Source organism: Brachypodium distachyon, chromosome 3, assembly GCF_000005505.3.
Source record: "Brachypodium distachyon strain Bd21 chromosome 3, Brachypodium_distachyon_v3.0, whole genome shotgun sequence".
Classification (NCBI taxonomy): domain Eukaryota; kingdom Viridiplantae; phylum Streptophyta; class Magnoliopsida; order Poales; family Poaceae; genus Brachypodium; species Brachypodium distachyon.
In genome coordinates this window covers 39,476,681-39,547,080 of record NC_016133.3, presented here as the reverse complement: position 1 = coordinate 39,547,080, position 70,400 = coordinate 39,476,681, and the positions used below count along the sequence as shown (strand labels likewise).

General features: G+C 45.5%; 5 protein-coding genes and 1 long non-coding RNA gene across 7 annotated transcripts; all 6 read right to left on the bottom strand.

Moving 5' to 3' along the window:
• Positions 1–3,554: 3,554 nt before the first annotated feature.
• LOC112271951 lies at positions 3,555–5,433 on the bottom strand. The gene is made up of 3 exons (XR_002965511.1): positions 5,309–5,433; positions 4,023–4,406; positions 3,555–3,941 (listed from the first exon to the last, which is right to left on the bottom strand). It is a non-coding gene; the product is annotated as an uncharacterized LOC112271951 (long non-coding RNA).
• A 4,183-nt stretch (positions 5,434–9,616) lies between these two features.
• On the bottom strand, positions 9,617–20,666 carry LOC100844392 (conserved oligomeric Golgi complex subunit 3). The gene is made up of 25 exons (XM_003574526.4): positions 20,334–20,666; positions 20,153–20,236; positions 19,669–19,755; positions 19,466–19,510; positions 19,304–19,378; positions 19,108–19,203; positions 18,355–18,432; positions 17,453–17,538; positions 17,295–17,361; positions 17,146–17,208; positions 16,963–17,064; positions 16,717–16,821; positions 16,544–16,636; positions 15,848–15,936; positions 14,576–14,795; positions 13,909–13,986; positions 13,483–13,599; positions 13,350–13,382; positions 13,154–13,240; positions 12,998–13,060; positions 11,969–12,085; positions 11,320–11,412; positions 10,775–10,900; positions 10,590–10,690; positions 9,617–9,935 (listed from the first exon to the last, which is right to left on the bottom strand). The coding sequence occupies exons 1-25, from the start codon at positions 20,409–20,411 to the stop codon at positions 9,806–9,808; spliced, it is 2,313 nt and encodes a 770-aa protein (XP_003574574.1). The 5' UTR covers positions 20,412–20,666; the 3' UTR covers positions 9,617–9,805.
• A 21,016-nt stretch (positions 20,667–41,682) lies between these two features.
• LOC100821318 (transcription factor MYB44) lies at positions 41,683–42,249 on the bottom strand. The gene is made up of 2 exons (XM_010238413.1): positions 42,199–42,249; positions 41,683–42,075 (listed from the first exon to the last, which is right to left on the bottom strand). Exons 1-2 carry the CDS (start codon positions 42,247–42,249, stop codon positions 41,683–41,685), a joined length of 444 nt encoding a protein of 147 aa, XP_010236715.1.
• Positions 42,250–43,452: 1,203 nt separating this feature from the next.
• On the bottom strand, positions 43,453–52,484 carry LOC100844095 (1-phosphatidylinositol-3-phosphate 5-kinase FAB1A). The gene is made up of 11 exons (XM_003574525.4): positions 51,349–52,484; positions 49,957–50,658; positions 49,520–49,673; positions 49,063–49,407; positions 48,086–48,997; positions 47,683–48,011; positions 47,492–47,615; positions 47,251–47,421; positions 45,667–47,127; positions 44,661–44,924; positions 43,453–44,157 (listed from the first exon to the last, which is right to left on the bottom strand). The coding sequence occupies exons 1-11, from the start codon at positions 52,014–52,016 to the stop codon at positions 43,834–43,836; spliced, it is 5,454 nt and encodes a 1,817-aa protein (XP_003574573.1). The 5' UTR covers positions 52,017–52,484; the 3' UTR covers positions 43,453–43,833.
• Positions 52,485–56,835: 4,351 nt separating this feature from the next.
• On the bottom strand, positions 56,836–60,893 carry LOC100843486 (pectinesterase/pectinesterase inhibitor PPE8B). Its single transcript, XM_003574523.4, has 2 exons — positions 59,533–60,893; positions 56,836–57,821 (listed from the first exon to the last, which is right to left on the bottom strand). The coding sequence occupies exons 1-2, from the start codon at positions 60,434–60,436 to the stop codon at positions 57,094–57,096; spliced, it is 1,632 nt and encodes a 543-aa protein (XP_003574571.1). The 5' UTR covers positions 60,437–60,893; the 3' UTR covers positions 56,836–57,093.
• A 2,926-nt stretch (positions 60,894–63,819) lies between these two features.
• Positions 63,820–69,404, bottom strand: LOC100843184 (NADPH-dependent aldo-keto reductase, chloroplastic). 2 transcript variants are annotated; one of them, XM_010236886.3, is made up of 7 exons: positions 69,166–69,399; positions 68,909–68,959; positions 67,077–67,153; positions 66,874–66,961; positions 65,899–66,174; positions 65,529–65,777; positions 63,820–64,225 (listed from the first exon to the last, which is right to left on the bottom strand). In XM_010236886.3, exons 1-7 carry the CDS (start codon positions 69,313–69,315, stop codon positions 64,142–64,144), a joined length of 975 nt encoding a protein of 324 aa, XP_010235188.1. In that variant the 5' UTR covers positions 69,316–69,399; the 3' UTR covers positions 63,820–64,141. The 2 variants fall into 2 exon arrangements, with proteins under 2 accessions (XP_010235188.1, XP_024318255.1); XM_024462487.1 differs by lacking the exon at positions 63,820–64,225 and adding an exon at positions 64,307–64,978 and having other exon boundaries at positions 69,166–69,404.
• Between the last annotated feature and the right edge of the window lie 996 nt (positions 69,405–70,400).

Here is a 70,400-nt window from a genome sequence, read left to right as displayed (position 1 = left end):
ACGACTTTCTTTCTTTTTTGAACGGAGACAAAACACGTCTTAATCAATCATGAAATAAAACATTTAACTAAATTAACCAAACTTCCCTGATGTCTAAATTAGATATTTTGGAAATCATGTGTATATTTGTCAACTTTCAATAAATCTTTTCTGTTTTGAAGACCGTGTTCATTTCCACAATGTCCATTCTTTTCTGAAATAGGTGTGCTTCGATTGCGTTTTATATTTTGACACTATATTCCACATGTATCTTTAACCGTTTTCTATGTATATGTTAATGAAATGGAATATATGTTAGGAAAGTAGTTTTCTCGACAAATTTAGTGGTACAATTTTTGTCTTGCCAATCTAAATCATACACATCAATCCATTTGTTGGGTACTTGGGTTAGTGGGGGGGGGGGGGGTGTGGGGTGGTTGGATCAAACACACCAAGTTGACCGTGTCTCTGATCTTCTGCGGACATTATGAGTGCGTGTATGTGATGTGTGCGTGCGTGTGTATCCCTATATTTAAATTGGTGTTTCTAAAAAGAGAGTCTGATCCATGTTTTCTCTAGGAAGTCACATGTTTAGGATCGACGGAGTATTTAGCCGTTTCTTTTGTGAAATTTGTTTGCTTCAGGCACATCGTTGTTGATTGGAACTTGTTATCTTTCTTTTCTATGGGACTTGACTTGCATAGTTGCATGTTTATTTTGGCACCTTTGTGCACTTGCGCTATCCTTTTTCGAACAAATCAAATAATGAGGTTAAAAGTTAAAGAAGAATCCAAAAGGTTGTAGCACAAAGTACTTGAGTGAATCATGTACCCTCTTATTCTCGTGATTTTTTCTTATCTTTTAGCTTGCATGAACAAAAAATCAAGAATAAAACCTAAAAAGACATTTTGGGTGCTTGAGTTTGTGAAATTTGCTTCACAGCCCACAAGAAGGTGAAGATTTTCTCAAAACTTGAAATAACATAATGTTGAGTCATCTTTCGGATTATTTTTTCTCTAAAGAATGCTTCCAAGCACCATTAGCACTCAATTAGTGTCGATTTCAACAAAACATACCTCAACGCGAAACTATTTCACAAGATGAACTCGTCGCGAAACTATTTCACTAATCTAACCCTTTCGTGTAGCGCCCGACAGCTAAGCGCTAAACTCTGAATAATAGTGCCTCTCTCTTAGACGCTATGCCCCTGCCACCGTGGCCAAGCGAGGCCAGCCAGGGCCCCACACACGGTCATTTCGCGCCTGAGTGAAGGGCGCTATGCCCCTCTGCCTTACCGCCATGGCATTGTCGCTGCTTCACGTTCTTCCCTCCCCGTTAGCTTTCTCCCATCCCTCACTACTAGATATCACATTTTAGCCGAGGGGGAAATCACCGTCCGCTATTTTCGATCACCGTCGGCCAACAGTTTAACCGACGGTGAACCGTCAGCTATCCCCCGTCGGCTATGCGGCATCAGCCATTACTGTAATAGCCGACGGTACATTCGGGTATTGTATTTACCTATGGTAATTATCCGACGGTTGGCCGCTCGGTCATGTGACTCTGATAGCCGACCGTGTCCCGTCGAATATGTATTGGCCAACGGTTATTTCTCACCGTCAACTTGTTTAATAGTCGACGGTATGTGTCCCGTCAATTAGTATAATCGCCGAGGGTACGCACACACCATCGGGGATACTTATAGTTGAGTGGAGTCCATCCCCTTCAGTTTGTAAGATAGCCGACGGTCCAAAGTTCCAGTCGGCCTATCATATATTCGAGAGGTTTTGCACTGTCAGGCATCGGTGATGTCGACGGTATGTTTCCCGTCTATTAGTATAATCGCCAACGGTACGCACACACCGTCGTGGATACTTATAATTGAGTAGAGTCCAGCCCCTTCAGCTTGTAGGATAGCCGACGGTCCGAAGTTCCAGTCGGCCTATCATATATCCGAGAGGTTTTGCACTGTCGGGCATCGGTAACCCCTCAGGATTTCTTTTGACGGGGAGATGTTGAACAATCTAGAAATATACAATTTAAATCCTATATATTGCGATCACAGACGATATAATTAATTTCTTAATTTTGGCATTTCAAAACAATCATCTTACAATTGTACACAACACACATGAAAAAAGAAGATATATTTTATTTCACCCAATATGTTTCACCCTTCTAGAGTTAATCCTGGACTTCTCTGTTTTGGTAAATAACTCGTCAGCAATTCCCAACCTATCATGTGGCATTCTACCTACTGCTTCATAGATGATTTCTCCATCTAATTCCGGGTGCTCCTTTTCCCAATTTTCTAGGCATTCACCATTGCATTATCAAATTTTTCCTATTCCAAATAAAATTATTGATTAGCTCCTGTGTAATGAACATTGTTCTCACTATGATTAAAATTAGCTAAGCTACATAATTTAACTAACCCAATGTTTAGCAGTTCTTTCACTGCATATATCCTCTTGATCAGTCCCTCGATGCATATTGTGTGTGTGAAGCCAAGCACCAGCAATTCCAGGATCTGTACCGGTTTTGAGCTTCTGCATTTGAAGAATAAGAAATGTCATCCAATATAATAGAACATTATTTATCAACATAAAAAGATGATTCTGGAAAATCAGAAGTATCAGGTATTGGCGTGTAGAGACAACACTTCTCCCGCCACTAGTATGGAAGACCGTGTCCCCATGGGCTAGTCTGTTCCTCTGGTTGGTGAAAGATTTCTTCCTAAATGCAGCACTAGTCCAATGCTCGCAAAGCAATTCCCTACCTACAGTGGTACCAAAGTCTCGTGGCTTAGCAGAAATTAAAGCTTCCTTTGTCGGCCAACGATTGCCCTCCTCATCGACTTCTGTTAGTTCTCTAGGCAACTGTCCCTTCTTTAATCTTTTGATGGCTGCCGCCTTTTCTTCATGTAGCATTTGTCTCACTTTTCTTGCCAAGTTCTCATCCAAGGCATCATCTGCTGCTTCTTGGTTTGATGGGTCAACCTTGAAACGCCACTGCCAAATAACAACAACAAATTATCTTTAGTTAGTAACTATTTTCAGTTTCATGAACAAGCGAAATTGTTAGTGACAGAAGCAGCTAAACTCGAGCAGAGTGACAGAAAAAGGTGTAGTATTTAAGTTACAAAATTACAGCTACAGAAGCTTTAAGTTTTCAGTTTCATGGACAAACAAAATTGTAATGGGCAGAAGAAGTTATACTCGAGCAATATGACAAAGAAAAGGTAAGTGTTTCAGTTTGAAAGTTACATATGCAGTAGGTTTTATTATTCAGTTTCATGAACAAGCGCAAACGGTGCTTTTACTTATGCACAAATAATTGCAGTGCATGTCATGAACGGTGTGCTTTCCATTTCCATGATCTACATTTGAAAATGACCGAAATTATGCATGAGTAACCGCAGTGCATGTCAGGAACTGTGAGCCTTCTATTTCCCTGATCTACATTTGAAAATGAAATCAAGAGGGAATCTGACAACACATTTACATTTGGAAATGAAGAAAAGAGGGAATTTGTACCTGATTTCTTTCAGGTGAAGTGTTCCAAGGGGAGGAGGAGGACAACAAAGAACTGTAGAACTAAAGTTAACTAGATAGTCTACAGTTTCAGAAACCCCACAGCCGAGAGGGCAATAATCTTGAACAATGATATTCTATATAGAAATTTGGCTTCTGAACTAGTACAGTAATTTTATTTATGTTTGAGAATTCGTAAAGCTCCTATAAAATCCATACATACATATAGATGTAATTACCCAGAAATTTTCAACAACTTTAGATGTTGCTGTTCTTGCTCCTTCACTAGGGGGGCGCTTGTAGTCGTCCCAAGACAACACCGGTTTCTTATCATCATCGGGACCAATTGGCTCTGGATAACACTGGCGTAGTAATGCACTTTGCACTGTTGATGGATCACGAGCAGTGTACGGGTGCTTTTCCCATTGACTATTATGAATGGAGATTAAAGAAAGTTAACATATGAATATTGCCCCAACAAGTAAAGCAATTGAACTAGCTAATACTTACGTGCAGAAGGGGGTCAATCAATTTCCTCTAGCCTGTGGATGATCTGGACCAGGAATAACTAGTGCAAGTATCAGGTTGCTTTGCTTTATGCACATTTCTGGTGGGAGATTATAAGGTACAACAAATACCGGCCAACAAGAGCATGAGGCTGCTGTAATACCAAAAGGTGTGAAGCCATCGGTTGCTAGACATAGCCTTACATTCCTGACATCTTTAGAAAACTCTTCATATTCTTTGTCGAACTCCTTCCAAGCTTCTCCATCAACAGAAGCACCGGACATTGAGAACGCATGATCCAGAAATTTATCTAACCCATTTCGCCAATCTTGAGTGATCAACCTTCCTTTTCTCTCTTTGTACATCCAACTACGGTCATCTATGTTGCTACATAATATAGAACAATTTTGGTTTCATAGCTTACTTATATGGAAGCAGAAGGCATAGTAAAGGAATAGTGGTAAAGTGTACTATAAGCAGCCAAACATAAAAAATTCAGTGTGTACATGGGAATAAGATTTAATTTGATTTAAGTATCCAAGTTTCATATCAATGTTCAGTATAAGAGAAAAAAAATGGTATACAGCTTGCTGCATTGACAATAGTTCATAATATTTTTTAATGGTAGTTCAGATTTAGTATCAAAGAACCATATGTCCTGCGTGCATTGGTCATACCAAACATGATTATCATTAAGACCTCGAGATAAATAACTAAGTTATGGACAGATTATTACTAACTCTATGCATACTGCTAGCTCTTGAACTTTCTGAACCCAAAACTATGTGAATTATTGAGGATCTTACTTTTTTAGTTCCCATCAGGAGCAAACAAGCAGGAGACAATTTTACTTACCGTGCTATCTAATTTGAATATTTGATGCCACTAAAAAACAACAATTGCTATCTCACTCTCCCCAAAAATAAGCAGTAGCGAACATATGGTCTGGTTACCAAACTTGAATCCTTCTGTTTGCATGACTATCCCTCTTCTAGTTAATTCTAAGGCTAATTACTAAAGAGCTACTGGTTCTACCAGGAGATAAATTAGCAAATCAGTGCTAGAAGGAGCCAAATTAAAGTTATGAAGCGCAATCATGGATGATGGATAATCCTCCCTTAAGTACAATTCATCGAACTATCTATCTATTTCTGCACAAATAGATTGCAATCAAGAAACAATTTTAAAGAAGAAGTCACGAGGAAGCACGAGCATAAAATTCGATCGACCTATGAGGGACGGAGAGAGAGAGAGAGAGAGAGAGAGAGAGGGAGGGAGGAGAGGGATACCTCAGCGCCCCACTTTGCTTGATGCCGCATGATGCTTGGTTGTCCATCTCAGAGGAACTCCTCGGAGCCCCACTTTGCTTGTTGTCGTGTGATGCTTGGTTGTCCATCACAGAGGAACTCCTGGGCACCTGCTCGCCGTGAGAGTCGAAGCAAAGGAAGCAGAGGGATCGATGTGCACCTGGGCATCCGTCCCACAGCAACCCTAGATCGGTTTCGGAGGAGATCGAGGGTTTGTTTCAGAATCCTGATTCTGCAGCGGTTGAGGGCTCAAGGATATGGGCGAGCTGCGGCGCCGGTGCGCGGGATAAGATTGGCGGGCGCGCCAAGAGTTAGCGCCAAATCGCGCCCGAAAAAAGCTGCCCGCCAAGAACTCTGACTCCAGTTACGCGTGTTATGTTTAAATAAAATAGGGAGAGGGAAGTGACACACACATGCTACTATCCGCTTGGTTGTTGCCATGGCAATCCATATCAGTGGTCTTGGGTTCAAATCCCAGTCTTGCCTGAAATGTGCAATATTTTTTTCAACAGGAAAAGGCATTATTAATTTAATAATTTTCATACCGAAACACATATTTATTTGAAATAAGTCCATTTTACCCCCCTCAACTAATCGAAAAGTCCAAAAAACATCCTCAACTATGAAACCGGGTATTTAACCCCCCCCCCCGAACTTTTAAAACCGGCCACAAGACCCCCCCCCCCCCCCCCCGCCTGTTTCCGGCTGGTCTGGGCGGTTACCGTGTTGACCGCCATGCTGGCGTGCCACGCTGTCAACCGAGCCCATCTAACGCCTGGCCCAAGCCCGATTCTCTGTCTTCTCTCTCGTTCTCTTCTCTTCTGTTCAATAAAAATAGCAGATTTTCTTGTGATTTTCTTGCGATTTGAACCTACAGCAAGCAGTCGCCCCTACGCCCAGTGGCCGCCTCTGCAAGGCCCGCGTCATCCTACTCCTGCAGCCGCCAGAGCTAGGGTTCCCGATTTGGCGGCCACTGACCGGATGCAGTGCCTAGGAGCGAGTCGATGCGGGGGGGAATGGGGCGCGGGTGGGACGTCGGAGCTCGCCGGCGGAGGAGATTGGACAGCGGGGGCCGGCAGCCGCCGGCGAAGGGTTCCTCTGGTCGCTGGAGGTAACAAAGAACAGAAGAGAAGAGAACGAGAGAGAACACAGAGAATCAGGCTTGGGCCAGGCGTTAGATGGACTCGGTTGCCAGCGTGGCGGTCAACACGGTCAAAACCGCCCAGACCAACCGAAAACAGGCAGAGGGGGGTCTTGTGCTCGGTTTTAAAAGTTCAGGGGCGGGGGGGGGGGGGGGGTAAATACCCGGTTTCATGGTTGAGGGTGTTTTTTGGACTTTTCGATTAGTTGAGGGGGGTAAAATGGACTTATTTCTATTTATTTAATTTAGGACATTACTACTTGAGATCATGCACATACAAGTTTCTTTCTTAGGACAACTGCCTCTTGATCTCAATCAACTTCATACATGTACGTATTATGTGTTTTAATTATTACTAGGCAACATTACAAGTTAAATACTTTTGACATCTTTGTCCATGCGATACGTACAGGAAGGGAGCTAAACTCAACCAGTACGAGCAAAAGCTGTCAATATGGATAATTTTAATGTTTCGTGTTGGCAGAGACGCGCGGTTCCAAAGGACTCACTTCCATAATACCATTTACGGGATTTTTAGATATGTGTATTTAACCTCAACCGCTATATGGACGATATATATAACCATATCCACAGTAAACTCAATCATATCTTGTGCCTCCTCTACACCGACGGAGACATTAATGTCTCCATTTTGAGCTATCTTGATGGTTGAGTCCATGTGATCGAACAAATTAATATACTGACACAAGGCCAGATATATTTTTGCATTGCAATTTTTCTCCTAAAAAAGACTCATCAACTAGGTTATTTTCCCCTTGGTGCCCGCAAGTCATATCCGACGACACCATTCGTCTCAAATAGGTATGGTTAGATGATTTCTTACACCATCGGCATATTAAATAATGGTCGTGGGTCAAAAGCACCGTCAAATATCCATATAGTCGACGGTTGCAGTGAATCGTCGGCTATATGTACTGTTGAGCGTAAACGTCAACGGTTAGCTATTACTAAACCCGTCGGGTATACGAACTCATAACCGAGAGTTTGCTATTGACCGTCGGTTATTGTAACTTATAGCCGAGAGTTTTAAATGAACCATCGGCAATGTGTATTCACCGTCGGCTATGTAACGTGAATAACTGTGGGTAAAGCCAAGCCGTCGACTATTATTATTCACCGTAAGCTATTACATTTGATACCCGAGCGTTGTTTTTCACCGTCGGGTATGTTATATCACCGTCGGTTATTCATTGACATACCCGACCGGTTCTACAGAACCGTCAGCAATTGCTTATACCGTCGGATATTACTGTATTAGCCGACGGTCCGACGGGTATTAATAATCACCGTCGGCAATATGGGAATATCTAGTAGTGCCTTCGGCTGAGGACTTGCAGAAAAAAAAATCCCTTTGGCTGAGCGGAGGCGGCGGCAACGTACACGACAACGTGGGCAACAGGGACCTTACCGGAACTCCTTCTACAGCGTCACCGGCGACCTGCAGGTACCCCTCGATCCTCATCTCGTTCCTCGTTGTTGCGTGCGCTGCTACTGCCTAGCGCCTCGCTCCTCCGGCGACGCGCGGCCCAGGAGTCCGGCACCGTCGTGCACCACCTCTGCCGCGTGCTAGAGTCCGGCGGCACCAGCGCTGAGCATGCCTATGTCGCGCTCGAGCCGCTCACGGTCAAGGCCTTCCAAGTTCCAAGAAGGCGCGCGCGGCAGCGTGAAAGACTTCCTCGAGTCCGCCTGCTGCAGCGACGACGAGCCTGACCTCGCGCCGGCGTTCGGGCTCCTCCGCAACATGGCGTGCTTCCCGTGATGAACTATGATCAATCTTGCCCTGTATGTACATGCTGCTTGCTGTCCGATGAATCATGTACAGTATATGTTGTTGATTTTCATTTTTCTCCATAGCTTATAGTGCTAGACGACGACGACGACGACGAGTGTTTTAGTGTGCTTAAAAACTACTCCTGTATTATTCGTTGCTAACACTAGTTGTTGGAGGTCCGCAATACGTTTTTTTCCTCAGGTTTGAGCTGATTGCTAGCAACGGTATCAGCTCATGACTCATAATTCGATGCGTAGATTTGATATTGTGCCTACTGAATGAAATGAAATGGCTCCGGTCAGCCATATACTACATACGATTAGTACAAGTTGGCAAAGATTGCAGAGGGGCACAGCGCCTATCCCAGGGGCGCTATGCTTCCCAGCGTAGCGCCCTTCACTCAGGCGCAAGATGACCGCGTGTGGGGCCTTCGCAGGCCTCGCTTGGCGAAGGAGGCGCTATGATTCAGAGCTTAACACCTAACTGTTCGGACGCCACGCGAAAGGGTTAAATCGCCTCAATTAGCAGAGTAAATAGGTTTTTTTCGCGAGTTGTCCCGTCTTGGGGCACCGTGGACAGATAGACGTGATTGGATGGCCCATGAATGCTGACATGTAAAAGCTGTCCAAAACATTCAATTCGTTCGATGCCAGCCAGCTCAGTTGATAGCGGCAGCAGAGAGCAAAAGCCAGCGAGACCTTGCACTTGAAAGGGATCGCGGACTGCGACAGGACAAGCAAGGGTCTTGAGCTTGATCGAGCTTCTTCTTTTATTTTTCGCCGCTGCAGCGATGAGACCACTATGCTCGATCTGCTCCCCCGGCACGGCTAGCATCCATTCCCACGCCGAGCAACGTGCGAGTGCTCGCTCGCATCGGCGCCGACCGACCCAGAGATATTTCCTTCTGTGATGCTCGTCGACTGGCAGTTCAGTTCACTGCATAGAACAGAACAATCTCAGGTGTCTCATCAGTTATCAGAGGGGAAAAGAACAATCACATGCCACGGACCAGCGTGCATTGGTTCACTTCTCGACAAAAGGGAGCCACTTGAATGCATATGCCTCATGCTTCTAGCTGGCTAGAAGTTCTAGCAGGCGTGAGATGTAAAGTAAGATGCAAGGAGCGCTATCTATCGGATCCACCACTGATGCCACAGTAGGAACACCGTGTCATATCAGGCATAGTATTTGTCATCGGTAAGGATGGACCTCAACACAGGAACAATGTCGTCCTCCAGAGTATCTCCTCATAAATTGTGCAAGTGAACAGTCAAACAGATGCCATGACCGTCTAAAATTCAAGCCCTGTAGTGAAGTTCGGATCAAGATACCAAAACTGTAATGGAGGCACGGGAAATTGGACAAGCGCAATCATGACACATCAACACCACCTCTGTATGAGCCATCCACCATGTCCCACCATGTCACATTGAAGTGTACTTACAGGTAATGGTGAAAAGTAAAAAACAGCATCAGTCTGGTAGAACAATCGAGCGAACTTCTTAGACTTCGGAGGATACACTACAACAAACCGAAAAGCTACAGACTACAGAAGACCATCGAGCTGAGACTGCAGATCAGATATAGAGAGCATGCCGATAGATTGAATTTCGTCAGCTGAGTACTCTGACTTCAGAAGGGATTGCAGCTGTATATGGGCCTCAACTATATTTGTCCTAGAACAAAGAAGAAAATAATAAGAAATACACACGGAAAACAAAAACTATATCACTATTCTTGGCATACATGTTAGGGTTACGAAGTAAACAATTTTAGGAATAAAGGTTAGACTTGCATTCTAAAATTAAAAGTTAGCTGTGTGCAGCATGGCGCATTGCAGCTTACTAAACAAGGGACTGTCATAGAAAGAAAAAAGGCTAGATCATGCACACAAGACAGTGATGTAATGAAATGCATTGATTTGTGAAGGTATTGGAATGTTAGGTAGAAATCTGCTCAACTACTAGGGAATCCAGAAAGAAAATTTGTTTCTATAGTAGTGCTAGTAGGTGAAAATATCACATTAAGCAGAGCTCCATGCTTCAGGAGGTCCAGCTATAGACGGACATAAAGTTTAGCATATATGCTGAGAGTGATGCCACAGTATAGCAAGTAACCCTAAGTGGTTATAGCTCATGACCATATTGCCGAACCAGAACTGATTACATATACTTATGGAGTTATCGTTCAGACGTTATGATTTCTTTATGAATTGTTATGGCAAAGACGTATGCTTGTTGCTGACTTCGGTCAAATAAAGCATCACCATTGCATTGGACAAAATAACACCAGGGTGTTCTTGATGGGTGCTGTGGGGTGTAGATCCTTACTTGATGGGCTTGAATAAAATCAGTCGTGTCGATGGATTTTGCAAATATAACGTCATCTTGGTCATTACTTTGGGCAGATCTTGTTGAATAGAAGTCCCGACCTGCTTCAGGCAGAAGGAATTTGTACATGCACATAGAAAAGCAGCATAGTAGTTACTTACATCAAATTGACAATCGACATATACCTTTTGAACCAGCTCTGCAACTTTATCAGGCGAAGCAAATGCTTGTGTTTTAAGGGGTTTTGCTAGAACAGAATCCAGCTTCTGGCCCTGGCTACCTGAGGACAGGGCCACTTTTACAGCAGTTACCTGTCAGACAATGAATCATGTTACAGTCGTCATTACAATATAACCTACAACAGTAACACATAATAATATTGTTTTTTCAAGTAGAATGTGGTTATACATGTTACAGGCTGTACTTGCTTGGTATAAACTATAAATACTGGTGGCCTAATTAATACTAGGGATTGGGATGGTGACAACTCAAAGCACAAAATAACATGGACAAAACCACCCCTACTACCAGCCTCACGGTCAAGGATGTGGTCCGACTTTAGGGTGTTAAAAAATCTAAGCGATACTTTTGGGTCTTACTCTTTTTTTGGAAGATACTGTGATATTGTGATATTTTAAACCGAACTTCTTGCTTACAGCAAAATAAAATGCAAAGGCACAAGCCTGAACCTTTTTTCACTTCAAAGGGGCAAAGTTTCCACTAACCATACCTTAGTAACAAAAGAAAGCATTGGATCCACTACTAGTTTGGTGATGGACATTATAAACTCTTCACATGTAGATTTAAGGCTTTTCTCCAGTTCCTGAAATAAAATAACAGTAGGGAAATTAGCTGAAATGAAGAAAATTAAAAGGAGGAGTGAGCAAGTCAAAAACAATAAAACAATTGTGTTGGAGCATTCAACACTGCCCTATTTTAGACATTGTTTAGCAAGTGTCAACAGCTTCAGGACATGTCGAGTTGTGCTTGCACATCAGCACATGCAACACCCAACATAAGCACAAGTGCATGCGTATCCACACCGTTTATTTTCAACTTTTACAATGTGGAATGCCAACTTTCTAGTAGCAACTGAGGACATGTCGAGTTGTGCTTGCACATCAGCACATGCAACACCCAACATAAGCACAAGTGCATGCATATCCACACCGTGTATTTTCAATTTTTACAATGTGGAATGCCAACTTTCTAGTAGCAACTGAGGAGAAATTAACAAAAATAACATCTTAAACTTCTAGGCCAAAAGGAAAAAAAATCTTACTCCCTCCGATCGATAAAAAGTATCGCCCACTTAGTACAAAATGGCGACACTTTTTATGGATCGGAGGGAGTAGAATCCATCAGTTCAAGTTACTTACTTTTCTCGCATCAATTTGGTTCTCCAAAACACGGGGAGAAAAGGTCCTAGCAAGGGATGTTGACCTTGACCAATCAAATAATGAGACCTGGCCCCTTAGAATCCTTCTTAAGTGGTCCTGCACGAGGAGGAACATGTGAGTTGCCATAGTTATCTATCAGATATGATCAATCCACATGAGATTTAACATTTGTATGATGCCCAAGGGTATAACAAAAAACGATGTGGACAGCATATGATTAAATCAAAGCAATATTATATTGTTCAAAAGGTTAATCAAGATTGAAGAAAAAAAGATAACCTGAGCCTCACTATAATTTACATGGAAAAGTGAAGTAGACGTGCATAATAGATTTTGAAACCATACGGTAAGTTCTTTCTATAAAAGGTGATGGTATAGGTCCATCTTAATTGGTCTAGCCAATAAATTAATTCTATTACATGGGCATCAACTTCGTCTGTGTCTGACCAATGCTTGAGTCTAATTCAGCCTAATTCGTAACCTACTACCAAAGACAGCAACAGATGAAAGAACATCTTTCCCAATATCTCATTCAACTAGAGGACAGCAAACTGAAACAAGACCATATGTCACCAGAGTGCACACAAATATTATTAGAATTTACCCACCAACACAAGGACACCTAGTTGATAATAAACAATAAACTGTATGGTCTTGCCACAATATCAAATTTAGACATAACAGTTATTTTTCAATTTTCTGTTTCATGTAACAGACGGCGAGTTAGACGAGTGACTGCATGCTGATGAGAGCTATCCAACACAGCAACTTTTTTATTTCATATATCAGATGGACTTGTAAAAAGCTAAGTTTTGACATTACAAGTAGACCTATCTTCTCATGCATAACAGGTTACCATAAAATCAAAAAGGTAAACAATGAAACAGTTATGAGAAATAAGCATAAACAGATATTATCTGTGTAATGAAAGCAAAAAAATTGCATGGATACACAAGAGGATGCAGGATAAACAATCAATACTTCACATGCAAAGGAAGTTGCACATACCAGCAAATGGGAGAAATCCAGCTCCTTATGTGTGACAGAGAACTCAATATCAAATGGCGCAATCTGTAACCATGTACTTGTTCTATGAGTTCACAGATGGAATAATGTATGCAACAAACTTCTAATATGAGATAGACTAGATGGTTGTATGGCCACCTGTTCCCTTAAAATGAGCAAGTGCTTAATTAGGAAAAGCTGTCCGTCCATTGGGGTTGCTCTTTTAGTAATAACCTTGCTCGCATTCTGTTCACAGGATCAATAGTACATTGCTCAGAATTACAAAAAATGTGGCACGTATAAAACTGCAAATAGCATGTTTTGAGATCTCATGGAACATAATAAAAGGAGGGACCTGAAGAGATGTTGAGCAAACTTCTACAGCTTCCTGTGACATTTATAAGTAATATATGTCAGGTTGAATGATCAGGGCATCAAGCAAGTAAAAGAACAAGGAAACATATTTTAAGCTTTGGGAGGCATAACACCTGGGCTAATCCAGTAAACACTGAAGATTCTAAGCAGTGATATAGCCTTGATAGGCACGAAACTGTTTTCTCCAATGGTCTGTACCATGCCGCATATATGTCTGAGTTGTCATTAACCTGCAAATTGAAACATAAGCAACATGATTCATTATCTTTCCTCAACTAGGTCTAGATCTTTATCACGTTCACTATCGACTTGATTCCGCTATAAGCAGTTAAGCACCATTTGCTTTCTTAACATCAGATGCAGCTATCATGCAAACAGAGAGAGAAAGAAGTCAAAAAATCTACTCATAAACTTGCCCGCACATGTGTGACAGCAAATGTATATACAAGAACTTGCAAGTGACTACCGGAGAGCCAAATTCTAGTACAGGATCTTAGTGAACATATAGGATCATTTCTTAATTGCGATAAGAAACTAACGTTTGCACTTGAAGTTGCGGACCTCTCAAGTTTCCCCGGATAATCCAGATCTTCATCAGAAGGACGGAAGTTTGCAATCTAGAAAAAGGTTAAGCAATAAAGATTAGGCAAAAAGGTTGAAATAAATTAAAGAACAGCTGCTTCATCTTATGAAAATAAATACACTTGGCTTGGTTTAAACAATGGGATAAATTAACTATTGACAGCGAACGTAAAACAGAAGGTGCAAACAAAAGAAAGTAATACAAGAGTGCTATCCTATAAACTCAGATCTGATTATCAAGCTTCTTCCACTTAATCATGGAAGATCACCTTGCAATCCTCTGAATCAGCCTTAACAGTCAGCATCATATCCAGTTCATCTTTTCAAGGGTTCTCACGCTTGTACAGAAACCAGATAAGTATGCTGCAGCGGAATCATGGGTTCTAATTACAAATAGGGTTTAACTTGTCCGTATGTTATCAGGGTTCGGGGAGGCTTCAAGTGCAACTCTCAAGTTTTTAAACAGACATCACTATGCTAACAATTTCCATGATCAAGTTTTCACTCAGGGCAATACATGTGGGACAAATGGTGGAAATAGGCACTAACTAAAACCACAACAAAACAAGCTGATTGAAAGAACACAAAGTCATCTATCAAAGTAAGACATATTTAAAATGGTACCTCCTCACGAATATGAGTCCGAGCACAAAACGCCAGCCGCTCATGAACATCCGCGAGTATCCTTTGCAATATTGGGCGGAGCCCAGCTACTGATTCGCCACGTCTACTCAGTTGTTCTCCCAGCACTTCAACCTTCAGAATGTCAACGAGTTCACAGAGAGAATCAATGTTTCCTTCATATATCAGTCTAGGCCTCAGGGTATCATACAAGTGCGAGCACCTGAATGAAAAAGTAATTCAGTTAATCATCTTACTTGATACAGTTGAGTTCATAACCAAGCATGCAACAACTATGCACACTAAAATTGAGTTTAGCACAAGTTGAATGTCAGCTTTCAAGACTTATGTGACAGATGCACTGAAAGCTCATCCAAGAATGCAGATGAGAGTATTACTTGAAATTGATCATCAAATTAAATCACTGTAGCTACTTTACTTTGTTCTCTCAGATTATGCCGGTTGGCGCCTGGATGTAACTTTTTAGATCATTTGGACCCTTTTATCGTACTATATTTTGTATCTTGCTTTCATTATTACTAATATAATTTATCCAGTTGATAGCATATCTTATAATTCCCTTTTTTTTCTCCTGTTAACATAGGAACTTCTATATTTTCTTTCCTCCTATTTTTTCCGAGAAAACGCAAAAGCTTTGCGCCTCATTGTATTATGTTAGATACAAATTTCTATATTTTCTTTTCTCTTGGTTAATGACATGAATTCAGTAAAATATTAAGCAAGTTAAGTGAGCCTGAAGAAATATTTTAGCACTCGAAGATAAGGAAAAAAATATTCCCTAATATCCAGCATTTTTTATTGCACAAGCATGTGATGAATTATTTAGTGGTAAAACTAAAAACAATTTGCTATGCAGCAACCTATAACCTTCAATCCTTCATATGCGCAATAGATTAATCACCAGCAAACCATGAGTCAAACTTTTCAATGAAGCTCTCAAAGCAACAATACTCAATAAGTTGTGGAGTTGCTACACGTTAACTACTGCATACCCAAACCTAAACAAGACTTAATACATGCTAACTGTTGAATTGCTAACATCCAAAAACAATACCACCTGGCAGTGTCTAATATTGGAGTAAAACTTGTACAAATAAAGTGTTAGGATCCATTAGTGCAGCCTTGGTTTGCTAAACTAACTTCATGTGATTAAAGTTTGGCGAATTGCACAAATAAATCACTTGTAAGTTGTAAGATTGCCAGCATGATCACAAATTGCTGTAACAGAACAAACAGGGGATAAAGTAAACTTACAATGGATCCATTAAAGGAGCCATACTTGAAACATCTGGAGCAGATGCTGGGAAGAAGTGAGCAAAAAGTTGGTGCTCAAACTGGCACGCCTGAGAAGCATCAGGAGAATTAGTAAAACATAATTTTCTTCTTCTAACAGTTAAAAGGATATAAGGGCATGTACAACGCAAAGAGCTTATATGTGAATGCTTAAAGAGAGACAATACATCCACATCATTAAGCACTATGCAAATTACTAAATTTCATTCACTCCAATGCCAGCCCCTACTTATCGGTGCTTAGTTAATTGCTTACATATATGAATTCGTACTAGTTAAATTCATAAGAACCTCTTAAGAATTGGAGCCTAGTGAGACACACATGCTTCAAAATAAGCACCAATGCCATCCTACATATGGAAAGAAAAATAACAGTTTATTTTGCTAAGCACCTCTCCAAGCACTTGCATTGTACATGCTCTAAGTGCTAAGCAGAACTACTTAATATTTAACACACTTCATATCTGAACACATAATATACAGTTAAAGAAACAGAAATTATTAGACCACTGAATATAGAAATCTCATGATGCTCGACTTTCTCTACTTTTCGCTTCTCAGTATGCTAAGTTGTAACTTTCTAAACATAAAACAAACAAAGAACATTTCACCAATCAAATGAAATCTAAACAGGATGACTAGTAATATATGTGGTTACCTCCATCAAATAGGCACATCCAGACCTTGTCAGAGAAGGCAACGCCTCTTTTTTAGCAAACTCAGAAATGCGTTGCTGCACCATGCCTCGTATCTGGAAGTAGCATTGGAAGTAAGAAGACGCAATCACGTTAAGGTCTACAGCAAGTGCAAGGTACTACAATATTAACTTACCAAGTACAGCCTCTGCTCGCAGAACAAACTGTGACATTCTGAAAGAATTTGTGCATATTCTTTCTTAGAAGATCTACTTTCAATCTCAGCAAAAATTGGTTTCAGCTGGAAACAAGAATCAGAAGCAACAAAATTACAACTAAATACAACCAGACCTTGCTTCATAACAGTGTCCAAAACTGCTTTAAGTTTTTCAACAAACTAAATGTGTTAAGAAAGCCGTAAATTAATAAATGAACGGTATACCTCTCCAGCTGCTGCCTTGAAACGAACATAGATAAGAGATGCTTCCACACCCTCTGTAACAGCATTTTTCCCAGAATCACTGCCTCGAATGGCAGCTTGAACCTGCAAACAAGTGAAGCTAGCTTTTATTCAGTAATCTATTAGTTACATCACTTTTACCTGCCAAATACAACCGAAGATCACCTGGGATGATGCAGCTTTCAGTGTTGACAGGACATGTGACCGAATCATACCTAATGCACGAGACTGCAATAAAACAAGCAGAAAATTAGCAGCTGCGTTTCTCTTATTCGTTATGACTATAAATGTAGTTTGCCCAAATAGTCTTTTACCTGAAGTTGCCGAAACTTGACCAAGTAAACAGCAGATTCAGCATATTGTGGATTATTTTCAACGTATCTATAGACACCCAATGAGGATACAACAAGAGGTCCATAAATCTCAACATAGAAAACAAGACAAAGGGCATTATTATGCAACATCTACTTACGAGATACAATCATCAAGACGTTTTAACAGCGGGAGAAACTGTTCATTTCCGATGTTCATAGTCTGAGAATAAAAGCTAGTAGAGGCCTGAAAAGTGAGAATAGGTATTATAACATGTGAATCAGGTTAGAAGATAGATATGGAACTTGGTTAAGACATATTCATGTGTTATCTTTACAGATTTACAGTCATGCCTGAATGGCAGTATTTCAATAAAATGGGAAATGCTCGGTTGGTGGCGAAGTGTTGTCAGCAACCAAAGAAGTTCTAGATCTTAAAGTTATGGAATATGCTTACAGTATCAATCAGCGGGTCTTAAGAAAAGTATTCAATAGCATGTCCATTACAGAATTAATCACAAGATGACAATACAAAGTGCAAGCCACACAATTCATATTTAATACTCCCTCTTGTCGAAAATGTAAGCGACCCAAACATGCCAAAATTTACATTTGACAAACAATTAGATGTGGCACAATATTGGATTTTGTACTAAAATCATTTTCCAATGGTGTGACTTGTGTCACATAGCTCACATTTTATTAGTCAAACAAAATATTTGGAATGCATGGGCTCCTTACAATTTTGGGCAGAGGGTGTAGCATCCAAAAGCTAAATCCTATTAATATATGGTTTGAACAACGAGATGACAGATCCCTTTTTTCCACAAACTGAGCACACTACCAATCACCTGGTCTAACAAAGAGCATAGATGCAAACAGTAGCAGGAACTTTCAGAAGTAAATAGTCTTTCACTTAAGTTCATTAGTACAATTTTAGAATTAGAGCATCACAGAATCCAGCTAAAGCTGCTCTCATGTGAACTGAAGAAAGTGTTGAGATGTTCAACCAAATATTCTAATGAAGTCAATTCAAGAGACTGACTAGGGATTCAAACCTTACGTTTTCCAACTCATCAAAGTAGTTTAACCTACTTCGAAGTGCTTCGGCAAACTCAATGAGCCTTTGTTTCTCCACCAACTGCATAAGTATTAGAAAGCAAAAATCTGAAGAGGTGCCAAGATGGCAAAGTTACAATACAAATAAGCTTTTAGGACCTTAGTATATTATCTGAAATAATACATAAAACAACAAGAGAGCTAAATATTGAAACTTACACCTACATCTAGTAGGTGAAATGAAGCTTGTTTTCATATGATGAATTTGATAGTGCAGCCACCAAATAATAAAAGATAATGTGAGGATCACCATCATAGCATTGTTTTTAAACTGTCCAGCTAGTGTGAGAAACGTAGGTCTTCCCAGTAGAAGTTACAAGTAGGAGCTAATTTGGATTAATACCTTATGATATACATACCAACGTGATTAGATAACGTAATAGTTTATCTTAGTTGCATAAATCATAATATTAACTTATGCAAATATTTTATAGGATCCATAGAGAAACTGTATGGCAAGAGTCCTCTTACAACCAATTTATCACAACATCATTTCTCTTGTAAAATTTCAACGAATATATCTTAGTCGATGCAATAAGTAGAGACACAAAATTATCAGTAATCACATCATTAACATGAAATTCAAGGTGAAGTGAATGATACATAATGAAGCAAGTTCTAGTGGAAATTTCATTATGGATGGTTCATCCAACAAGAAGTCAAAGAGTAATCATGAGAATGAGTAAAAGGGCCATACAAGTTGGTCGCAAGCATCATGTAGAGTTTTTGTCTTTATGGCAACACTCGAGTGCAAGGATTGTAATTCTTCAAATAAGTTCAATGTGTCATCCACCTGAATGAAAAGTACTTAAGGTTAAACTTAAAAGAAAAGAATGTTTATGTTTCATATAAAATTTCTTCAGTATAAACCAACACAGGGTTTATGAGCCTACTTGTTGAAGAATGCCATCGCATGTCTTAACACGCTCCTCTAATGTACTCTCATAGAGACGATACTTTTCCTCTGTCTGTCGGAAAAAAAGAGAGGTGAAAACTCACTATACCATCGCAATTCGCAAGTTGTCCATTGTTAACTGAACGGAATATGCACAAACCTCAGATTTCATAGCTGATTCCAATTCAGCAAACCATTTGTAGAACTACAGGTGGAAAGAAAAGTATGAGCTCAATCTGCAGAATCATTTTAACTTTTAACCTTAAACATCTTAGGCTAAACATATAAAATACGGAAAAGGAACAAATGCGATTCCAAAATTATTTAATCAATTAATATGAATAACAGTAAAGGAAAATTAACCTGATGTGTATTCACCAAGACAGCATCCATTGCACCTGCCTCCTCCAAAGCAGATTCTTTTTCTGGCATGGCTGTACATCCATCTTCCTGATATAACACCCAGAAAGCATTTTAAACAAACCCAGTGCCAATGTAAGGTATCCACTTCTAATATACTGTGAAATGGGATAAATGAGTACAAAGAGTACACCCTGATACTGATAGTGAGTAATACTTGCAAGCAACAAAAAACGAAATCCAATATTCGAGAGTGAGACATGAGAAAATAATGCTACACCAGATGCCAAGCATGTACCATCTATTACTGCTAATGAAACACTTCGATCCCTCAAACCGAAAACAAATTGACAGGGTTCTAGTGCAGCCCAAGCACAATATGGAAAATACTTAATCGAATTTCGGTGCCACAAACGAGATCACAATATTTGCTAGCAAAAGTGGTAACCCGTAGCATAAATAACAATGGTGAGATCCGGCGCCTCACCAGATTGGCCGGGAACGGCCGCTCGGCCACGGCGTGCGATAGCGCTGAGATGGCGGCATTCTGCTGCTCCGTCAGCGGCGCGTTCTGCAAGGGTGGAAACGAGAAGCGAGACCTCAGATCAGATCCACCAAACAGTCGAGAGCACGCACCGACGAGGGGGCACATGAATGCGGGGACCGACCTTCTCCCAGGCGTACGCAAAGTTGTATCCCTTGGAGACGGCTCCCGACTTGGGCAGGGTCGCCGGCGTTGTCGCCATGGACGTCGTCGGCGGGCCTCGCGTCAAAGCGGAGAGGAGCCCAGAGGAAGAAGAGGGCCTCAGTGCTTCTGGCTGTAAGGGGTTGATGAGGACCGGCCGTCCTCTGGACGGGGGAGGTGAGGGAGGGCTCGCGGTGAGGATGAAACCTGCTTCCGGCGTTGAGGAGTTGGGGAGGACGGGGGGTGGTGAGGGCGTGCGGTGCAGATCTCCCAGCGGCGAGGATCTGTAAGACCAGGGCGCAGTTAACTGAAGAAAATTCGACAGCAGCTTCTCTCGTTCAGTTATCGAAGACAGGGATAGAGGCGTGTCAACCATCCGACGGTCCAGATCCACCCAACGTTGACCTGCCTTTTTTGTAAAATTATAACCTCCGTCTCACATTAAGTGACTCAAATTTGCCCAAATGTGAATATATCTATGTCTAAAAGACGTCTAAATACATGTAATAGAAAGTCACTTAATATGGGACGGAGGGAGTAGTACTATAACTAAGTCTCCGTTTATATTTAAAACAATACTACCTCCGCGCCCAACACATCCTTAGGTTGAATATTTAACTAATGTAACATGATTCTTATATTAAAAAAATTATACCATTAGAAAAATAGAACATCTGAAGTTTCTAACCATATAATTTTTTAATTTTTGTAATATAAAACTCATCTTACATTAGTTAGATTTTCAACCTAGAGATGTTTGGGACCCCATATACAGGAACAGAGTGAGTACCATATAGACCGACAATTATACCATCTTAAAGCAATTTCACATACACGGTTAATTCACATTTGGTGTCCCTGGTCAATCAAAATTCTAAAGAGTGCCGATTAGTAACAACCTGTAGATCCTAGTCGGTTGATTTTTAAGCAAAAAACTTAACATTGTTATATCAGAACCGTTGGATTATCATTTGGACGTCGTCCCGCTCTTCTCTTTTCATCTTTTGTACTGAACATTAAAACAGAAACCATATAAAATGACCGAGGAATCAACTTATCTATAATATAAAATCAAGCAAGTTAGACAGAGCAAAATCGTGTTTCTTAAAGATTTACTTAAGTAGTTGCGAACTCTCAAGGAGTAGTATGTGTCAAGATTTATGCACTAGTAACGATCAATTTCAATTGGCTATATCCTTGACATTAATCTCGCAGCGACGCTCTGGACGACAAATCTCTATCTCTATTATTTATAAATGCACCAACATTTCCTTTTTTAAAGCCACCCCACAAAACGTACACAAACCGTTCCTACCTCACAATTACCAAACAATTAGGCCCACTAAATCAGCTCTAACAACTATTCCTCTTATCCTAAATTCTTGACTCAAATTTACCCAAATATGGATGTATGTATTCTTAAAAAGCGTCTAAATATATTAAATTGGAGTTGGTGGTGATGGTACGGGCGTCGCGGTACGTCACTTCACCGAAATTACGAATCTGCCATCGATGTCCCCACGTGTCTTTTAATCCCGGCTCCCGCGGTCCTCAAGCGCAGAAAAAACACGTGCCGCACAAAAAACGAAAAAAATAGACCAGAGCCCTCCTCGCTCCTCCTCCTCTCCTACGAATCTCACCCCCACCCTCCTGCCCGATCCGGATCTTGCCCGCCGCCGCTCTTCTCACCTCCGCCAGCTCGTGCGCGTCGGCGGTGTCCGTGTGCGGAAGGCGGCCGTGGACCCGTGGCTCCGTCGCGCGCTCCGACCGCCGCCTCCACCGGCTCGTGCGCGCCGGTAGCTCCCCCGGGACTTGGACGGCGATGGGATGAGCCTGAGGCCGGGATGGCAGTGGCCTCGCGCAAGGTAGCAGGGACCACATCGGCGCGAGCCATCGATGGCCCTCCGGACGGGCAGTCAATGGAATAGAACACAGAGATACATTCTCATTTTCATTCGCAACACGTTATCAGCAACGTTTGCTCTACAAACACAAAGGTTAGAATCATGGCAATCCAAGATCTACCCCTAGTTTTCCATACGGTTCTTGAGTTCCCTGGCCATCAAGGAAGCAGCCGCCAGTGTGCCCCTCACCGCCATCTGGCCCCACGCCGCCGGTGGGCCCCGCCCTGTCAGTGGGCGCCTTGCCGCCCGCGCCGCCCCCGCATGCGCCGTGCCCGTGTGCGCCGCCCGCGCGTCGCGCCCCTGGCCGACGCGCCGGATCGCGCACCGCCGGCCCTAACCGCACTGGCCCCCATGCCACTGCCGGCCTCCGCTCCACCGACTGCTCTCTCGCCGGAACTAGCGCCGCTGGCCTCCCCCGATTACTCCCCAACAATGGCGTGGATGCTCTCAGGTCCGACGCCACCAATGCTTGGGGAAGATGACGATTTCATCGTCGCCCTTGCGCCGCCACCGCCACCACTCTACTGCCCGGTGCACGGCTTTGGGCCGTGCCCGATGAGGGACGGCACGGCGCCCCCTCGCCTGTCGCCTACTCCGTCCCCGGCACATCGCCGCCCGTCGAAGCGCCGCCGCCGGCCATTGAAGACGAAGACTCCGGAGGTGGGATCGAAGAGATCCACTCGAAGGCTCGGTGCCTCCTCCGGAAGTTCGCGGCCACCATGGCGGCGAACCGCGCCGGCCCGGCCACCGGCGGGTGGTCCCCGTGCACCTTGGGCTTCTCCTCTCTCAACGAGGGGGAGCCCCCTTCTCTCTAGCCGCTAGCATGCGGCGGGCGGGCGCGCGGACGACGACGACGAATTTACAAAAAGTAACAGATATGACAAACAAATTTTGAAAAAATTCCTTCTTTATCGTCCGGATTGTACTATACATACATAAAGCTTGTAGCCCATGTTGCATATAAAATAATTTTTCAGAATGCCAATACATTCCAGACTTGGCATGATCGCCTCGGTCACCCCGGTATCGGGATGATACGAAAATTATTAATAATTCTGTTGGTCATAATCTTAATAAAGCAAAATTCCCAAAATCTCAAGATTTTGTATGCATAGCATGTGCACAAGGCAAGCTCATTTTAAGACCTTCTTATCTTAAAATACAAGCGGACCCACTACAGTTCCTTGAATAAATTCAAGGAGATATTTGTGGTCCTATCCAACCATTGTCTTGACGATTTAGGTATTTCATGGTCTTAATCGACGCATCTACAAGATGGTCTAATATGTGTCTATTTTCCACACGTAACCATGCATTCGCAAAGATAATGAGCCAAATAATTAAATTAAAAGCTCATTATCCAGAACATTGAATTAAAACAATTCGAATGCACAATGCCGCTGAATTCTCCTCACGCGCCTTCAATGATTATTGCATGGCATTAGGGATCGAAGTTCAGCACTCAGTCCCATACGTCCACACACAAAATGGTTTGGCTGAATCTTTTATTAAGAGAATTAAATTTATTGCAAGATCTTTATTACAGAATTGTAATCTACCAACAACCTGTTGGAGTCATGCGGTTATACATGCCGCTGATTTAATTCAATTGCGACCAACTGCATATCACACTACTTCTCCTCTTCAATTAGTACATGGAAAGCCACCAAGTATTTCCCATCTGCGAAAATTCGGTTGCGCTACATACGTACCGATCTCACCACCACAACGTACATCAATGGGACCACATAGAAAATTGGGGATCTATGTGGAGTACAAATCACCGTCAATTATCAAGTACTTAGAACCTCTCACAGGGGATCTATTCACTGCCCAGTACGCTGATTGTGTTTTTACTGAGGACCATTTTCCGGCATTAGGAGGAGAATTAAAGTACCAAAAAATAGAATGTCAGGAAATCAATTGGAATGTCCAAGGCATTTCCGCCTCTGATCCATGTACTCAAGGAACTGAACAACAAGTTCAGAAAATTATAAATTTGCAACATATTTCAAACAATTTACCAGACGCATTTGTTGATTACAAAGGTGTAACTAAATCTTATAATACTACACAGAACGTACCAGAAAGAGTGGAAGTACCTATAAAAAGCACTCAACCTCCTGCACCTACCGTTCAAAGGAAGAGGGGGAGAAGTATGACAACTAAAAAGGATCTAGCTTCCAGCAAACAACAAAAAGAATAAACGAAGGAGCCACGGCAAAGAAAACAGAAGAATAAACCTTCTGGACCTCCTTCAACAACAACAACAAATGTGAGTCAACATTTGATTGACCGAGATCAATTGGGTAATATACACCCTATGGATAACCAACATCCACAACCCAGCTCAATAGTGCACTCAATTACTGATGCTGGGACATCGGAAAACCTAAACTTAACCGCAACGGGAAATCGCGAACAGTCACCAAAGGTAAATGAAATTTCCACAAATTATTTAGATACTGGAGAAACATATAATAGAAAGGCTACATTCGTCGACACATATTTCTCAACTAAGATTGCAGACAACCTTCTAAATGATCATGATCCAAAGACCATAGCTGAGTGTGAAAAACGCTCCAATTGACCTAAATGGAAGGATGCAATTCAAGCAGAAATAGCGTGGCTCAATAAAAGAAAAGTATTTACAGAAGTAATATCTACACCTCCAAATGTTTTCCCAGTGGGATTCAAATGGTTTTTGTCTAGAAAAGGAACGAAAACAATGAGGTGGTGAGATACAAAGCGAGACTAGTAGCACAAGGGTTCACACAGAGACCCGGCATTGATTTTAATGAAACATATTTTCCGGTTATGAGTGGAATTACTTTCTGATATTTAATCTCATTGTATGTTCAAAATCGTCTATCTATGCAGTTGATGGACGTCGTGACCGCATATCTTTATGGGTCATTAGATTCGGATATTTACATGAAGGTTCCCGCTGGAATCCAAATTCCGAATGTTAACGCAAGACGTAACATGTACTGTGTAAAGTTAAATAAATATTTATACGGTCTAAAACAGTCGGGTAGAATGTGGTACAACTGACTAAGTGAGTTTCTCATTAAAAGGGGTTACTCTAACAATGATGACAGCCCATGTGTATTCATCAAGAAATTCAAAACAGGATTTTGCATTATCTCTGTATATTTTGATGATTTAAACATCATTGGCAACAAACAGGATATTGATGAGGCTCGTAATCATCTAATGACGGAATTTGAAATGAAGGATTTGGGTAAAACCAAGTTCTGCTTAGGTTTACAACTTGAGCACCTTTCTTCGGGAATATTGGTTCACCAAGCTACATATATTCAAAAAATCTTGGAAAAATTTAACATGGACAAATCCTATCCATGCAAAACACCTATGGTAGTTCAATCTCTAGACGTAGAGAAAAATCCATTCAGACCAAAAGGTGATGGAGAGGAAATTTTGGGATCTGAATTCCCACATCTTAGTGCTATTGGAGCATTAATGTACTTAGCAAATTGCACCCGGCCGAATATTGCATTTGCAGTAAATTTACTAGCTAAACACAGCGCAGCTCCAACAAAACGCCATTGGGTAGGAGTCAAGCAAGTTTTTTGCTACCTACAAGGCACGAAAGATTTAGGTCTATATTTTCAAAAGGAAAACCAAGACTCTGAATTAATCGGATACACTGATGCTGCTATTTATCTGATCCCCACAATGCCAGATACCAGACCGGTTTCGTGTTCCTACACGGTGGGACAACAATATCGTGGAAGTCTTCTAAACAAACTCTAGTGGCTACATCCACAAATCATTCAGAAATAATAGCCTTATACGAAGCATCTCGTGAAAGCGTATGACTATGAAGAATGATTAACCAAATATAACAATCATGTGGTATTGGTTCAATTGAATCACCAACGATTATCTATGAGGATAATTCAGCTTGTGTTACTCAGATGCAATCAGGTTATATAAAAAGCAATATAACTAAACGTATTGCACCTAAACTATTCTATCCTCATGAATTACAACAAAATGGGGAGATAAATATCTTGCAAACCAAATCATGTGATAACCTCGCAGATTTGTTTACTAAGTTCTTGCCCAACTCCACATTTCAGAAATATGTATATGGGATTGGTGTGCGACAACTTAAAAATTTGCAAGCATCAGGGGGAGTATTCACCTGAGTTTAACCTATACATAACATCATATTGCACTCTTTCCCTATTATGAGTTTTACTTACTAGTTTCTCATAAAAGGTTTTTAATGAGACAATATTAACATAAGATTATATGTCATATTTTCTATTTTCCCCACCGGGGTTTTTGTAGATAATATACAAGGCATATTTATTGTCCACATAATTCAATAGGAATTATCAAAAGACAATATTCAAAATATGTTATACCATTTTCTCCTTAATTTTCCCATTGGGTTTTTAAAAGGAGTTTTCATAACATATCAATATTATTATTATTTTCACAATATTTTTCCCACAGGGTTTTTGGAGGAAATTACAAGATTCCATGATGATTCGAGAATATACAAATCAACGAAGCAAATTGATCAAAGGGGAGTGTTAAGAATAATTATTTATGATCAATTAGATTAATTATTAGTTAGTTAATGAATTATTAGGCAGTTGCTTATGTAACTGTTCGTGTCCCAAATTTTGGAAAATTTGGGACGCGAAGGCAAAAGTTTGGGACACCAATACATGTATTGGTGCCTCTTCATCCTGTATAAATATCATCATCAATCAATGGAATAGAACACAGAGATTCATTCTCATTTTCATTCACAACAACTATTACGGAACAACTAGCATGGTGCCGATTGCGCGGGAAACATCTTTAATCATGCATCATTACTTTTTAAATAACTTAGATATGTATTGTTGTGTTATGTACATGACAGGTTGATAAAACAACAGGATTAATCAACCTCAGTCTATCTAGAAAGGTAGAATTAATCAATCTCACAACCTCTATAAGTATGAAAGTATATTGAGTGAAATATGTTCTGAACATGAGACAAATGATTCATTTGCATGTGTTTTTATATTCAAATCCAGAACTAAACAACGTGTGTCGGATGGTCGTTTAAATTTTGCATCAGATTAATTGATTGTTTGTGTGTCGTGGTGGTGGCATGGCAGATGCCATAGGATGTCTTAACTTGGGGCCGATGGACGAAGGAGGAACCGGAGGAGGGAGGACGTGAAGGGAAACACGCACAAACACACAAGCACACCTCGATTTACCTAGGTTCGGAACCCTCTTGCCGAGGTAAGACTCCTACTCCTGCTTTTTTGTATTAGCCGAGATAGACAAGCTCTTATAATGGCGCTCCTTGAGCAGTATTCTTGTGACTTGAAGGGAAACAAGAAGGGAAACAAGAAGAAGAAGAAGAAGGGGAAACCCTAGATGACTAAGTGCTCCCTCTCCTCTCCACAGAGGGGTAGTGCTCTATTTATAGTCCGCCCATGTCACACTGACTTGTGAGCCGAGTATAAACGTCACCTTCCTTGGCCCCCCCGGGCACGCGGCTTGGTTCCCTCCGGGTGGCACCGCAGGGGACAAGACAACTTTACTTTCCCTGGCACCCTGCAACAAGTACTGTTGACCTCTGCCGGCTCCCATCAGAGATTCTCTTTCGGTGCTTCTTTTGTGCGGTCGCCTGGCACCGCTACATAAGCGGCGACTGCTTTTCCCGCGATAATGATGACGCTGCTTTTCTTTGCGCCGTGTGGTCAGGATAAGACCGTTGAAGGATCTCGGCACGGACCGAGATCAAGGGGTTCGTCCTTATCCTGCAAACTCATAAGACAAGATAGTCATGCCGGCATATACCCGGTATGCCGGCTTAGTGTTAACTTGGCTTTACGATGCCGGCATACTTGACCATGCTGGCTTTGCCTTCGTCATCTCGGCTAGAGCGTGTCGTCATGACCCTACTCGGGGTCATCCCCCCGACACTAGTCCCCGAAGCTGTTGCGGTCCGGTAGGGAAGAATGTCGGGTCATGACAATTTCCCATAGACAAACCACCAAAGCCTACAAGGGTTCAGCCGAAGAGGATGCCGAGACAACTCCGAGTTCTCTTAGCCGAGATCAAGTTAACCCGACATACCGAGTCGGCCTGCCTAATCAGCCCTTGACCGAGATTCCTTTCTCCTCCGTGGCCGACAATAGAGAACTTCCTTCTGCCGACATTGATGCCATCTGTTGCTTGTAGTCTGCGCTTCTCTAAAATAATGGGAGGATAAGACTCGAGTTACTACCGGTGCGCTTTTTGAGGCAAGCGCGTCGTCCCATCGGGCAGTAAAGCCGACAGAGCCATTAAGAGGGGAATTTCGGTTCCCACGCAGACACTTATCCTCCCGGATCCTGCGAGATTCTCAGCGCCACGCCGCACGATAACCGAGTGCGTGCGCTTTAATGGGGTTACTTGCCCCAACATCGTGCGTGTTCTTCCCGTTGGCCACTGGGATCATGAGCGCGGGGGATATGCGCCCCATTTACTGCGCCGCGGGTATAAGTAAAGGGGGACTTAGAGGGTAAAAACCCTTCACACTCCTCGTCCTCCTCGCATTCCTCTGCCTCTTTGCTCTTCGCGCACTCCGCCATTACCGCCAGCCCGAAGCTCCTCCGCCGCTGCGGTCCTTAGCTCTATGCCACCGAACTCGTAGCCGCAAGCTCTCTCGCGCTCGCTTGAGTCTCCGCCGCACTTCCTTGCTCGCCCGAGCCTCGCGCGAGCACCCTCTCACCGAAAAGAGCAAACCCTAGATCTGCTCCTAACCATGGCTTCTTCTTCCCGAAACCCCGCCGCCGTTGACTCTGCTGCTCGGCAGATGGAAGAGAGGACGGGCTCGGAGCGAGCCGGCTGGGAGGGCTCCGACATCTCCCCGGTAGACGTTGCGTGGCTCCGCCGTTCCCAGCGTAGTCCGGAGGACGTGGAGTGTTGGATTCCCGGCGACGAGACTGTGCCGACCCCGGAGCTTGGTGAGCATGTAGTGTTTCTCGCTCACTTTGAACGCGGCTTTGCCCTCCCGGCCAGCGATTTCCTTAGGAATTTCTTAGACTTTTTCGACCTCCAGCCACACCATCTTCCGGCGAATGCCATCCTCACGCTCTTGGCATTCGTCACTTGCGGTGAGGCCTATCTTGGCCTCTGGGCTTCCGTAGACTTGTGGGCCAGGTACTTCATGTTCCCGACAAAGTAAATCCCGGCGCCGCTAAGCCGATGACCCAGTGCGGCGCCGCCACTGTCATACCTCGCCGGGGTTTGGTGTTTCCCTGGATTCAAGGTCTTGAGTCTTGTAAAAAATGGCTCAAGACCTTCTTCTACGTCAAGAACTCCTCCGAAGCCGACAAGATCAACTTGCTGGGATTTGTAGTCGGCCCGCCGGAGGAGAAGAAAAACTGGACGTTCGATCCGAAGGAGACCACGCCGAGATCAACGAAATCCATGCCAGCATCCTCGAGCTCAAGGAGGAGGGGATGACGGCCGATGTGCTTCTACGGCGGTCAGTTCGACCCGGACCGGGTGTCGACCGTCCGGCTTGACCAGGTTGAAGTCCGGCACCGGGTTAAAGCAATTGCGAAGACCAGCATGCCGGAGCGCCGGAAGCACCGTGCGCCCTCGGTAATTTTTTTGTTTATATGTATCTTCTGTTCTCATCCGACATATGGTTATATCGGCTTTACTTTGATTAAGACTTAACTCGGCGGCACCTGATTCTTTTGTGCAGAGGTTCGCCCGTCAAAGCAACGAAGACGGGAAATCCCCGGACAAACGCTTCGCGGCCCCACGCAGGACCATCGATCATGAGGATCCGGATTTAGAGGACCACATGCCGATAGCCCATGCCGGCCCTCGTCGTGTCGAATGTAAGTATCTCCGACATCTTCACGTAGTCCTTAGAACATTCATCATTAAGATACTTATGTCTGCATTACCCCGGAAACAGTCGACTCAGACGAGCCTGCTGCCGCGGAGACGTCGGGTCCGGCCGCCGCTGGGGCATCGGGCCGAGAGAGGCATGCCATCCCGAAGCGCGCCATGCCGAGAAGGATCTTCAACAGACTGTTAAGCGGAAGAAGACTGCTTGCCAACGGCTCCATCTCCCCGCGCCAAGATTGCAAACCAGGCCACGGGTGAGACCGAGACTGTCGTGGATCCGACACCTCCTAGCCGGGATGTTGGCCCAAGCGTCGAACTGCGATCGTTGACCAAACCGGGATGCCCGCGGTCGGGACCTCGGCAGTCAGGGCTGCTCCTTCCTCGGCAACGGCCGAGACTTCGGTGGAGCCGCAGGTCATGAAGACACCACGACAGCCGGCAACGGGGTCCCAAGAACCCCAAGGACCACAGCCGACTCCGACGCCGCCATCGTCACCACCGCGGCCGGAAGCTACTCAGCTTGCTGCGGCAAAAGCCAAGAAGGCTAAGGGCTTTGCTATCCCGGCGGGATCAGCGCCTCTGGATTCTTCCGACCCGCAGCCTACCCGGAGGCACTAGGGAGTTCCCCTCAGGACGACCAATGGGCACAACTGGGGGTCGCTGGGCCAGTTCATAATGGACTGGAACAGCACCGATAACTATGAGGTGACCTCCAGCACCCTCCAGTCAGCGCGGCAAAGCCCCCTGGTGGGACCTCCACCTGCAGCGACTCCAGAATCGGTGTCTGCCCGGATGTACCAAGCAAGGATGGCCTTGTTTGAGGCCAGCCGATCTGCAGAGGTACGAAGAATTCCTTAAAAGATTTTACTTTTAATTCCAGTATAGTATCAATACTCCTAGTCCCTGAGGTTTAGGGCGAGTAAGAATTAGTCGGTCTGAAGCTTATCCCCTAAAACTTCAAACACTCTGCAACACTTAGAAACTTCAAACACTTATTCCCCGAGATTCATGCCGGGTTTAAAATAGTTGGCCTAAAGCCTTAGAAACTTCAAACACTTATTCCCCGAGATTCAGGCCGGGTTTAGAATAGTTGGCCTGAAGCTTTAGAAACTTCAAACAGCTATTCCCCGAGATTCAGACCGGGTTTAGAATAGTCAGCCTGAAGCGAATAGTTGTTGACTTCTTACTGGCATAAACTTATCGGTGAATCATCATTTTGCAGTCCTGCATGAATAAGCGCACCGCTACTTTCAAGACTTTGCTAGCAAAGTACAAGAAGCTGGAGGCGGAGCATAATGCTTTGGTAGCCGATCACCAGAGCCAGAGTAAGTATATTTTGTCGTCATAAAACCTTTGTCTGAGTATCAATGCGCTGCGGAAACTAACACGTGCTCTTGCTCACAGCCGGGGACAATGCTCAAGTGGCGGAGCTCCTGAAGCGCTTCGCCGAAGTCGAAGGTATCATCCTATCCTTATTCGGGCTCCATCCACTGTAAACTCCAGCTTTTGTAATTTATGTCCGCTACACAGATGAGAAGACTCGGCTAGCCGAGCAGCATCGGGAGGACGTGGCCCGGCTGCAGGCATAAGTCGCGGCGCAGGCGGAGGCGCATAAGAGCGAGGTGGGTCAACTCACCTCGGCCCTCTCTACCCAGGCCGATGAAAAGATCCGCCTGGAGAGCGAGGTGCAGAAATGCAAGGGTCTGGTCGCCGAGATCGAGACCCGCGCCACTGCCGCCGAGAAGGAGGGTGCTGAGAAGACCCGGTTGCTTAAGGTTTTCCGGCATGAGGTCGTCAAGATCGACAATATGCTGACCAGTAAGCTGCCCTGACACAAATTTCTTCATCTGATCACTTGTCCGAGTAATAGTAACAGGACGCCGAGACTCATTACTATTTTTTGTGCTTTTGTCAGAATTTTTCCCACAATCGGTGGAGACCGCCCAGGCTACCGTGATCAAAGCGCGCAGGAAGAGGGATCCAGCCGGAACAACCCCCTTCGAATACGATTTAGTGGATTATCTGGTCAGCATTGCTAGCCGGGTAAAGCCTCTGAAGTCATTCAGGGTTAATATGCTGAACGCCGACATCCGGGCCTTCCAAGCTCTATGGCCGGGAGAAGAAGCTTCGACCGGCATCCCGGAACTGGCGACGCGGCTTCTCGAGGTGGAGGATCGCCTCAATGATTGGTGGGAGTCAGCCGCACGCGTCGGCACTGACGAGGCATTGTCGTTCGTACTATCTTGGTACGACGGCATCAACCTCGATGTGCTGCAATCGATGCGAATTAGCTCCCCCTATCTCTCGGATCCTGAGTTGATCGCCAAGCGCAAAGAGCGGGCCTATTCCTTCATTCAGTATGCCGATGTGCATAAGTGTGTGGAGGGCCCGACATCCGAGGCAGAGGCCAAGATGGCCGACGAAGACGAAGAAGAGGCCATCGATGAAGAGAGTGCCGTCGAGTCGGCGTCCACCGCCACGGATGCTCCGAGTTCCGGTGCCAACAATCCCTCCATCTCTTCTTAGTCATGTCGGCAAAAAGAACTTTGAAAATTATCAGATCCCCGGAATGCCGGGTGCATATGTAACCGGGTTAACATACTTTTGTTTGCAAGACATCATATTTTTAATTTATATAAGTCTTTTGCTTATCAAATTCCCAACCGAGTCCTCGAGTACATTTTTCCTTTTAGTGAAATTTTGTGACCCCGGTTCTTTTCTCTGCCTTATAGGCGTTCGACGTATGAATCGCGAAGTCATAGAACCACCTTATCAAAAAAAATAAACTCGACGAATTCGCTTGGCGATACCTGAGTTAAGAAAAAAATGCTGGGTTAAGACAATGCGCATCTCGGGTCGCTTCTTTGTTTGTTTCCGCAATCGCTTTTCATGTGTTCGGTTATCTCGTACCCGTCTCTAGCTTGCCATAAGCCGGGTTGCGGACAGCAGCGAAGTCATAGAGGGGATTTTCGATACCGAGACACAACTAAACCGACATAAGATTACACAACTAAGCCATGCCGACATACAAAAGATAATTGCAACACATCATTTAAATAACATGGAAGTACCCGAGTTCCTTTTGAGAACCCGGCGAACAACTTCATTGTCTCAAAACATTCAACATAAGGAGAAAATGATACAAATACTCATCTCTCAAGTATAAAATGGACGAAGCAAAGCCACGTTCGATGGCCTCTTGGTCTCCTCGCCTGATCGATCCATCCTGTTCGCCTTGGGATCTTGCGCATCTATAAGATAGTAGGAATCATTGTGAAGCGCTTTGCTCACGATGAAGGGTCCTTCCCATGGGGGTGACAGTTTGTGCATGCCGGCTGTGTGCTGCACAAGTCGGAGAACGAGGTCTCCTTCCTGGAATACTCGCGGGCTGACCTTTCGGCTGTGATAACACCTTAGGTGCTGTTGATAGATGGCCGACCGAGATAGAGCTAACTCCCGTGCTTCTTCGAGCAGGTCGACATCATTTTCTCGGGCCTCTTTTACCTTCGCTTCGGTATACATGGTCACTCGTGGGGAGTCATGTTCAATGTCGGCTGGTAAGACAGCTTCCGCCCGTATACGAGGAAGAATGGCGTATAGCCTGTAGAGCAATTGGGAGTTGTCCTGAAACTCCATAGCATAGCCGGGAGTTCGTCCAGCCAGCATCCCGGAGTACGTTCCAATGGTTCAATCAGCCGAGGTTTTATGCCGGCTAAAACCATACCGTTTGCCCTTTCAACTTGTCCGTTGGACTAAGGGTGTGCCACAGAAGTGATATCCAGCCGGATCTTCTTTTCCGCACAAAACCGCGCGAAAGGTCCCTCTGCAAAGTTCGTTCCATTATCCGTGATAACACTGTGCGGGTACCCATATCTCAAGATGATGTCCTTCAGAATGACACCGCGGTCTTGCCGTCACACTTTCGGATCGGCTTTACCTCAATCCATTTGGTGAACTTGTCGACCATGACCAAGATATGCGTCATGCCTCCTCACGCCCGCTTGAAAGGTCCCACCATATCCAAACACCAAACCGAAAACGGCCAAGTGATTGGAATAGTCTTGAGTTCGGATGCCGGCATATGAATTTTGCTGGCATACCTCTGACAGCCGTTGCACTTCCTGACTATGTCTTCTGCTTCCTGTAGTGCACTTGGCCAGTAGAAACCATGCCGGAATGCCTTTCCCACTAGCGTTCTTGAAGATGCATGATGGCCACACTCTCCCTGATGAATATCCCGGAGTATCTCTTGCCCTTCTTTCGGCTCAATGCATCGTTGTAGTACATTAGTGACACTCGTCTTGTATAGCTCGCCATTGATGATGGTGTACGCCTTCGCCCTTCTCTGAATTTGCCTTGCCGACACTTCCTCTTCTAGGAGACTCCCATCTTTTAGGTAGGAAATTATCGGTTGTTCCCAAACTGGCACGGGACGAGTGGTAAAAATCGGCTCATTCGGTACGTCTATCTCCATTGGCTCAACTGCCATTACTTCTGCCGAGTTAAGGCGCTCAGTCCCCGGGTTACCGGAACCGCTACCACTGTCAATGTCCATGGGGGTGACGTCAGCTTTAGAGCTCGCCGGGATAAAGATCGACTCCGACTCTGGCGATGGCTTGATGGATGGTTTGTGTAAATGTTCCAATGCCACACCAGCTGGAATGGCATGTCGTGTTGAGCCGAGTTTTGACAATGTGTCGGCTGCTTCCTTCTCCGCCTGCGGTATATGGTGAAACTCGCACCCTTCGAAGTGGCCACTGATCTTCTGAACATGGAAACGGTATAGCGCCATATTGGCATCCAATGCATCCCAATTGCCGAAAACTTGCTGGACTACCAGATCGGAATCACCAAAGCATTGAATCCGGCGGACCCCAATTTCCTTTGCCACTTTTAGTCCGTGCACAAGTGCCTCATACTCGGCAACATTGTTGGATGCTGCGAAGTGAATTTGCAATACGTACTTAAGTTGGTCGCGCTTTGGCGAGGTCAGAACTATGCCGGCACCAAGCCCACTTTTCATCTTAGAGCCGTCAAAATGCATCTTCCAGTAGTTAGTTTCCGGAACGGTGGTTCATACTCCATCTCGGCCCAATCCACCAAGAAATCCCCAGAGCATGAGATTTCACGGCATCCCGTCTGTCGTACTGCAGTGCATAGGGTGCTAACTCGACGGCCCACTTTGGGACCCGGCCGCTCGCGTCTTTATTACTCATGATTTCCGAGACGGGCCCCTCGCATATAACTCGGATCTGATGTGCCTCAAAGTAATGCTTCAGCTTCTTTGCCGCCATATACACGCCATACGCCATTTTCTGGTAATGCGGGTAATTTTGCTTAGACGACGATAGCACATCGCTCAAATAATATACCGGCCTTTGCACTGATTTGCCGTCTTCATCTCTTTCCACCATGATGACGGCACTAACGACTCGGTTCGTTGCTGCTATGTATAACAGCATCGGCTCTTTCTCCATTGGCGAGGCTAATATTGGTGCCGTAGCAATCATCTTCTTCAGCTCTTGAAAAGCCACGTCCGCCTGTTACGTCCACACAAATTTGTCGGTTTTCTTCATCAGCTGGTATAAGAGCATTGCCTTTTCACCCAGCCGACTAACGAAGCGACTTCGTGATGCTAAGCATCCAGTGAATTTTTGCACATCTTCGAGGCATTTCGGCAGTTTCATTCTTTCTATGGCGGCAATTTTCACGTGATTTGTTTCGATACCTCGGCTTGATACCAGGAATCCAAGCAATTTCCCTACCGGCACACCGAATGTGCATTTGGCTGGGTTCAGCTTCATCCGGAATCTCCTCAAATTTGCGAATGTTTCCCTGATATCATCCAGAAGCGTGGCGCTTTCCTTGATTTTTATGACGACATTGCCGAGTTGGTCGTGCAACCATTTCTGCATGCATCTTTGATAAGTAGCCCCCGCATTTCTCAAACCAAACGGCATAGTGCGATAACAATAAACCCCGAACGGGGTGATAAATGATGTCTTTATTTGATCATTAGGGTTTAGCGGTATGTGGTGAAAACCAGAGTACGCGTCTACAAAAGACAGCAACTCACACCCGGCTGTAGAATCGATCACTTGATCAATTGGAGGTAACGGAAAAGGATCTTTGGGACACGCCTTGTTCAGGCTGGTGTAGTCGATACACATGCGCCACACCTTGGCAGCAGTTGGGTCGTCTTTCTTCTTCTCAACCATGACCAGGTTTGCCAGCCAGTCAGGATGCAACACTTCCATGATAAAGCCGGCATCTAGAAGCCGGGATATTTCTTCCGATATGACTTTCCTTCTGTCGTCGACGAAGCATCGAAGGGGCTGCTTCACCGGTCTTGCGTCTGGTCTGACATGTAAAGAGTGCTCAGCCAACTCCCTCGGCACACCCGGCAGGTCTTGATTTGACCATGCGAAGATGTCCCAATTCTCACGGAGGAAGCTGGTGAGCTCGCCTTCCTATTTTTCACCCAGGCTGGCACCAATGATGACGGTGCGGTCCGAGAACTCACTGTCAACCTGTACCTTCTTTGTCTCCTTGGCTGCCTGAAAAGCCACACTTCCATGGGGATTGGTCATAGCCGGCAGGCCAATTTGTGCCGCCTGAGCCATCGCAACAGCTTCTTGTAACTTCTTCCTCTCGCCAGCGATGACCAGTGGCTCGGCCAAAACAGATCCGGCTGCTGCGCACTCTATTGAGCATTTGTAGTTGCCAGTGATGGTTATGGTACCATTTGGTCCCGGCATCTTCATCTTCAGATAACCAATGTGAGTACTCGCCATGAACTTGGCGAGTGCCAGTCTGCCAAGCAGCGTGTGGTACGGACTGCTGAGGTCCACCACCTCGAACACTAGGTTCTCGGCCCGACAGTTCTCCCTGGTGCCGAATAAGGTGTCGGGTCAACCACCAGAGCATATCCACCGGGGTTGGGCATAACCTTGGGATGGTCTGCCCGGGTCTAGTTGATCTCTTGCTCCGACCAGTACATGAACTTCGAAACAGCCGGCATTACAGCATTGACCTCCATCTCTCGCCTACTCTGACTTTGCTTGTCAGTCGGCTCAGTGATGAAGATCATGTAGCTTTGGTGATGCTCCTTGTACTCATTTCTTCCGGCATATCCCAGGATATCTTGGTCTTCCACCTAGTTGACGGCATTGTTTGCCTGAGGTGGTCCCTGGATCTGTGCGTTAGCACCTGTGAGCGGGGGAGGAGGGGGTAACCGACTTGCCTCGCCCTTCTCGGCCCGCTGCATTGCCGCGTTGTGTAATTCGCCGGCTTGTTGGGGTTAGTCGTGTGGAAACGACAAGGCTGATCCAGCATTACTTCGAACGTATACTTCGGCTTATCTTGCCAGGGCTTCTTTTGTTCTCCCTTCTTGACCCACTGCTGATTCCCTGTTTTCTGACGCTGGCTCGAGCCGGCATCAGGTTGATCCTGAATAGCGGCGACATGGGCTGGCCCACATCAGTAATCCGAAGCTGTCATCCTTTCTCTTGTTGCGGTGATCTTGATGATCGTTCCTCCGGAATGCCCCGGCAGGATTGTATGTCGGCTGCTCCCTTTGCGGTTCTGCCGGCATCAGCGATGGCTGAGTCGGATCGCCAAGCGCATACATGTCGGCGATCCGGATCATCTCAGATAGGGTAGCTGGCATCTCTCTTTGCAGCTTTTGCCACAACATGCTGCCATGCCGACATCCTTGGGCAAACCACGCTATGGCTTGCGATTCCACTATCCCTTCACAGGAATTGCGGAGATTGTTCCATCTTGTCAGGTAATCCCGGTCAGTCTCGTTGTCTCTCTGCTTGCACATGGACAACTGCTGAGGGAGATTTGGCTCTTGTAAGTGCTAGTGAAATTGCTGACAAAAGCTTCTTCAAAGTCTATCCAGCAATTGATTCTGCCTTCCGGCAAATTGTTCAGCCAAATTCTTGCCGGCCCTACCAGCATCTAGGGTACATAACGTACCGCCCATCTGCGTTGCCGCCTGCCACGCTTACTACAGTGACATAGTCTTCTAGCCAATCTTCCGGCTTAGTATTTCCGTCATATGTTCTTGTACCCCTGGGCAGCTGGAAACCCGGGGCTGGTCTCTCCCTCATGATTCGATGCGCAAAACAACGCGGTCCCGGCGGGCCCTGTTCCTCTAGAAGCTCAGACAGATGAATTTTGTCAAGCCGATGTCCAGCATCTAGGGGCGATACCTGCCTGTTCCAAACTCGGGCTCCGAGCGGGCCGAGATTATCACGCTGTCGCCTGATATAACCCTCGTCACCCATAGCCGAGTATCCATCATCGTAACGGTCATACCGGCAATCTTCACCTCGATACGGGGGGTTGCGCCCGACACCCTGCTGACCTGCAGCAGTATTGGGTGCCGGACCCCGAGGTCGGTGTCCATGATCAAACGAGTAACGTTCTTGCTGGTCTCGGCGATTGACGCCGGGATGCAGACCACTCTGGCTGTCATCAACCCTCCTGACCATCTGTTTCTCTGCCAAGGCCAGGTCATAATGCTCTAGTTGCTTATCTCGGCCAGAGTTGACACTTTTATCTCGCTTGCCACCAGGTGAAGACGCTTGTCTGTCAACTCGGCCACCGGTATCTGCTGCCGAGTGAATAACCTGAGATGCACCAGGCTTGCCGTGCATTCTCATGTATGCCTCATTCTGCTCATTAGCTATGCGGAGCAGCTCTTTCACGCACAGCTGCTGCTGTCAGAGTGCCTCTCCTGTAAGATTCGGCAGCTCTTCGGCCGTAGCCTCAGCAGCTCTGAGATTCTTGATAGGGGTATTGTATTTCGGCTTTAGCACCGAGGCGAAACTTGCCAACACTGCTGGCACACCCCTGCCATCTCTAGTCATCTCGGCATTCAAGTTCTTGCCACGGTTACGCACCTCCCCAACTCGGCTAGGGTTAGTAAACGTAGTAGAACTAAGACCATGGGCTTTGCTATACTCACGGAGCGAAATATCAAGTTATTGCCGAGCGTGAGCGATGTCGACAGCTTCCTTCAGCAGTTTTTGTCGCTCCAACTCCATCTCCGCCTGCAACTGGGCCGGGTTAGCGTTCGACACCACCAGCGCGGTCAGCCGTTCGATGGAGGCCTGGAGCTGGGTCGGCTTCGGCGGCAGGGCCGACGTGCCGGCTTGAGCAGCGATGTTTTCCGGCTTCTCCAAGGGGAGTTTCGCCGTTCTGTCGGATTTGGTTGGGACCGCGCCACTTCCCGCAGCGTCCCTTCCAGCATCGGCACCATGAGCCATCACCATGACCTCCACACGGTCAGCGGGGCAGTCGACATACCGACCGCGAACCGTGCAGACGGCGGGGTGGTCTTCGGCCACCACCACCTACTCTGGGTACCTACAGGGGCTGTCAGTGGCAACATAAACCTCGTGCATGCTGAAGTTGATGAAGTGGCCCGTGCAAGGAAGCGGTGCGTCGTTGAAGTTGCCCGTGTTGTTGTCGATGAAGCCCAGAGAGCCGAATCTCTGAACCAAACTAGAGACCACGCGCTCTCCGGTGGCGAGAAAGCTTACCGTCCGGATGAAGACTCCAGCCAGCGCCGCTGCTGGCCCCACGGTGGGCGCCAACTGTCGTGGTGGTGGCACGGCAGATGCCATAGGATGCCTTAACTTGCGGCCGATGGACGAAGGAGGAACCGGAGGAGGGAGGACGTGAAGGGAAACACACACAAACACACAAGCACACCTCGATTTACCCAGGTTCGGAGCCCTCTTGCCGGGGTAAGACTCGTACTCCTGCTTTTTTGTATTAGCCGAGATAGATAAGCTCTTACAATGGCGTTTCTTGAGCTGTATTCTTGAGGAAGAGGAAGAAGAAGAAGAGGAAGAAGAAGAAGAAGGAGGAGAAACCCTAGATGACTAAGTGCTCCCTTTCCTCTCCACAGAGGGGTAGTGCTCTATTTATAGGCCGCCATGTCACACTGACATGTGGGCCGAGTACAAACGTCACCTTCCTTGGACCCCGCCGGGCACGCAGCTTGGTTCCCTTCGGGTGACACCGCAGGGGACAAGACAACTTTACTTTCCCTGGCACCCTGCAACAAGTACTGTTGACCTCTGCCGGCTCCCGTCAGAGATTCTCTTTCGGTGCTTCTTTTGTGCAGTCGCCTGGCACCGCTACGTAAGCGGCGACTGCTTTTTCCGTGATAATGATGACGCTGCTTTTCTTTGCGCCGTGTGGTCAGGATAAGACCATTGAAGGATCTCGGCACGGGCCGAGATCAAGGGGCTCGTCCTTATCCTGCAAACTCATAAGACAAGATAGTCATGCTGGCATATACCCGGTATGCCGGCTTAGTGTTAACTTGGCTTTACGATGCCGGCATATTTGATCATGCCGGCTTTGCCTTCGTCATCTCGGCTAGAGCGTGTCGTCATGACACTACCCGGGGTCATCCCCCCGACATTGTGGGTAATATTAGCTTAGTGTTTGTAATTTAAGTTCAAATCATCTACCAAACGCTGGTCTTTACGTGAGATGATTGATCACACGTGATATACATCATATTTGTAAGAAAAATTTAAATTCACACATGGAATTGATAGATCTATTGTTTGCACCGGTAGTTATGTGTATGCCAAATTATATTAGTAGGTGGAATTTCCGTGATAATACATCATAATGCAAGAGTAAATTTTTACTTGATTATTCCATCGAATATCGATACTCAGATGAAAGTTTAGATCATTTGAGCTAACTGTTTGCTTTCTACTTCCTCTGATTCATAATAAGGTCTCAGATTTTGTACTAACTTAGTAAAAAATTGCACTAACTCTGAATTTGCTGTTGGTGATCAGTTTTGTGTGAGTAGTCCATGTTTTGTAGGGTCAAGTGCAATTTTGCACTTAGAATAAAGGCAGAAAATCTTAAAACCTGGAAAAGATCCCGCGAACTATGCATGATAAGCCAAAGCCGCCGTGTATTCTCCATTAGTTGTCCATTTCCATGAGATTTCGTCTTTGGCATTTTTGCTTCTAGCTCCCTTCCAAGCCCTTTCATCGTGTCCACAATATGCTTAATATTTTTTATAAGAGTATGTTTGTCTACCGCATCGGTTTGTAGAATGAGAGAGAATTTCAAAACCTTTCATCAAGTTGACCAGGAAACTACACTGTAACTAACTTCAATTTCTCTCTAAAAACCATCATTCTTTGAAATTGTCTCTCATCCTACGAACTAATGCGGCAGACAAACATAGTTTTTAATACAGAATTCAAATTCAACCAAATAAAATTTTATAATAAAAATCATGTCTACCTAACGAAATGAAACGACTGCTGCCAAACAAGGTGTAAAAAAGCTCCGAAGAACAGAATATGATAATCCTCTGCCGATGATACAAAATAATCACTGTATGTGGCGCCACTCGCGCTGAGAGACGATGGACCTCGAGGAGTACGTACGTCCACGCCCACGCCACAATGGCGAAGGTACCCGCGGCTGCACGTACGATTTCGCCGGCTTTACATGAGCGCGCATGCACAGGTCAGACCGTCAGAGCCTCAGCGCCAGGTCCACGACGGCTTCTTCCGCCTCGCCCCCCGGCAACCCCAGCGTCAGGTCGGTGACCACATCGCCCTCCCCGGCCGCCGCCGCCGCTTCCTCCTTCAAGCTCCCGGCCGTCAATGGGAACAGCTCGAGACACACCGGGACGTCGTCCTCGGCGGCGACCTCTTCCGCATCGTCGTCGTGATGATGACCGTCGTCAGCGCCGGCGACCATCGGCAGCTGCTTGCGCAGCGCAGAGTTCCAGCGGTTCTTGATGGCGTTGTCGGAGCGGCCGCCGAGGTGCAGCGCGATGGTGGCCCACTTGTTGCCGAACTCGCGCTGCCTCCGGATGATCTCGGCGTCCTCCTGGGCCGTGAAGGGCCGGCCGGCGTCCAGCAGCTGCGGCGCCAGGTGCTGGCACCACCGCAGCCTGCACGACTTGGGGTCCCGCCCGGGCACACCGCGAGCGATGGCGTCCCAGGTCCGAGCCCCGCCGCCGTCCCGCACCCCGCGCCGCAGCGCCTCGTCCTCCTCCTCCGTCCACGCCGCCTTCTTGCCCCCGTCCGCCGACATCGCCGCCGCCTCGATCGCCTTTCTTGGGGTTTTTCCCTTTTCCTCGCGCCGTCGCGCGTGCCTGCGGTCGATGGCGTACGTAAACACGGATGCGTTGTGGGGGGAGAGGACGGCGTGAAGACGAAGAGCTAGACGGAATTGGATCAGGGTTCAGAGTTGCAATGCAGCCCGGAGCGAACACCGTCAGAACCCCTCATGCGGCGGCGGCTGTACGGAGCGGAAGCTTCTTGCTTTTGCTTCCTGCTTCTTCTTGCCTTCCGGCCTGCCTGGGAAATTTATTATGGGGATTTTTGGGAAGTACTTAATTAGGATTCTATGGAATGTTGTAAGTAAGGAAGCTGGTAGCCAGATACTTTGTGATACACTGATTTTCCAACAATTTGACATCCACGGTGATGCGTTATCCAAAATTTATAGTGATGATTGCATATACTGTGTAACAAAAAGATTATTTCAATTCATATGATTGTCAGGCTATGTTTGGCATTGCCATGGATTCTAATTTCGTATGCCCATCCATTTTTGCCTATTTTATTGGTTTGACAACTACTCCTTCCGTCCTGGTTTATAAGGTCTTTATTGGATTTTGTGCCAAACTTTGACCAACAATTATACAAATAACATGTAATATATGTATATAAAAGTTATACCATTAGAAATAAAGAGTTCAATACAAATCCAACGGTATCTCTTTTGTGTCACGGTAACCTCGTATTAGTAATGTAAGTTTTGCTCAAAATTTGTCATAAAATTCCGTCCGGGCCTTATAAACCCGGATGGAGGTAATAAATATTTCCTGCTTCCATGCGTATTTTCTCATAACATATTACTCCGTGCTTCTTTTGTCCAAAAGTACAAAGAAAAATCATGACCCTTGAAATCCAAAAATATAAGGACAAATTGGTCTTTGAGCTCCCATCACATTCCCCTATGTTCCCGTTGCTCGTTCCAAATTGATTTTTAAGTGTTGTTTTCTGTAATTTAATCGGAAAAGTTTGCTTACATCCAGAATGGCGCTGCAGCAAAAACACGCCAGGCGGTGAAACCATCTGTGAACTGAAACAGATCAGGGGGCTACGATGAACAGGTTCAAAAGTTGAGGCCTCAGGTACGTCTTTTGCCCTGTACAGGGTTCAGCAAGGGTTTTCGCCAAGAGTTGAGGGGCGTGAATTGACTTGCTTCATTCAGCATGAACTCTAAATCTGCATGAACTCAACTTTTATTTCACCGCAATAGCATGAACTCAGCTTTTATTTCGCAGAGCCCCGGTTCATAAAAACTACCCTTGAAGCGACGACCGGACAACACTTGTACTGATATATGTACTATATATAGACAAAGGCGAGAAAAAAAGACTAATGCATAATTACAGTAGCAGGAATATACACATGCTATGATTCTTGAGATGGGAATCAGCGAGTGCAATCAGATCCTGTGCAAATAAGCACAGGAGAATACACGGTTCATACTGAAGATCACTTCAAGGCCACCTGGGTCGCCAGATCAGTCGGTCAGTACTTCTCATGATTGGAGTAGGACCAAATCCGGCACCCTCTGTCCGTCAGTATTGCACAGGATATCATATTACTCTTGTGAAGTATTTTGAGAATCATCTTGGCAAATATCTGAGGATGATCTGTCCGGGTTGATTACTGCAGGCATCCATTGATCAGGAATCACAATGAAATAAGCAGACATGGCTTTCCTAAACCGCTTCTTGTACTGCATTGGTGAAACTACTGTTGGAGCCGCATTCTTAGGCCCACCGAGAATGCCAGAAGATTTGACCCATGTTTCAAGGTGCTTGTCCCATGTATACTGCCTCATAAAATCAATTATTCCCAGGACCAGTTCATGTTTCTCCTGGTCAACACCCACAAGTAAGGAATAATCCATTACATCAATACCCTGAAACAAAACAATTACATCAGGACCAGTTATTGTGTATATATATGTAGTTTAGTATATTTCCCTATGGTGTTTCACATATCATGTCCACGCGGTATCTACATATAGACATTGTCTACGGCCCACTGTATCCCAGCTACAAACTTACAAAACATTAGCTTCAGCTAAGCATTCAAGTTGGGAATAACATAACGACTTATAAGCATTAGGTTCAGTTAGCATGTTTCATCCAATCTTCTCATCAGGTCATAAACTATTTATGTCATCTCACAACAACAAACCTAGTCTTTCTCATGATATACAATTTAGTAAAAGAAAAGAAGGTACAGAAGACAGGTTTTCCAGTAACTTGCATAAATCAATGTGAAGGTTATCCTACTACTAAATAAACAGTAATAAAGTTAAAGTAACCCTGGAATGTCCCACAATTTCTTTTGGTCTTTATGAGACCAAGTAATCCATGCAAGAAATAAATAATTCTCGTTGTCAGCATCTGAACTTACTGCTAGAAAAGAAGTATCATTCCAAACAGCTCTTTCCAGAAGCCGCTTCGCCTTGTTCCCAACAAAAATTGGGGACTTTGGCATTGCCTCAATTAAGTTCTGGTCAAGAAGGACCTTGTTGTTGCTGGAGTCTGCATTATACCTTGACCTTGAAGATCCCTTGAGATCATAAAGCCTCGTAATATTCCGTCCAAATAAAAGATTTTCCATCACGAGAAGATCCATTTTGGATTCCTTGCCACCTTTTAGATGCTTGCTTGTAACCTAAGCAAAAGCACATTGTTTTCAGTACTACCAAGTGTGGAAGTAAAATCTACCTAGCAAGGCTGTTCTATCCCCCCACCCTGGAGGCTGGAGCATAGAAAATATGTCTCTCGTCAAAAGAAAAGATAAGAAAATATGTCTATAATTTTTTGTCATTGTCTCATTTCACTGAGCCTTTTAGCAGTGGAAACATGTATATAATACTCCCTCCGTCCGGAAATAAGTGACATGAATTTGTATAACAATCTATACAAATCCACATCATTTATTTTGGGACGGAGGGAGTAATAGCATGGCAAAGAATATATTTACGTATCTAAAACTGGCTAAGAAATCTGCTCGGATTCACCAGCAAATTTACCAGATCCCACAAACTTTCATATATTTATCTGAAAGTTCAAATGATCATACTGATGTATAGAGATAGAAAAGGTTATCATTTTTTCTGGAGGGACTACATCTCACATAACCTCCATGGATAAAAGAACTACTATTTCTACCTGCCTAACTGCAGTACTCCACTATCAGACTTCATTCCAAGCGATACAAACACCAATGTTTTCATTACAAGATTCGACTTAACAAGTACTGCTATTTCTCTTACAAGAAGCCTAAACTTGTTCGGATGATGATTAAGTTTCTCTCTAATCCATGGGTGAATGAAGTTTCTTCCCCAGAATTAATGTGCAACAACATGAGTGGTCAAAATACAAACAGAAAACAGAAGGTCACACGAACATACCTGATAGATCCCCAGAATCTTTGCTAGGCATGTAGGGCTTCCAGTGCTTATGGACTCTGACAAATATTTAAAATACTCTGGGCCAAACTGAAGGAATGATTCAAGCTCTGTCTTTGTGACCTGCTTTATTATAAATCTATCATCCAGAGATTTTGCAAAGAACACGTTGCTTTTGCCACCTTGTGCCCCCCATTTCTTGCATCGACTGACAGATCTTACAAAATCAAGCTCCGATGGACAACACGACCTACGGAGTGCTTCAAAGCTTTTTGCATAATAGCATGTCACAGTGTATTTAACTTTCCCAAGTGGCCCACCATCTTCAAAAGATACTCTAGAGTGCACTAGATCAGGAGCCAAGGACCCTCTACTAGCAGATATTGATGAAGCTAAATCATCAGGGGACCCAAAATCCTCAAATAAAAGAAACGGATTAAAATTTCCTGAATCGTATACAGGCAATGAAAGTGAAGAATCTGCACTGTCTTTAGTTTTGCTGTTCTCAACTGACATTTGCAAGTAGTACATGGGTGAAACAAGTGCGTAAGCAATAATACTAGTCGGTTCATCATCAAATACCGGGATAACAACATCATTAGCTCCAGTTGGCACAAAAAGTCTTGCTCCTCCTTGCTGTGATAACTCACGAAACAATGAAATGTATTCAGGACTGTAGTCAGCCAGGGTCCCAAATGTCGGTGCTGTACCAGAGTTTGTGTTCAACGAATTATAAAGTGTCATGTATGGCAATTTAAGGCAGCTTAGTAAGTCTTCTACTGTATCGCCAGTCTTAACAGATAAAGCAGAAGTATGACAGCGTACTGCCTTAACATGATTTTTAACATCGGGGGCTGTACCTCCAGGCAGAGCTAGAGGCTTCACCATGCTTGCATCAGGAGCAGGTCCATTCTCACCTCTCCATTTTGCATCCAATGTGTCTGAAATATCAGCAGTTACTGGAAACTGACCTTCAGAAGAAATCCTACGAACACCAATGCCAGATTCTTGATGATCTAAATGATCCTTGACATTTGCGCTGTTTGCATGGTTGATCTTAAATACTGTATCTTCAGTACAATTCAACTCTGCAATATTTCTCAAGCTAGTTTCATTAGATTGATCATGCTGGTTGAGCTCCTCTCTGTCAGCATGAGGTGTGCTCAGGCTCTGTCTCAAGGATCCGTTCTTAGCATTCAAGAGAAGTTCAGTGACCTTTGGATTCTTTTCTAACTTTGCATTGATATCAGCTGGCCTATCGCTGCTTTCAGAATTCCTACTTCCAACTTGTAGACCTCCTAGAGCATCGCAGTATTTGCCACCTGAGGTAGCTATGAAGCTTAGCCGTTGATCCCACAAGTAACACAGAAATAGTAGCCGCCTCCTTAGTTTGTTAACCTCAAGAATATCAATGAATAACTGCCCCTTTCGGATTTCCTTTTTCAGTAAATTTTTTAGTGACTCCTGAAATTGAATGCTCCAATAATCAGAATACATATAAGTGGATCTTTTCTTTTATAACAGAGCTTAAGTGGGACAATGGTTTATTTACAAATCACTAGATAAAAACAGTAAAACAAAATTTACCGTGAAATCAGCCTTCTCTTCTTGTAGGATATCTTCCAGCTCCACTATGTTTCTTCTTAACTCAAGTATCTTCATGTTGCCATCCAAAGAGCCTGTAATTGGCCTTTTTTCTGAAATTTGGTGGAGCGCGTTCAGCACTTCAGTGAACAGGAGTTCAGCTGAGTCAACCACCTGAGACGTTGACTATTAGCATCAGAAAGAAATCATCTCATAAGTAAGTTCATAATGCTAGACATACTACCTCATTTGCTTCTTGCTCTACCCATTCTTGATGCTGGGAAGTGAAATCAAGTTTTGATGGTGGCAAATATACTGAGTGAACCATGATAGATGCATATCGGAAGCAAGCAACCATTTCACCAAAGCTGAAACACAAACATTTTAGGCCTGGTCTTTACCAAATTGATAAAGTAGAATGGGATGAGAATATACCCATAAAAACGAAGGCAGTCCCTGTGAAGAGAATGACCACAGCTGGCTACCCTACTTGCTGCTGCATGGTTTGAAAAACTAAGTTCCAAAAATTTACCAAAAGATAAGCCCCAGGCAGCATCAGACATCACTACTCTTTTAGTTGCTGGAGGGAGCCCATCATTGCGAGGACAGCGTAAGCATCTATGCCACATCCAGATTCTACCATCATGTTCACCAGGTAACTTTACAATAAGTTTCCTCACTGATATTGTTAAGCTGCCTTGGGGATGAACATAGCAATAAACATGGGCATCCGGTGCCAGTTCACAAGAGATACAACGATTGGTCTACAAGAAATGTATAAGTTAAATAAAATATAAACTTTGAAACAAATATACATTATCAAGGACCTCTATCTAACCTGATCAAATAGCTGGTCACGCAGAAACCTGCCTAGAGGTTTGTCGGAGTTGCTATAATATTTTATGCGAAGAAGGTGTGGCCGCTCACAGACAGCTTCTTTCCAAACACAGCGAGAGGACATAGAAACTAATATACTCTGATTGTCAACAGGAGATGCTGGAACTTCATCCTTTTTTACAATCGAACAATCCTTTGAACTGTCATCATCATGAGAAGTTTGTAATTCGAGGGGGGCAGATGACTTATCTGATATCTTGACACCATTCTCAGAGTTATGGGCAAATGAAAAATCATGCTCAGCAGATACCAAATTTGCAGGAGGAGCAGGCGATACACCGAAACCTTTAACCAGTGCATGTCTAGTGCTTTCAGGCTGAAGTTCTTCAAACTTCAATTCACTGCCAACATCTCTAGTGCAAGTGGGGCAGTGACAAAATGAAATTCTTGACTGCTGAAGCAAGGGATCAATATATGATTGAGGGACCATACCGAGCAAACAGTTGTTTTCATTTTTATTGATTTGAACAGATGACGTTTGGATAGAACTAACTCTGGACCTTTCACAGCTTTTGTTATCAGGAGAGCATGCTGCTGCCGTTTGGTCCATTATTCTAAAACCATTAAATGGAAAATTATCCTTTTGCGTATTAAGTGCTTGCAGATCATTGTTGGGTGATGAAGCAGTAGGCATTTGTAAAATAGGTATTGTCGAAATGGATCTATCAGCACTGGAAGGTTTATCCGGCAAAGCAACAATAATTGGTGACTTGAGAGGGAGTTCTGGGAGGGTTGCACCTTCATCAACAAGAAATGATGTTTCAAGAGCCAAGTGATAGGCTGCAAAGACTCCATATTGCACAACATGCTTCACTTTTTTCAGCTCATCACCATTAGCTCCTTTTAGCAATATCTGCAGAATTAGAGATGGTTAGGCATGACCAAGTGTTATAACTGAGTCAAAAACTGAGCACTTACTGTAAAACCCAAGGGCTTTGGGCAGCCTTCAAAAAACATAAGGGTCTTCAGCATTTTCTTCCCACCTTCTCCAGCAGTCCCATGCTCTTCAATATACTTCTCCACATGGAATAAGTCACAATTCCCAAGTTTTTGGGATGACAAATAATCAATTGAGGGAACAATATGAGAACCAGTGCAACGAGATATCCTTTCCAGAAGTGGTCTTTTGATATTCAGAACAAGTGAAATATTTTTCTCAAGAAATAAATCCTGAGCATAACGAGATACAGATTTCTCTACCAATACAACACTTGGTTGGTGCGCTTTGATCTTTGCAACTGCCATTTTCAGATAATCTGTTTCCTGGAGCACAAAAAGGCATGAAAATAATCACCATCAGTAACTCAATATGTACCACCCTGTCAATGTACTTTGGTTTATAACAAATGTATGAAAAGGGATTCATGTGTAATACCTGCTGCAGTAAAGTATCGAAACTTGAAAGCAAGTTCGATACACGCTGATATTCAAGTGCACCACCAAGAATTAGGATTCGTGGCTTTTCCTTCTTTGATGACATACGCCGATGAGCAACATTCTTCTTACAAACAACTCCTCTTACAACCAAGCTGGAAATGAAGTTTACGATAAGAGACAAAGACAAATAAGTTCTTCCCTGGAGCACCAAGGAAATGCATACAGAGGGAAGAATCTACGATATTTGAAGTGCTATAACTTGAAAAGTCAAGGTTGCGAGCAGTAGCTCTGTATGGCATTACATTATAAAGCAGTGTCATATCCATATGAGCATTGCATAAAGCATATGGCAAATTAATAGTAAAATGCATGTAGATATAAAATGAGAAATCATTAGACTGTGAATTCAACGCATAGAAGAGTGAAGTTATTCACCTGTCACTTGGACGCCCACAAGCCAAGCATTTAACCTTGACATAGCCACCAGGGTCCATCCGTCCTCCTTTGCTAGTATCTGGTTTCAGAAGAGATGCAGCTTCCCAAGACAAAGATGTAACAATATCTAGCCAACTCTCTTTGCCAGTTTCATCAACCAATGGTACCTTTTCAGCCTGAAGAAGTTGAGAAACCAATGCCCGGAAATACCCATCAACAATGTCTTTCATGGCTTTCTTGTGTTCCTCAGCAGATTTATCTCTACTTCGACAATGTCCACTGCCAAAGCTGTTTGAGCGCATATACCCCCACTCTCCTGTGGCATCCTCCCCCTCATCATCATCACATAGAGCACCATCATGGTCATCCTCTTCATCCTCAGCTTCAGGAGGTAGCCAAAGTGAGCTATTGTTTTCAAAATCCACAAGTTCACTTTCTAGCACTTCCATGCCATACAAGGAAGAAGATCGAGCATTGCCCTCCTCATTATTATCGATGATATGATCTCCAGTCTTATCAACTCCAACAGAATCAACTAAGGTCGATGTATCTTTCCTTGGGGATACAGATTCTTTTGCAGCATCACCACAGACAACTTGATGGTCATCAAAACACATAGGTCCATAGTATTCATCAGATTTTTGTGGGTGGACTTTCGAATCAGAGCGAAAAATTGTGTAATCTTCATCTTCATCATCACTCCTGGAACAAAATAAATATTGAATTAGTCACAAAAATGCAACTTGAATTTGAAGCAGTCTTCCTCTTCCTTTATTTTTTGAGTTGATGATTCCTCGGCACAAACTTTCCAGATAATGGAGCTTGATTCTAGTCACCCTTTGTTGGCTAACATGATTCTAGCCAACAGCTTATGATTTTCTATGTTCTCCAAATAAACAGCTTATGATTCCAGTCACACTAGCATGATTTCATTAGATAAAACACCAGAAGTGCAGAAGGGGCATTCTGAGACTATTGTGGTGGCGTGCTATAAAGGAAGCAAACTGTACATGTATCACTAAAAAACAGTTGTACTTAAAATTTGAGCAAACATTGATTAAAACAAGATATCAACTCCATTTAGGCATGTTTTACCAAAAAAACAAGGTTCTGGTACTCGGAATTGCACCCAGAAAATACTATGACCAAATAAGTAATGACTCTCTTTTTTTGCGGGGAAAATATGTAATGACTCTAGTTCAATCCTGTCACCCAAATCTAAGAACACATGTATTAGATTTCGGATAAGACATGTATCAGAATTTAAGAAGTATGGTCTCAGGTTACAGATTGCCAACCAATTCAAACAATCTTTCTTTGTTGTAGACATTGCATAAAGTTAGTGTAGTTTAATTTGTTGACGGAAAAGGCCAGAAGGCTGAAAAGGCATACCTATTCAAGCAAAAGGTGAATGGATTGGACGCATTATCCACATCAGCCACATGGTCCACGCTCCCAGCCGGCTCCATCACATCATGCTTCTTCTCTGGAGAAACTCCGGGCTGGTCACAGTCTCCCTCGTCGTCGGCGGGCAGAGATGCAAAGTCACCGCAGCTGACATTGGCATACGACGACATATGGCCGTTCGTCACCACGCTGCTACGTCCCGTCGAGCACGACTTGTCGCTCCCGACGCTCGCGGCCGACGGCGACGGGCTCGGTGGCTGCGCCACTTCGCTCCACCCGGCTGTTTCCTCCTCCAGCCAGCGCTTAAAGCAGTAGTTGCAGACCCTGATCCGCTCGCCGTCCTCCCGCGGGTCGTCCCCGGGCGGGCGCGGCACAGAGTTGGCCGTGCAGCGGGCGCAGAACACGCGGCCGCAGTGGCGGCAGTGGTGACGCCGATTCAGTATGGTGAACTGCGTATCGCAGTCGTAGCACACCCGGCAACTGTGATCCGGCATCCAGAAGTCCCTGGACAGGTCATGCGGCTGCGGCACATCATCAGCCGCAGCCGCAGCCGCAGCCTTCGGCGCAGGCGACGGCGAGCGCTCTCCCCGCCGCGGCATCCACAACTTAACTGCTCCAAACAAATCAACGATTCGCCCCTCCGGTGATCCCATCACCCTGGCCACGCACGCCGCCACCACCACCACCTGCAGCAGCAGCAGCCCCACCACTCCTCATGCTCAACCCAGCGGCACCCCAACTCGCATGGCCCTCGCCGCTTCCGAAACCAGGACCAGTCACAAGCCCCGTCCGCGGCACGCCACCAGATCAGATCACTTCAATCGGCAGCAACTCGCACAGCTCGTCCGCCGAATTGGGCAGGACAGCTACAAGGTCGATACGGATTTGGTGGCGCTGGATCGAACAGGGGGGCGCAAGCAGGAATTGCGGGACGCGAAGTGATTTGGCTTAAGACGAAGAGCGAATTTTGGCTGGGATTAGGAGGTGATGAGGGTTCCAGAAGAGCGCCAGTGGAGCACGGGAGGCCTGGACTTGCTTGGAGGGTGCCGATTCACGGGGCAGCGATAGAAAGGAAGGGAAGGGGAGGCGAGATGGATTAACTTACGCGTCCGGTATTTTTCAAATCTTTTGATGCCGTGGATATGGGATTTCTTGCCTTTTTATTCGCTGTTTGTTTATTTTACTTGTTTTTCCTTCAATTTTTGGTTATTTGTTTTTTCTTGCCGCCACAGGCAAGGATGTGTGAAAGAGACCTTTTCCTGAGTTGAAAAGAACTTTTTTTAGTCAAAAAAGGAAACTTGGTTCTTGGATGGGTTTTCTTATAAATTTTTCTGTGGCTTGTAGTTCATAGCGTTTATTGTGTATTTCATGTAGATTAAATATTACGTGTGTATAAACGTAAAGTTTGGAGGTTTTCATCTGGCGTTTTATACTCACACCTTTTTCCCATACGCAAGAGCGAAAAACGTTCCGAGAGGTGGGAGTGGAGACAAGCGCCCAACGGCTCAACCACCTCATCGAGAGATGGTTCCCATATCTCTAGAATTTTCTTGTTTGTGTGTGCTGCTACCATTGTGGTCTTTCAATTGTATAGAAGGGACGTTTTGGTGCTTTGTTTCGGTTAGCTCATCTCCGCTTTATTGTCGATTTCCCCCTTTCGGTGGATATATCAATTGCTCTGCTTTTTCTCATTGGAATTTTGTATTTTGCCACTCCATGCTCGTTTTCTTCACGCAATATATTATATAAGATATGCTCAAGGGTGAAAGGTTCAATTAACTTTGTCGTCAACGTTTTGGTGCTTTGTTTCGGTTACTTTATATCTTATCACTTCATTATTGATTTCTCCCTTTTGGTGAGTATATCACTTCCTTTGCATGTTTATGACTGGAAATATTGTATTTTTGTATCTTGCCACTTCATGCTTGTTTTTCCTCACACACCATATTGCGTAAGATATCTGGAAGGGCGAAAGATCCAATTCACTTTGTTGTCTATTTTTCATTTATGTTTTGTAATTTGCTCTTCTTGTGCCATAGGTCTGTTAGGTTTATTAAACGGATGCTTCGGTTGCTTTCTTTGGTAGTTCTTACTTCTTGCATTTGTTGATTTTTGGATCTATACGTCGATTCACCTACGGATAATTTTATCGTGTTATCACTTTTGGTAATTATATTTTTCCCTTTAATCCTCCCATTTTTGTAAATAACTTACATTCTCTTAATATAGACATACTTTTATTTTTATTTACTTGGCACAAATAACTTCGCATGGTTTCTGAAGTAATGCTTCCACCATTAATTTGCACTAATACTATGAGAGTTGGCCGGTCAAAATTGATAGATGCAAATAAGAGAGAATGGAAGAGGTATTGTGTTTGTGACATCCTAATGTAGACTTGTTGTACAATAATCGTTATTACTAAAAATATAACATGTTTCTACTTTTCAATAATTTTTGAACAAAATATTGTAGCAAGTCATGCATTTTCTACAAGTGCAAAAGTGGTTACACCAGTATCAATGCATTTATAGAGGATATGGTTTTGGTTTTCCTCAAGATAATGGGTACTTAGTTTTCATATGATAATTTTGGTTTTGTTGTATTACGAAACTGTTTTTCATGATAAAATAGAGTCGGCCCATTAATCTATATCTATATCCACATTACTTTTAATTTTTATAAAGATTTGAGATAATGGTTGTCTGTTCCTAGAATGCTAGAAAATTAATGTAATTGCACACATTAAATTATGCAAAAAAAAAGTTACACCCATTCAATATACAATATGATAGATATACACCTGCATCACGATCTTTTTACTATGACTGGATTCATGTCTCTTCTGAGATAGTTGTTAACCGGCACAATTTTTTGAGAACATAAAGGCAAAACTGCATATTTTTACAAAATAATAATAGTAGTTCCGTAGCAACGCACCTGAATTTAGTCAACAGTGTCAAAACCACAAGTTGTGATGGGTTTAGAAGATCTCAGTCACTGGCTAAATCCAACGGTCCATGTTGCTACAATTTACAACATGTTTTAATTATCCACCAATACTTAATGGTATATCCAACCGTCCTGACCGATCAATTGTGGAAACCCAATTAATAGCAAATAAATATCATTAATTTCATGTCACGGTTAATTGGAAAGCTTCATTCGGTTACGGAAATCTTTAATTAGATTTTAAAAATGAATCTCACGAATTCAAAATTACAGTTATTTGGACAATTTTTCATTCACCAATAATTTCCCAGGTATTAATTGACACTTATTATTAACCAAGAGTACACGAGATGGAGGGTGCAATGACTTTGTTTGATTAGGCATGAGGTATGTTTTTCCGTTAGTTTCGGAGCCTAACTTTACTCTTTGCTTAAGAAAGCTCTTGTATAGGCCCGGTAATGGTCTGTAATCCGCACCATAACCAGACCAAGCCATCGTACGGAACTTCCCATCACTAGTCCAAGCCAAACCATTTAGCATCCCTCGTAAACCAAACCAATTCAAACCCCGTGGCTTTTTCAATCCACACCAAACCAGACCATTTGCTTTCATATGGATTTCAAACCATTCCCAGACCCCCAAATCCCAATCTCCATTTCACCCTTCTCTCTTCCCTTGCCGAATTGCGCATGTGGACCAACGGCCGGCGGAGCGAGCCTCAGTCGGCAGCAAGCAAGCAAGCAGCCTTCCACCGCCATCCTCCTCCTCCTCGCCGCGGTGGCGCTCGCCCCGCCATGAGGCCACGAGATCTCGTCGCCTTCCTCCTCCTCCTCGCCACGGTGGCGCTCGCCCCGCCCCCTTCTGCCGCCGTCTGCGTCCCGCGGGGGAAGCCCGCCTTCCACGGGGGCTTGGCCGGCCGACGTCGCCGGCGGCGCGATTCAGTCAGCTGAGAGAGATTGGGATTTGGGTGTCAGGGAGGAATCGGGGAGAGAGGAGGCTTGGGGAGTAGACAACGCACAGCCCGTTTAGAACCCATTGGAACCCATGGATTGAAACGAACCATTTGCCCCACAGATCGAACCGAACCAAACTGAGTTCTCCTAAGAACCGCACCAAACCAACCCGTTTGTGAACATAACCCATTCCTTCCCGCCCAAAGAAAATCCATTTAAGAACCCGACCCATTAAAACCGTTTAAAACCAAACCATTACCAGGCCTACTCTTGTATCCGCCAAAAAGATATCCAAGACGATTTTATATTCTTATGAATATGCTTACATGGAAAATATAAACTCCATATGTCAAATCTGCATCTCGAAAAACTGTACGTCTGTGTATTTTGAAAGGGAGTACTTTGGACAACAAAAATTAACAGATCAACGTTGTGTTTATGCCTTTCTGGCTAGGACGGTTGTTTACAATTGCACTCCTACTCTGTACGGTAAGCGTAAGAGACCATCACGCAAATGGCAAAAGTAGCCACTCGTAGGCAGGTGCGGCGTAGAGGCTCCGTGACCGTGAGAGGCTGAGAGCTGCTTTCAGACGAGCCACGAAGACCGATTCACTGCTTCCGGATTTTGACGTGAGTCGATCATGCGATCAATCAACTAATATTAAATTCCATTACAACTCGGGGAAAAGAAAATTATGTCTAGACTACAAATTTCGTTTCGCTTCAATTCCTACGACCTTGCTACACGTGGCGGTGTTGCATCCATGTGAACTTGGTCACGGAACATCCCCGATTATTCAGCACAGGATAGAAATACTGAGTTGTCAGTAGCACATTTTCTTTTGGCAGCAGCAGCCAGCTGCTCAACTTTCCATTTTTCGTGCGACCGGAATCACCCAAAGACATCATTTCGTGTATATTGATTGATGTTACGCGCACTCCGTGTGTGATCTACACCGGCTGTCGAGATGTAATGTAGCCGGAAAGGGACCTTAATGGTTGGAAAATGACATGAGAGTCGGCTGTCTTTTTTTAGGATGTATGTGTGTGGAGTGTGGACTCTTGTTTTTAGGGGAGTCTTTGTGTGGACTTGGTAAATCCAAAGCAAAACACGGATCTGTTGGCTAGCCGGCCCATCAAGAGCACAAAGCAACAGCTAGTCATCTACAGCCTTGTCACCATAGAAGTACCCGTGGGCCGTGGAGCGGCTAGTTCGGGCTCAGGACGCTAGTTCGGGAACAAGGGGCCCGGCGCCACCACGGCCGGCCGGGTAAACTGGCGGGCCGGGGGTAAAAGAAGGTGATCACTCAAAAAAAAAAAGGCAAGGCGGAGGCCGCCAAGTTCACCGTGCCGTCCGTGCAGAGGAATAGATCTTGCACGCGGAGCCGTGGATCAAGCAAACTGGGAGGCCGGTTAGGTACGGCATGTGGGCGTAAGAGCGATCAAGATCATAGCAACCTGCGCTCGCTACGCTTTGTGTGTCCGGTCTGACACGGAGATAAGTCGATATCAATTTGCATGGGCGTGGCAATTTCGCCGGTAAAACAAGACGTATCACATGCATGCGTTTCGGATCGTTAATCAACAAAACAGGGTCGCTGATGAAAAGGGAAAAATCAACAAAACAGAGTACTGCAAAACGTGCCAAGAAAAATCCCCATCGCTGCTTCGTACACACAACCTTTAATCTGCTCTTGCCATTCCGCAGCCACAAAGTAATGACCTTCCTAAATGAATTGACTGCATACACCACACAGTATGCATTGTAATACGACTATCTCTGTACCCATACCAGTCCCTCAGAGGCTGGCTCAGTCTCGACGGATCAAGACGTGAGGCCGGCCGTGAACCTGACGCCGGTGGGCGGCAACCACATGTTCCCCTCGATGAACTGCGCCACGGTGAAGTTGCTGGCCTCCGCGGGGCTCGTCATCACGTGGTACCCGGGCCAGCCGACCCTCCCCGCAACGCCCGCGCCAGGGCCCGTGTTCATGTACTCCCCGTAGTAGAGCGTGTCGAGCGCGTAGTCCCCGTCCCACGCGAGCCACCCTTCGGGCCGCACCACGGCGCCGATGTACGACTGCATAAACACCACCCTGGAGAACTCCTTCCACGGCCTGCCCAAGTAAGTCTGCGTTGCGGCCTGCTTGTTGTTGCTGCCGCTCCGGTTGGCTGCGGCGGCGAGGAGATCGTCGTGGGCGGAGACGTTGCAGAACTGGAAGGCGAAACCCGTGTTCATGGTGCCGTTGATGCGGCCCTGGGCGGTGACGGAGTTCTTCTGCTCCGGGAGCGGGGCGCGGGGCAGGAGGAGGCAGTTCTGGAACACGGCGGCGGCGTTGCCGAAGACGAAGTCCACGGTGCCCGACACGCGGCAGTCGCGGTAGAACTGCCGGAGCGAGTGCGCGTACAGCGTGTCCTGGTGGCCCTCCAAGGCGCACCGGTAGAACACGGACAGGTCCGAGTCGCACCGCAGCGCCACCGCCTGGTGCTTCGCCGGCCCCGCCGTGTTCTCGACCGTCAGGTCCCGCGCCATGAACCCCTTGCCCGTCACGGCTGCATGCGATGAAAATGACACTGGATTATTGGAGTGTGGTCAGAAACAGTAATTAGTCGCCTAGTCGGTCGGTCAAAACGATTGCAGATTCTGGTCGTCCTCGGCTCTCCCCTGACTCTCTGTTTTAAACCCTGGACACTCGATTAATGGGCAGGTGCTGACCGGTCAGAGACCTAGTATCCATCACGATCACGAGTTAGCGAGTGAGCCGGAACAGAGGTTGGTACAGCAGCTGCGGGAAGCAAAGCCCGGGAAAGCAAAGATATGCACATGGGGGCGTCATGCTACTGCTGATCCATAGCATGGACGTACGCGCGGCCCAGAAGCAAGAGATACGGATTCTGCTGCTGGCCGCGCGCGTAGCCGGCCTTTAGGCCAGCACTAGCCGAATCACATTGCCGTGTCGGTGATCCGACCAATCCCACTCTCTCTCTGTGTGACGGCAAGCAAAAGAAGGAAAACGACGTGCTTCATCAGCAGCAGCACCACCTCTTCTTCCATGGTTCTGCTGCTAGCGATCTACTCTAGCTTTTGGTGGCCCTTGGGAAATGTACGTACTACGACTGTCCCGTCCTTAATTTGTGGCGTGTGCGGTGTGCCTAGCTTTGGTGTTTTGTTGCCAAAATGAAAGGAAAGGACCAACACGCACCAACATAAATTTGTGTGACTCCCATCAAACATGGTGCAGCAGACACGCCAGTTAAGACATGTACTGTACGCGTAGACAAGAGCCTGACAAGAGCCCATGTTGACTTGTTGATCCAACCAGCTAGCAGCCAGCCTATGGATATCGTCGATCTCCTCAGCACAATATGTTCATTGTTGCAACCACCCGTAGCAGTGTTTAACGCGTTCTGCATGTTGTGCATTCAAGGCGGTCGATCGGACTGATCAGGGAAGGGCGTCAGGACTGAGTCAGGACTTGAATGTGCACGGCTAGAGATGAGAGGAATACAGTAGTGTATTGGACGCATGGAGGCCGGACATCGATCAGTGTACACCCTACACAGTACACTACACTGTACGCTCACAAATGCACCGACCCGACCTTCCTTCCCAGAGGCTTCCAAGTTCCAAAGTTCAAATGCAGCCAGCCCCACTTGCGCAACCAGAAGCCAGGCACATGCACGCAAAGAGCAAGCAGGAAAAGCAGCGGCGTACGTACTCGTTCCTACCGTGTACCGCCGCAGGCCTCTCTGACACACCAAAGATGTCGGTCGTCCAAAAAAGAAAATGGTACTGTACCTAGCTTGCGCGGTTATTTCCCGAATTCCCGTGCTCTGTTTAATTATTTCCGGCCTATGGTACAACGCACAGGCACAGCATGAGACCGGAGAGTCGTACCGCTGCAAATGCATGCACCAGAACGTACGTACGTAGGCCCGGTCGACGCTCGACAGTCCAATGATGACATCTTGACCACGTTACGTAAGCACGGGGACATACAGGTCTCGATCCTGATCGACGGTGCTCATGAGCTAAGTCGATCACAGATGCTCAGGTGAATCTTTAAGCTTACTAAAGCACGGCTAGCTAGTGGTGTCTGAACCTGATGTCGTTCTATCTAGCTAGCCATGGATGGATGTCGAATTGTCGGTCAAACGGGCTGTGAACGCGCCTTAAACTGGCAAGAACAGGATCAACTTTTCTCGAATTGAACCATTGAAGGACCGAACGAGAGAGAAAAAGGATGCTGCATGATGCACTCACCGACGGTGGCCGTGTGGTAAGTGGTGTATCCGTCGACGTAGTTCCTGCGGCCGGAGATGACGGTGGCGCCCATGCCGTCGCCCACCAGCATCACGTTCCACTTCTTCTTCTTCACCTCCACGGTCTCCTTGTACACCCCTCGCTTCACGTAGATCACGTAGCGGGCGCCGCTCTCCGACGGCGCCGCGTCCAGCGCCGCCTGCACCGTGGTGTGGTTGCCGCTCCCGTCCTGCGCCACCACGGCGTCCACCGCCAGGCCCCCCGGCCCGACCGCCATCTGCAGCAGCCGCCGCTCCCTCCGGCCCACCCAATGCGGTAGTGCCCGGCCCGTCTCGACGAGCCCGCGCCGGTCGTCGTCGTGGCCCACGGCGGCGACCTGGCCCAGCCCGTCGGCTAGCAGAGAGGTGACGGCTTCCAGCCCCGTGGAGACGAGCGAGCCCAGGATCGATCCGGTCTCGTCGAGGCCCTCCTTGCAGGTGTCCTGGTTGCCGAGCGCGCCGCTGAGCCAGGACCGGACGTCGGCGTGCGCGTCGCCGGTGCCGGGGCGTGAGCTGCTGCTGCTGGAGGACGAGGAAGACGAAGACATGGACCAGGAGAGCTCGTCGGAGGAGAGGTCGAGGAGATCGAGGCAGTCGGCGACGGCGGAGGTGAGGCGCAGGTCGCCGCCGCCGAGGATGCCGCCGATGGGGAAGGAGGAGATGATGGAGACCACGCCCTTGATCGCCTCCAGCGTCTCGCGCAGCGTGGACACCAGCTCCGGCGAGATGCCATTCGTGGACTTAGTCTTCGTTGGGGGATTCTTTGATGGGGAAGGGGTCAGCGGGTGCGCATTGGTGAGGAGGAGGAGGCCGAGGGCTATGGTGAGGAGGAGCCGGGCCGTGGAGCTCGGAGACGTCGGTGCCATGGCTCTGCTCCGGCCTAGCTTTAGCTAGCAGGTGTGAGTGGCCGAGTGTGGCTCTGTGTTTGCTTTGCTTGCTTGGGGTATATATGAGTGTTTACTCGCTCCGTCAGCAATGATAATTGAAAGGTTAGTTGCTGATGAATTGATGAGGGGAGAGAAATGATAATTGAAAGGTTAGTTGCTGATGAATTGATGAGGGGAGAGAGTCAACAGAGGGTACCTGCCCCTCTCGAAGCAACACGAAGATACCTGTGTAGTTACGCGGACACCTTGTTTGCAATTGCACCGAAGGATGGGAGAGATATTGCCAAAGGAAAGCAGATTGTTGGTGTTGCTGATCGCAAAGTGAAGGAGATCAAGACCAGACCGACAGTTCGCAATGCTACCTGGCCTTTTCCGGATGAAGGCTGGGTTTCTGTGGCTACGGATGGATCATTTAAGGAGGGCGAGGCTGGGCTAGGTGCAGTGATTCGTGATCATACTGGTGCTGTGCTTGCCTCCCTCCATCGTTTTGTGCCTCATTGTTCGGATGCACTTGTTGCCGAAGCAGAAGCTGCGCTGGGAGGCCTCAAGTTGGCAGTGGATGTGACTAACCTGCCATTGCTTCTTCAACTTGACTGTGAGGTGTTAGTTCAGGCACTGAACTCGAATGCCATGAGGCTTCATTCTCTCTGAGCTGCGGCAATTTGTTCTTGGAGATCGTGAGCTTTTAGTCAAGAAGATTAGGGTTGCAGATTTGTTAGCAAACTTTGCGCGGGAGGTTCGAAGATCAGATTGCCTGTTGAATCAACCTCATCCGTGTGTTTCTGCAGCGGTTGCTGCTGATCCTATTCATGATTAATAAAGCTCACTTTCCGGAAAAAAAAAAACAGAGGGTGATGGGTCAGGGCATGTGGCTGTCTCTTGAGCTTGGACAGTGTGTACTTGTATAGAGAGTACAATGTCGGTCAGGACGTACAGGACAGGGCTCAGGACTCAAGAAAACAAGTTGGCACTGCATGTAAGTGAGGGGATACGCCACACACGGCTCTGCTTTGCTCTTCTGATGCGTATGTCAATCGGTGGGTTAATTGGGTCTTAGACCAATTCTATAGCTGACCGCGTTGGCTTGATTGGCCAATTGCAACTTTAGTGTACACCTGATTGCCCAGTTGCGTTTTCTTTCTATGCCACACCATCAAACATGCACCGGACAACACACTTTTGCAGTATTTGTATCACCTTCAAAGTTGTTGGTAGGCGGAGCCTGAAAGTTATGCGTTGACGTAGCGTAGTGGAGTGCTTGCGTGTAACGTCGTGAATGTATGTTTGTGTGCACATATATATGCATGTGTATTTGGTGTTTCCGAAGAAGTTGTGTCAATATATGCTGCTCGCCGTTGATAGAACGCGCATTGGCACTTTTTAGCTTTCGACCTTTTCGTCCTTAATTAATAATTACGTATGCTTTGTCTATATCATCCTTCGCCTCTCTTTGGACCTTGTAGTGCAGTGGGCGACGGGTCGATCCTTCGAGGGGAAGGAAATGTGGGGCGGCAGCTCTGTCATCTGTGCGCGCGCCTAGACCGGCCACCGGACCCATGGTTGTTGTTGGGTGGGATGTATCCAATATCCATGCACTATATATGTTTGGCGTATAAAGCGCAAAAGAGCATGTTGCTTCGTGGCTTCGTGCCAGAGCTCAGTGTTGCCTGTACTGCCGTGAATTCCTGGGTGCATGGTGTGGAGATCGAGTGGAGTCCAACTAGTTGGTACTTCCTCTGATACTGAATAATTCTTCACTCAAATTTGTACAAATATGTATGTGTCTATTTTTAAAAAGCGTCTAAATACATGTAATATTTCGACAACAATTTATGATCGGAGGAAGTAACGGTGTCCTTTAGCCAAGTCAGGAGCACCAAGCCTGTGCATATGCGGCTGAACCGTCTGTCTTATTCGCGATCAAAGATGAGTAAACTACGATCAATGCATGCTGGAGTAGCTTGTTTGAGTGAAACCAAATGCAGGCCCCGTTTGGAACAGAGAAACTCAAAACATAAGAATAGGAAAAAACACAGGGATAGAAAAGAAATGCATGTGCAAAACAGAGAAATCATGAACACGTGAAAGTTTTGCAAAAACCTGTTTGGAACACAGAAAACTGAAAACACAGTAATGTTTCTACATAAAGATAAAATAAGATTAAATTCATTTTATTTTCTCTATATTAGATAACGATTGCATCTGCATAGAAAACTTGTAATGAAAGTTTGGAACACATGAAAAAATATATTGAGATTATTGACATATACTATTAAGAATCACAATCATATTTTATTAATTAGCACATCTTCAACTAGTCTCTCTCCTGTTTCTTCCCCTCCCTCTCTTCCTGTCTCCTCTCAGTACGGGCTAGTTCTGTATGTCAGAAGCCCACAACGCAGCTGCAGGCTGCAGCCTCGGTCTTACACGCTCGAGTGAAAAAAAGAGATGCTAGTGGATGTTTATATTCCCGTGCAATTCCTGTGAAAGCAAAGGAAATGGATTCCTATCCTCATACCTATTCCTACAATCCAAACGGCCCAAATGGTTCAATTCCATAGGAATCACACATTCTACATTTTTCCTGTGAAAAACTGCAATCCAAATGGGGCCGCAGTGTGCAAAGGGTTGACACAAGTATAGGCCCGATTTCGCGGAAACAATCCACTAATTAAGACCGGACTCGGTGACTCCCGTAGTCCCGTGTAGCACTGTTCCACATTGTACTGTGGATTCGTTCGCAGTTCTGAACCACATGTACGTCTGGCACTCACAAACATGAAAATATAGAATGTGTATGCATCTCATTCGATCTCACCGACACATGCAGCCAGTCCAGTCGCTGCAGCCTCTGCCGCGGCAGCAATAAACACAACGCGCGCGACCGAACGGTATGACGAGACAGCTGATTCAGCTTCACCCACAGTGTGCCCTTTACTGCCTTCAGGCTTCAGCGAGGCGCCGCGCCCGGGACATGTTTTATTTGTTCCCCCGGTGCCGAGGCCATGTCCCATCGGAGCAAGTACACCGACGAGGGTGGCGCCTCGATGATGTCGTGGCTGCGAGATGACGAAGTAAGTTATGCCACTAGTCAGGTTTGGTAAATCTTAATTTTGATTCTCTGTTTGGTTGATAGGAAGCAGGAAATCAAAGGGGTTTTACGAATTCACGGTGGCATTCTTTTGCCGAGGCCCCTTCACTGGGTCACACGTTGGACACGTCAATGCTACGTGGCCACTTAACCACGGGTGAACTACCAAATGCCACATTTGGACCTCAGGTGATTCGACAAAGCCAATTTCGTGACCACAGTGCGAGTTTTGCGACTTGGAGGACTAAACTGAACACCAATGGCAAGTCCAAGGACGCCAATGCTCCTACAGTTTTGATTCAAAAAAGCGACCTCTTGGGAGGGAAATAAATAGCACTAGCAAGCAAACGGGCGTACATAAACAATGTCAGGGACAGGAACAAACTTGAAGAGTCATAGGATAAATTCACGCCTCCATTGACAGCTCACAGATGTACCAGAGCAGCAAGACCTAGAGGAGCAATCCACGCAGTCTACAGAAAGGTCCCCAAGGTAACTGAACCATAACCATAGTTGGCAATACGCAACAAGTGACGGACACTAAGGCGTCCTGTTCTCTGGGCAGAATCAGTCAACCCCGGTACGTGGCGGTCCTAAATTTCGCCGTCCCAGAATTCATCGAGGGTCTTGTAAACGCTGTCTGGATTAACAATGAAGTCGCACGTGAGCAGCCTAACCTGGAGATCACAACGACAACAAAATACGGCAGGTCAGAAATAAGTCAATAACCGGTGCTCTACATGTACTCAAGCTGGCGCTTTGAATCGGACACATGGAAAATGCATATCGTAGTTCTTTGATAGTCAACAATACTGCAACTAATCAGGGATCAGGATTCAGAATGGCATTAGCACCATGTATCCATCTCTACGGAATAGTAAGAACCTGAAATTGATTGCCGATGAGAGAAACAACGTTTTCCTGATAAGGTCAACCAGCACGCATTAACCACTACTACACAGCGAAGTGGTAATTCAGTTCTATTAGTGTTGATCTCTTAAAAAGAACAGCCATCCACTCCAATGCCATTGAACGAAACAGTAGACCATCCAGACTCAGGTTGTAAACGGCGCCCGTTTACTGTACGCTTACCGCCGTTTAGGTGCAGCACTGTGGAAATGTGGTGAAAAGAGTAACGTAGATTAGATCATGGGTGGACACACGTGGAGAGCTGCCCCCACTTGATTTTTTTGGCCCATTTATATTTGGCCCATATATAAGAAGCATGCCCTCACTCAGCCCACAAAAATACCCCCACTTGGCCCATTTTGCACCATTTGCCCCCTCTCAATTTATTTTCTGGGTCTGCCCATGGATTAGATTAGCCTGGAAACGTGAAGAAAGACGGAGAAAGGGGCCTTGGCGGGCAAAAAACGGGCGCCGCCTGACATCCCTAATCCAGACTTGTATGTTGGGTGCCACTGCACACACTGCACAGTAAAATAAAGTCAAACATGTCAGGATGTAAACGGCGGCCCGCTTGTGTCCGTTTAATAACCGTTTATGACTTTTACAGGCTAAAAGTTTTTTTCTGAAAAAAAACACTAGAATAACTAGGAAGCGGTCTTTGCAGGCGCTGTTCACACCGCCGTTTACATCCTTACAAACATGGATAAGTATTTTCTTGAGTCACTGGTTGGAAAAAGAAGCGTATCGAGTCACATCAAATATGATTACGGTAACAGAATCCAAAAAAAAAAATCAAATCAAATAAACTAACACACGAGCAAAAACCTCCTCGCCCTTACCCTCGGCTTCCTAAAATTCTACTTAATTGTAAGTTCAAAGTTAAGATTTCTGATGGGTGTTTGGAACGTAAGTTTATTACATATAGAGAGATTTTTAAATTTGGTGCCAAATCAACGTAACTTTTTACTACTAAATTATATAAATCCGCTCCTGTCTGGTAAAAGAATCCTGCCAAGGCACATCACAGCTAAAAGTAGACAGTAAATCTCCATATGACGTTGCATAACTAACCTGCTTAATCTCAGAGAACTTTGCAAGCAAGTCGTCTGGAATAGACCAGTCATTAACATCAAGGTTCTGCTTTATCCGTTCTTCACTCACGCTCTTTGGGAGTACACCGTGACCCATCTGAATGTTCCAGCGCAGCGCCACTTGCGCAGGAGTTTTACCAAGCTTCTCTGCGACTGAGATGACGATGGGATCTTTAAGGACCTTACCATTCATCCATTTTGAACCGGGTGAACTTAGTGGGGAGTACGCCTGCGAAATGCAGATGCAGCATTATAATCCAAAGCATAAGGTTTTCCAAAATAAATAAATGTACAAGCACCACTTGCCACCCCCTCGACTGAAAAAATATATAATTAGACAGCAGACTTACAGAGAGGTGAACACCAGTCGATTGGCAAAAAGTATGAAGTTTAGATTGCTGCCAACCAGGATGGCACTCCACCTGGTTAACAGCTGCAGGTATGCGAGCTACAGAAAGCAAGTCACCCAATTTCTTCGATGAGAAGTTACTCACGCCAATTGCACGAGCTTTGCCAGCATCATGTAACTTCTCCATTGCTCCCCATGTAGCTGGGATGTCAGGTGGTATGTAGTTTTCAGCGTTGCCAATGTTGGTTCCCTTTTTGACTCTAAATGGCAACTGGATCTAAAAAAAATGTACATGTGATTAATTTTTTTATTTGACATTATTCAAACACAACATGCTAAACCCTTTCGGCAAACAATAATCTAACTCAAAAATTAGACAGATGTATTAAACAATAAACCCCAAAAGTAACCTCAAGACTTAACCAGCAGAAGTCGACAATACAATGCCAGTCGACACCAAAATGGATACGGAGAAACATCCATACGTGTCATTACCACATGAACAGCGGACATCAATGGCAAATCTGGTAACATTGGAACTAATGGCAAATGTGTACATTTCTTTGGATTCCATAAGGTTAATTGAATTTTATTGTCGTTATACAACAGGACTCAAGAAATAGCTTCCTGCATATACAATGGATGATAGAGTAGAGGGAACGATATTTCCAGTTTTCACTCTTCACATCAAAATCTCTGAATAGAATCATCATCGACTAACACATGTAACACAAACTGTTGATTACTCAATGAAATTTTGAACGGTGATTTATTGGTTCACAAAAATGTCAGTTTACCATTGATTAACAGAGGGGAATTATCTTTTACGAAAAAAGGAATGGAAAATGTATAAAATGGCCTACACGTAAATTGATGCCATTGGTCGTGAAGCAAGACATAGAAGATAGAGAAACCATAACTGAGTGATTAAAACATTGAACAATAACTCTTCAACAGGAAGATCCATGCAACTTACAAGGTAAAGATCCAAGTACTCAAGCTGCAAGTCATTCAAGGAATCACCAAGTGCCTCCGGCACATCTTCAGGGGCATGATGACCGCACCTGAAAAGGCCCAGCAATTATTTTATTTTATTTTGCCCGGCACTATTAGCAATGGGTTAGACATGAAATACTACATGAGAGATAACTAAAGGGTATCGCCAGAGAATGGGCTTACCATAGCTGAGAGGTGATAAACAAATCTTCACGCTTGACTACACCCTCTTCAAATAGTTTCTTCAGAGCCAAACCTACCTGGAGAACCCATAAAAAATAATTTTGCTGATCGTTACACAACATAAACAGAGACAACTTTGGACATAAAACATGTATTTTATGTTAGAAGAGACGATTGCCATCTTAATTCGATACCTGTGCTCTAAAGTACTTGAAACTGACATCTCAGTGCCCCTGCTTTTTTTTTCATGGAAAAAGGTAGGTGGTCAACTTACCTCTTTCTAAATCAGTTCACAAAAATTCAATATGTCACCATCCAGGAGCTAGCACAACCACTGAAGAGATAGGGATAAGGGAGATCCGGCTTCCCGAGCTTAAAACGGTTGGATCTTCCATCTCCTGATTCTTCTGGTATTGTTTTCTTTCTCCATCGTGCTGCCTTCCACTGCTCAGATTTGCGGCTGCATCACGCCATGACCCAATCGAGCTCTAGGCCATGCGTAATTTACTCTTTTCTAAAACCTCATCCAAAATTGGTTCTTTCTTCTTCATGGACGGATTGCGGATTTCCATTTGTCGTTGAGGTGCCGTTGAGGCAGGTCTGCAGGACGGCGAGCTCAGCGACCTAGCGCCGCGGCTACGGGGCCGTGGGGAGCCACCGGCCGCTTCTGGATAGGCAAGGCGGGGTGGGTGGGTGGGGGGGGGGGGGGGGGACGGGGATGCTCCTGGAGGCGACAAGACCGGCAGCGGCGGACAGCGGTCGGCCGGTCGAAAGCGGCGGGCGGCGGCGAGGCCTCTTGAGTCCCAGAGCCAGACGCACGCGACACGCACGAGTTGGGAACCCGATTCGATTCGTTCGTGCTTCGATCTGCGTCTTCGGCCTCATGGCCTTGGCCTGGGTTGAACCGTTGCAGTGGGCTGCGCATCGGGCGGAGGTCCAGATCTTCGTTATTATGGCTGAAAAACATTCCCACAACCCGAGCCATGGCCTGAGTAACCTGGGGCCTAGCTCCACCTTCGCTAAAAAAAGAAACCTATATATTGCCTTATTCTAAAAAAAAACCTATATATTGCCCTAGCCACGGGAGAAAAAAAAAATCTCGTTTCCATCTTCGTCGGTTCCCTCCACCTCCGGTTTAGTATCTTACAGTTTACTCCCCTAACAATGAATTAACATCTGACATCATTTTAGTATCTTTTTGTAAGGTTTTTCGTGTCCTTGGCGGCCACGTCCTGACGGTGGACGCGACGACGCGCACGTTAATGATCTCCAGCTCCATCCCCATTCCGGCATGGCTATCATGGTCTACTTCATGGAGCTTTGGGATGTCATGGATGGCAATTTCGTAATTTTGGTCATCTTTCTCATCGGTTCGGCGACGATTAAATGTTTCGACAACCTGTCTTGCGAGGGGTGTGTCCCCAGCCACACGCATTCAACGATATTAAGTTCTCACCCGCTGGGAGAGCGGCTCATGCAACTCAGTAAGACCTACAAGATTACTCCAGCTTGTTTGGTACTAGTGTTTTTTTGTTGTTTTTAGGGTATTATCACTTCAAATTGAAAAACACTAGAAACCCCAAATTGTTGGTTGGTAGAAAGTGATTAGAGTGGATTATCCCCACACACAAAACACTTCATTTTTTTACCAAATTAAAACACTTCTCGTACGAGTGTTTTTAAAACACACTCTAGTGTTTAAAGTTTTTGAGAGTTTTGAGTGAACCCAAACCCCTAAAATACCAAAAAACTAGTGACTCAAGAATACACTAACACCAAAAAAACCGAAAAATACACTAACACCGAATAAAACCTTACAGAAACCAAGTTACCTCCTTCTCGTTGTCGTAAGCACTGGCGCAATCGATGTGCCGGTACCCCGCCTGCACGATTTCATTCATGCGTAAGACACATCACACACCGGTTAGCCAACATTCTCCCAACAGAAAAGATCCACACCGCACCACGCCACACCCGAAGGATCGGGAAAAGGGGAGTGAAGGCTAGAACCCCGAAGGCCGAAGCGAAGCACATAGGAGGGGAGGGAGAAAAGAAAGGGAGCACCGGAGCGTTGTTGCGAGAGACGGACCTTGACGGCGGCGTATACGGCCTCGCCGACGACGCTCGGGTCGGACTGCCAGGTTCCGAGCCCAACCGAGGGGATCTTGGCGCCGGTGTTGAGCACGAAGCCCGTCGCCATCTCCGCTCCCGGAGGCATGCAGTCACTCGAAGAGGGCATGAAGGGGGGCTGGCGAGGACGAAACGGTAGCTCGAGAGGAACCTGTAGCTTCCGCTGCTTTGTAGGACACCGGTTGATCCGTCGACTTCTCATGCCGTCTGGTGCATATAAAAATAAAAATACGGACCGGCCAGGGTGAGGGTCGAGAGCAGATATGTTATGTTAACCTACTCTACTCCGTCGTTTGTGCCGCTTTGCCGGATTCGGCTTGTATCTTTCTCCGGACGAGCAGGGAAGTTATAGATACCATTTTTGTCTGCATCGTAGAGTAGGCTGTCACAGACATGTCCAGTTTTTTTTTTTGACACGTACAGCCATATCCAGTTTGCGTTTTTATCTTACAGACCGTGTGTTCACAGCTCTCACCAAGGCGCCGCGCGCGGGACCTGCATCGGCCATCGAAAACGATAGCCCCCTGAACACGAACCGACGGGCCGGGGGTGTTGCGTGCATGTGATGTGTCCCGAGCTGCATGTGGGCCGCCACCAGCCCGCTGTGGCGCCGCGAGACATCGATGTGTGAGACCGTGATCTGGGACGCACGCAAGCATCCGAGTATCGAACACCCCTAAGCCCGTTGCAGCGTGAAATAAATTCTTGGCTTGCTTGTGATTTCGATTTTCCATCGAGGGTTAGTGGCAACCCGCTGCTTCCACACAGTGAGAACTAGATTATTATTATTTTTTGCTATTTCTCGGTCGAAGCTTTGACCGACGGAATTTTGCATCGAGACTTGCATGGATGGGCTGGCCAAATAATATATGAATCCATCATGAGTCCATCATTGTTGAGGCGTCCTTTTGATCTAATCGATTTTCATCGGAATTTTAGAAAGTCTAGAATCTTTAGGATTTTTCTTAGGTGAGTCATTTGATTCATATAGGGTCACCGCTACGGGAAACCGGCCGTTGCCGGCAGCAACGGTCTTTGCCGGCGGCCCGCCGGCAAATGGTCGGCCGCCGGCAAATTCTCCCAAAAGCCGTCGGCAAATAACGGCCGCCGGCAAAGAGGCCCCTGCACGTGGGCCCGCGTGCGAGGTTGACGATGCGCGAAACGGCCGGCAGTGCGAGAAAAAAAAATATCTTT

Coding starts and splice junctions, on each gene's coding strand:
- LOC100844095 (XM_003574525.4), bottom strand. CDS start 52,016: ATGGGATCACCGGAGGGGCGAATCGTTGATTTGTTTGGAGCAGTTAAG. Junction 49,408..49,519: donor TCGATACTTTACTGCAGCAG/GTATTACACATG, acceptor TTTGTGCTCCAG/GAAACAGATTATCTGAAAAT. Junction 44,925..45,666: donor AGATTCTGGGGATCTATCAG/GTATGTTCGTGT, acceptor GCTTTTGCTTAG/GTTACAAGCAAGCATCTAAA.
- LOC100843184 (XM_024462487.1), bottom strand. CDS start 69,315: ATGCCCTCTTCGAGTGACTGCATGCCTCCGGGAGCGGAGATGGCGACG. Junction 65,778..65,898: donor CGACTGGTGTTCACCTCTCT/GTAAGTCTGCTG, acceptor TGCATTTCGCAG/GCGTACTCCCCACTAAGTTC. Junction 64,979..65,528: donor AGTTCTCTGAGATTAAGCAG/GTTAGTTATGCA, acceptor TTTACTGTGCAG/TGTGTGCAGTGGCACCCAAC.
- LOC100821318 (XM_010238413.1), bottom strand. CDS start 42,249: ATGTCGGCGGACGGGGGCAAGAAGGCGGCGTGGACGGAGGAGGAGGAC. Junction 42,076..42,198: donor GGACGGAGGAGGAGGACGAG/GCGCTGCGGCGC, acceptor CTGGCGCCGCAG/CTGCTGGACGCCGGCCGGCC.
- LOC100844392 (XM_003574526.4), bottom strand. CDS start 20,411: ATGGCGACAACGCCGGCGACCCTGCCCAAGTCGGGAGCCGTCTCCAAG. Junction 17,362..17,452: donor CGTCTTGATGATTGTATCTC/GTAAGTAGATGT, acceptor GGGTGTCTATAG/ATACGTTGAAAATAATCCAC. Junction 15,937..16,543: donor GATGTGCCTATTTGATGGAG/GTAACCACATAT, acceptor GATGCTTCTCAG/GCGTGCCAGTTTGAGCACCA.
- LOC100843486 (XM_003574523.4), bottom strand. CDS start 60,436: ATGGCACCGACGTCTCCGAGCTCCACGGCCCGGCTCCTCCTCACCATA. Junction 57,822..59,532: donor TTACCACACGGCCACCGTCG/GTGAGTGCATCA, acceptor CATCGCATGCAG/CCGTGACGGGCAAGGGGTTC.